Source organism: Mytilus galloprovincialis, chromosome 2, assembly GCF_965363235.1.
Source record: "Mytilus galloprovincialis chromosome 2, xbMytGall1.hap1.1, whole genome shotgun sequence".
In the NCBI taxonomy this organism is placed as follows: domain Eukaryota; kingdom Metazoa; phylum Mollusca; class Bivalvia; order Mytilida; family Mytilidae; genus Mytilus; species Mytilus galloprovincialis.
The window spans coordinates 70,108,341-70,173,168 of record NC_134839.1 but is presented as its reverse complement, the minus strand read 5'-3'; the positions used below and the strand labels follow the sequence as shown (position 1 = coordinate 70,173,168).

Sequence of the window (64,828 nt, the reverse complement as noted above, 5' to 3'; positions counted from 1 at the left end):
TGAAAACACTTTAGTTTACAAGTAGTTTGGCTGAGTTTTGATTTGGTAATATAATCCATTTCGTTTTTTGTTTGTTTTGGTGTATGTGTTTACAGTCTTGGTTTAGCGCCGTCATAGACGGTAATGGTTTAGCGCTGTCATAGACGGTAATGGTTTAGCGCTGTCATAGACGGTAATGGTTTGGCGCTGTCATAGACGGTGATGGTTTAGCGCCGTCATAGACGGTGATGGTTTAGCGCCGTCATAGACGGTAATGGTTTAGCGCCGTCATAGACGGTAATGGTTTAGCGCCGTCATAGACGGTAATGGTTTAGCGCCGTCATAGACGGTAATGGTTTAGCGCCGTCATAGACGGTGATGGTTTAGCGCCGTCATAGACGGTAATGGTTTAGCGCCGTCATAGACGGTAATGGTTTAGCGCTGTCATAGACGGTGATGGTTTAGCATCGTCATAGACGGTAATGGTTTAGCGCTGTCATAGACGGTAATGGTTTAGCGCTGTCATAGACGGTAATGGTTTAGCGCCGTCATAGACGGTGATGGTTTAGCGCCGTCATAGACGGTAATGGTTTAGCGCCGTCATAGACGGTAATGGTTTAGTGGTTTAGTGCCGTCATAGACGGTAATGGTTTAGTGGTTTAGCGCCGTCATAGACGGTGATGGTTTAGCGCCGTCATTGACGGTAATGGTTTAGCGCCGTCATAGACAGTAATGGTTTAGCGCTGTCATAGACGGTAATGGTTTAGCGCTGTCATAGACGGTAATGGTTTAGCTCTGTCATAGACGGTAATGGTTTAGCGGCGTCATAGACGGTAATGGTTTAGCGCCGTCATAGACGGTAATGGTTTAGCGCTGTCATAGACGGTAATGGTTTAGCGCCGTCATAGACGTTATGGTTTAGCGCTGTCATAGACAGTAAATGGACTGCAAATGCATGACATCGTGATTTATAAATTGTGATTTTTTTCAGAGAACTGCGATTTTTACCTTCAGTCGTATACAATTGCATAAATATAAATATAGTCGTATTTGGAACTTTTTTGAATTTTGGTTTTTGTTGCTCTTCAAAATTCCTATATGATTAAAATGCCTTCAACTGTTTTTATTCCAGCGCAATTACTAATACGGCTAATGTAGATATAACGCGGGTCTAGTGTACTAAATTACAAGTCTATATGCACTTCGGATCCATATAAATTAAGAGTTAAAACTAACATTTTTCTTTTGTCAAGTTTTTTTTAAATAGAAATTCAAGGTTGGATTAGTTAACAATGTACTCTCCTTTTCTAGATTGGTTTTACTAATAAGATTCTAGTTTTTTTGTTGCATTTGTAGATTAAAAGACAAAAGTAAAGTGTGCACCTCAAATTTTAGTTGGAGAACCCGCCCAACACGAACTCGATAAACAATCATATATTGTTCAGTAAAAGTGAATGGTTTTCATTGTTTATCATCAAATTCAGATTGCGTATATTCTGTATTTAAAAATTGAATTTTCAAGTTCAATGCAAATTGAATACAACTAGATCTTTCTGATGTTGTTTTTTTTACATTTGAAATTTAGAAAACACCGAAAAGCCCTTTAAAACCAAATTATGAACATGCTATAGGTATTCACACAAGCACCAAGTGTGCTATTAACCAGACTTGCTCCTGTACGATGACCTATATAGTTGCTTACATCCACGTCATTTGAACTCTGGTGGATTATTGTTTATATTGCCCGGACACATTGTTCTGACTCCGAGCCGACCAGCCTTTTTTTAACCCTTAAGTTATTGTCGAGTGCTTATAGCGATGACGCAGCAAATACTTATTTCAATCTTTAGTTTGACTTGCCCGTGATAGAACCCACGGCATATCACTTTAATTCGTTTCGAAAACTCGCTAGTCCCACGAGACCTTTATGCGACCCATATGGTACAAGTGTAAAGTTCCCATATACATTTATGTTAGACCAGGCCACAACTTACTACAATATGATGCACACCTACAATGCAAATAAAACGAGACGAGGGCTATAAAATGTGGGTTATTTGACAAATAGTCAGCAACCTAACATTCAAAAGACAGTGCAACCCTGCATATAGCTAATAAGTACATAATTGTTATACTATCAAAAAGATCCATCATTGGGGTAAAATACAAGTTTTAATAACAGTTTCGTAAAACCATACTTCCATTTTTTGCGTGATTACGATATTTGGTACTCATTAAAACTTTAATGAAAATGACAGGTTTCTTGTTTTTTTTTTTAATTATTGTGGATATCATCAGAAAAGATACAATATTTCTTCGCAAAAACCGATTCTTAAACTTTTCGAATTATCTTTCTTTGTCCAGAAAATAATAATTAAAAAAATAAGCTATATATAGTTAATAGTTAAAAATCCACTGAATTTCACGGTATACACTAATGCGAAACAAAACCTTACAGGCCTGATACATGCATGATATAACAGTTACAATTGACAATTAAATTCAAGCAGACATTATAGTCTTAGACATTTGGTAAAGTAAGTTAACGTCTGCTACAAGATACTATAACGGGGCTTTCTTGTGTGTGCTTTAGGAACTATGTCATTATTTCGGATCTACGTGTCCGGGATCGTAATCCATGTTGCCCGTTAACATAGGGAACTAGCTATTGTAAAGTTTCTCCGTAAGCTCACTTAGTACTGTCTATTTAACGAAGTCCATTTAATGTTCACATGTTTAATCATATATATATATATAATCTTTATATAACAGTACATGTATAATAAATATTCTTAATCATAATTTCCAATTAACGTTCGTACATACAACTTGGTACTTCAAGCTACTACTCTCAAATCTGACCAATACATAAAGTTTCTCACAAGATCGAGCTATAAACATGTTCTTAATTTGTGTAAGGCATTGATTAATGGTCTTAGATTATTTGGATAAACTATTGCAGTTCAACTGTGCAACTAATGTATCGTATAAAGTGTCACATTAAACAAGATGAAAGATCATTAAACTGATTAAGAACTGACCATCAAATCTTAGATGTAAATGACCACGCCACATCACTCCCCGCTAAACAAAATTCGTTTTCACTCGAATTAAAAAAAAATCATACCAAAAATATTATATAAGTAAAAAGTAAGGGGAGGCAATGTGAACATTAAAAAATAAACTTTTTCTTTAACTAAAACTACTTAAAAAAATCTAAACTAATAATAATGCAAAAAAATAATGATAATTGCTATACCATGTAATTTATCAATTTACGTCGTGAATAGTTGTGGAAAACTTGCAAAAAGATTAATCTTAAAATCTAAATTAACAATTATCCTTTCAACTTCAAACTCTTGATATTTATAACTACAAAAGAGGCACTAAACAAAAATCATAAAAATATATAACACAAGTTTGACAATTATTAATCTATTCAAATACATTATGGTAAGGTCTTTCCGGAATTTTGACCGTTAATCCAAGCGTAAACAAAATGATAAAATAATTAAAAGCATCAATTAAAATCAACTAATCATTATCTCTGGGCCATCAAATAAATCAATTTACAAAGAAAATCAGCATCTCATTAGCTGCAATTTCACTTCTATGTGACCGTATCACCATAGAACTCTGAATGACCAACCTGTCAATCTATTTCATGGGCACTCCCATATACATTAAAATAGTATAAGCAACCCTTGTTACTTAACTATACACACAACACGCCCACTCTCGTAATGTAAAGAGATTAAATCTAGCTTAATCAAACATGTGTAATACACAAAATCAAACAAAAGTTAATGCAAACTAAGCATAGGATAGTAATATATATATATAAAAAAAACTAACTAAATGAATAAAAATGAAAATTGAAAAGTTATTTACAAAAATGAAAATATTGAATTCAAAGCACTTTCAAAAATTTATTTAGATGAAGGGATTTTGTTATGCATTTCTTTAACATATTCCTGGCATTCTGGTGTCAAGTCCTCAAATTCCACCCACGAATTTTCAGCGGAACCATACCCTAACCATTTAACTCTGTAAGTCCATTTCTTTCCAACTTTCTTCTTTTTTATGATTTTTTCTATTGAGAAGACGTTATTGTCTTTATTGTTATTAATATTGTCTTGAACATTATCATTTATTGGAACTTGACTTGGTTGAACTTCCGGTTCCACTTGTTCGAAATTGTCACCAGGAATGTCATGTTCATGTATTTCCAACGGTTCTAGTTCATTGGGTGGTGGTTTTGGATCACGAGGTTCGCCGGTCCAAACGAAACCAGGTTTTATCCTGTCGACGTGTACTCTAGTCTTAAGTAGTTTACCGTCACACTTTCTTCTCAGTCGGACGTGTATTTTGGACAATCTTTCCACAATATAAAAAGGCCCCGTCCAAGGGCGTCGTAGCTTTCTACTCAAATTTGGAGTTGTGGCTGGCGTATACAAATAAACAATGTCACCGACACTAAAGTTCGAATTTTCACGGTTTCTATTCGCTTTGTTTAACATCTCAGTTTTGTGCTCTTGAAGATTTTCACGTGCTACAGCTCTGGCCTTTTCAATGTTTTCTAAAGTTTGCACTATGTATTCTCTCGCAGTAACGTTTACCTCCATGTTTGGTAAATGTGTATCTAAAAACGATTTCGGGTGACGACCATTTACTAAGAAAAACGGAGAATAGTCTGTTGAATCTATTGACGGCGAAGTATTATATGCAAATTGTATGAAAGGTATATATCTGTCCCAGTCGGAATTGTCTTCAATATACTTTGACAACATATCTTTTATTATAGACATCATTCGTTCACTTTGTCCATTACACTGCGGTCTATAACTTGTGGTTTGAGTCTTTTTAATGTCCAGTAATTTACATGTCTCTTTAACAATATTAGACAAATAGTTCACACCTCTATCTGAGTGTAAAAATAATGGTGTTCCATGTCTACACACTACGTTGTGTAAAAACGCTGTAGCAATAGTTGCTGCTTTGGTGTCACTTAACGGTATTAGTTCTACATATTTTGTAAGATAACAAATGAACACCAATACATACTGGTTCTTTGATTTTCCAGAGTTTGATACCGGTCCTAATATATCTGTACTGACACGTTCAAACGGCTGTGAAGCTATTGGCATAGATGAAATTGGCGATTTTGTTGGTTTTTGAGGTCTCTTGCGCTGACTACACAATTCACAAGATTTAACCCATTCCGCAACATCAGATCCAATTGAAGGCCAGAAAAACGATCGTTGAGTTCTTTGTATTGTTCTGTTAATTCCTAAATGGCCTGATAAAAGTCCATCATGTGTCTCTTTCAATACAACAGGTACTAATTTACGCGGTATCGCGATTTGAATTGTTACTTCAGTGTCTTTACAATGTCTCTTATATTTCTTGTTGATATGGTAAAGTATTCCGTCATTGATGAAGTAGAATGGTTGCAGAGTTAATATATTTCTTCGCCACTTAGCATTTTCGGGAAGTTCACCGGATTCAAGAAATGTAATTATGTTCTTGACCACGCCACAATACTATGGGTTATCACACATGGAGCTTAGCCTTTGTAGACAACAAAACACAGACAGTTGCGTAAGACAATAAGTATTCAGATACAGAAGGCGTTACATGTAGAGTACCGTAAGGTAGTATACTTGCCCCTATCCCTTTCTAATTTATATTAACGATATCAGAGATAACATTACAATAAAAGATCTGCCTGTTTGTTGATGATTTTACCATCTACCGACCTATCGAGACAAAATACGATCAATGGCGTACACTATATCTTCAGCCAGAGACATGACTATTCAAAAATTCTCATTCTTCTCAAGAACAGTAATAGCCTGGTCCTGGTCAACATTAACGGACTTGACAGCGAAATCTCAAAGTATATAATCATTCTAGCCACTGACTGCGTAGAGTGATAGAACGTTTTTATCCTGCACCAACTGTACAGCAAGAACTGTATTTTTATTTTCTCATCTTTTCTTGTAAATAAACATTACTAGCAGTTATACGATACGCACAAAGCGTTGAGTGCACATGAAACGAGATTAACTTCTATGTTGAAGAATAGTGGTTAATATTCCTTTCGCATACCAATAATCCTCTTCAGTTTAAGGTGAAAGAATGGTTCAACTTTTTCATCACAACAAAGACTTTCAAAATATTAAAAAGCACACACGAACCTTTTAATTAAACAAAATTGCAATAGCACATTTTTCTTACCAAAAAGTTTATTGACAAGGCGACAGACCTAATTGATAAATCTACACACCCATTCAACACCAGTCATGGCATTCTTTCTAGAATTAATTATTTTCATGAATCTTAAATTAACATCTTATTATTCAAATGATTTATACATTAACTGTCAAGACAGTAGATTATTAGACATGGAACATTCTCCATTTCAAACTAAATCATACTAATTTAATTGATTCACGTCCTCAATAGAATTAGAGACATATATTACATATAAATGTCTCTGATAGAACCAACTGAGTAGATCATGTCTATCGTTATAGCTAGTTGGCCTTGTACGCGACCTTGTAGTCTGAGCGTTCGCCCTTATATTGGCACACTTTCGTTCTAAGACCTGCGACCAGGGGCGGATCCAGGATTTCTGGTTAGGGGGGGGGCGCAATTTTTTTTTATCTTCGCCGATGGAGCGAGGCGAAAAATTTTTTGAAGTAGAATTATTGAAAAAATTGTTCTAAATTGGTGAAATTGAGATTTCTCGAAGTAAAGTGTGGTAAAATTAACAAGAAATTAAAGTTTCAAGCTGAAACCGCCTAAATCCATACCTGACAACAATCTACAATCACCGTAATTAACAAGAAATATGTGAGCTTATATTCATTGAGACTACCCCATATAGTTCCCAGAAAACGGGACTGAAGATAATAAGCCTATAGAGACAGGTCTCGATCCGGAGTACACAAGCTGACCCTCCATATAGAAAAATCTAGCGAATGTTATGTCGATGGTTGCCTTGAAAACTGGTGTTGCATTCATATATATTAGTCAATCGAATATCTTCAGGGGGGAAATGCAATAATGACGTACCGTTGTAAGAGATTTGTATGCTTCCTAGTGGATCATCTGGACCAAATAACAAGCGACTGACTAACGGATGGACGGACAGAGATAAAACAATATGTCCCTGTTCCGCGGAGAACCACCAAGTTATGATGGCAAGGTCTCCTACAAATCTACAACAATCTCCTAACTTACGCACTAAGGGATTCATATTGCATATATGAGTGAGATTATAAACCTACAGTTATAAAGCTGCAGCCCCACAAACAGAAGCTGAAGATCATGCGAACATTTTATTTTGATTCTGTGTTCCTGTGCAAACCAATCTACAATCAAGACACCAGCACCTGTTATAAAATTATTTATATAGAAATATCAGATAATATCTTAACTAAAAACATTGAAAGACATGGTGCTGGTAGTTGTGACATAAAGAAATACAGGAACACCACAAATAAATAATTGTTTTGCACATCGTCTTGATGTGTCTATAGCTAAGCCATTTGTACATGGTTTCAATAATGTGAAATTTAACTGCCTTAATTAAAAATTACTTTAACACTCCATAACACAAGTCCTGCCAAACTTGGTTAAGACGATGGACATGTGAAGAGTTGACAGATACAGACGGGCGGACCGATGGACGCAAAGTGAGACGAGACAGATCACAATTGCTCACCTGACCAATATTTACTAGTATTATATTTTGCAAATGAAAATTTCTACTATTACCAGCGATTTTGAATTGTCCTTTAATAATATCTGTTTTTTTTTACTTTTCATTTTCGGAGGTCGTGCCAGACTTTACTGTATTCGCCACAAACAACTAAAATCAGAATGAGATGCATTTACGAAGTTATGTTTATTTTCTTGTGATCCCAAGCATGTAATACGGTAATAATTCGGCTAAATTTTAGGTTGCAAGTGAGAAATAAATATAGACACAGAGATACAAATTAATTAACTAACCTTTCGCTTGAGACAGTATTTCTATCTTTCATTACGAATATTATGAAAGAATCTCACCTGCCGACTGTTTTCTTGACCGTGCCATAATGGAATTGTGAAAGTGAGTAAGTGATGTATTGGAACTTCAGTTAACCAAGAAATTGATTATAAAAATCGCAAATACAAGGTAACATTTGTTTTTACTTTAACTGCTAAAAAACTTATTCAAGTTGTCCTCAAACGTAGCTCGATCCGCGTTTGACACCTTCCTTTGAAATAATTTATAGAACTTTAATTAATCGTAGGTCAGTTGATAAGTAATCACGTTGATTCTGTTAAACTGACTGTTTTCTATACTTTGAACTTAAAAAAAGATGGAATGGTCTCTTCTGATACTTAAATAAACTGAAGACAACCCATGCTTAACAAATTTTAGGGGGGGGCGCCCGCCCGCCACGCCCCGCCTAAATCCGCCCCTGGCGACCTATGTCATACTTTGTGGTGATTCAGTCGGTGATCCCTTAACCTTCGGAAAAGAAATGTTACAAGGGCGAATTAAGGGATGACATCAAAAGATCGATGTAGGATAAAAAAAAACTTAAATCAAATAGTTTGGGGGTGGGGGGGGGTTAAAATTCTACAAGTTTTGTATATCTAAAATCAATTTTTACATATATCCCTATTGGTAAATCATTTTTTTTCCAAATTAAGTTAAGAGGGGGGTGGGGTGTCAGAGAAAAAACTATGTGAATTAAGTTTTTTATCCTACATTGAACTTTTGATGTTGTCCCTAACTTTGATCGGTTATCGCTGGTTTGGCATGATAGCAAGTTTATATGTACCAATCATGGGATTAAAATTGTCTATATTTACTTCTTAATCGTGTGTCTTTGTTATTGCTCATACTACCAGAATTGTCGTTTTAATTGTTCATAACATATAGGCTTGTTTTCTTTTACTGCTTCCTACAATGGATGGCCTATTTTTATATTGCCTATTGACGTAGATTGGACTCTTCATATTGCCTTACCATGGGATCTTCTTTTCTTGATGTTTATACCGTGGGCTTTGTCTATTCTTTTTACTCATACAATGGGCTTTATCTATTCCTATTGCTAATACCATGGGCTTTGTCTATAATTTCTATTGCTAATACCTTGGGCTTTGTCTGTCTATTTCTATTGCTAATACCTTGGGCTTTGTCTGTCTATTCCTATTGCTAATACTATGGGCTTTGTCCGTCTATTTCTATTGCTAATACCATGGGCTCTTAAAATGGATTATGTGTTTATTGCTCATAGCATAGATTATCTTTTCTGTTTGCCTTTCTTTCATCTTTGTTCATAACACGGGCTTTATCTATTCTGATTGCCAATACCATTACCATGAACTGTGTCTTCTTCTACTCTTCATACAATGAATTATGTCTTTCTTATTGGTCATACCATAATCTGTCTTTCATTTTACTCTCACCATTGACTTGGTCTTTTTTTATTGTTTTTATCATGAACTTTGTCTTATTTTATTGCCCATAATATGCAATATTGCTCATATTGTTTTCTTTGACATATAGCTACAAGAGTATTGTTATAAATTGGACTGTCCATTTTATTGCTCATACCGTGAGCCTTGACTTTCTTATGGATTATACCAAGAGCCTTGTATTTCTTTTGCTCATACAATGAGCTTTGTCTTTCTTATTGTTTATAACATGGGTCTTCTATTATTACTCCTTCATACCATGGCTTATGTCTTTTATATTGTTTATAACAGGAACTATGACTTTCTTACTGCTCATATCATAGGCATTTCTTTCCTAAATGCTCAATTCATGAGGTTTGTCTTTGCTTATTGCTTATACCATTGGTTTTATCTTAACTCTTTGCTCATACAATGAAAACTGTAATTATATTGCCCCAACCATGAGTCTTTCTAGTTGCTCATACCACAGATTTTGTCTTTTCCTCCTTCTCATAACATGGGTTTTCTTCTTTTCTTATTGCTTACACTGTGAGCTTTTGTCTTTCTAATTGGCCTTACCATGAGTTTTGCATTAATATTGCTCAATATATGAGCTTTATTTTTCTAAGAGCTCATATCATATCTTTAATTTATGTTGATCTTTGGCCTTTTGCTTAGTTTCTTCTGTTACCTATTCTAACATCGGTCTCCTATGACTTCTTTGAAACTAAGTTTTACTGTGCTTATTGCTGTGTGTTTGTTTATTCCACGTTAGCTAGAGGTAAACGGTGAGGTTTGAGATCTCATAAAACATGTTTAACCCTGCTGAATCGGAGACCCATTGGTGGCCTTGGGCTGTTATCTGCTCTTTGGTTGTATTATTGTCTCTTTGACACATTCCTTGTTTAAATCTCAATTCTATTTTCATTTTTATTGTTCAATTTGTGAGCTTATGTCTGTTTTTGCTCATACAATGGGGTTCGTCTCCCTTATTCCCATTCCATGTGATATGCATTTATTATTGCTAAAACTATGAGCTTTGTCTTTCTTATCAGGCATACCTTGTTCTAAGTATTTCTAATTGCTCATACAATGAGCTTTGTCTCTCTTATTTGGAAAGAATTGACTCTGCCTTTGCTTACTGCTCATACCACAGGTTTTCTTTTACCTTATTGCTCATAACATTGAATTGGACTTTTCTTGCTTCTTACCAGAAAAATTAGTTTTAAAAATAACATTCAATGCCAAGCAAACACACTAATATTTCCAATAGGTGATCACCTTAATAATTCTGATGAAGTCTAAGAAAAGAAAATTCAATTTAAAGTAAAGTTTGTTTCCAAAATCAATTTGAAGAATAGTAAGGTGCACAATTCTCATATTTACACATCCATTGAGATAAGCTGAAATCGTGTAGATAACAATTAACTATGTTATTCACAAAAGGGGACTATTGTAAGCTTGGTTACATCAATCATTCATAAGTAACTGCAATTTACCACAGAAAAGAAGCCTGAAAATCAACTTATCATAATCCAAAAGTGCAGTAGCCCATTTTTTTTTTTATAATCGATCTTTAATATTTGGAATTCTTATAATAAACTTTTACCCCATACAAAGCCATGTAACTTCAAAGTGTAAACAAGGAGATACAGATGAGAAATAAAGGTGACAGTAATGAGTCAACCCTATTGACTATTTGGTGTTTGAATCAAAAAGGCAAAACTAGATACAAATGTACAATAAAATTTATTCCAGTTATCTCCCTTAGGACAATAATATGAAAGACTTGGATAGAAAAGTGGAAATCATATCAGTATAAAAGGAAATAGCTCAGAATGTGACATAAACTGCATAAATAGTTTGCATATTCACTTCAATGTTGGCAAGAGGAAGAAAAGCTACAATGTAAAAAAGGAATTTCAACAGAAACATGAAAGCTAGGATATGCAAGTTTTCCTTAACCATTATGGCAGGCTTTTTCGTTAGCCTTAACTTTTAGTATTTATTCATATAATTTATATACATACATGCCTTGTCAAGTGGGTTCTACAAAGATAAGTTGTCCTATTTGAACAAATGCTTGTAAATCAAGTGTTTCTTGCCTGCTCATTGTTTCTGTGGATATCATTATTTGTAAACTTTTTTTGGTCATCTACGAACATGAACCTTCTGTAAAACTGATTTTTAGCCATCCAATAACATAATGTCTTTACTTCAAGTATAACCCTAATGTTTGGCCATGTGAATACTGTAAATTTGGAAATTAAAAAATATGACAGTGTTGTAATCGTAATAATTTAAATAGTTGTCTTAGTTTAAACTCGCATTTTGTGTAATTTTTATATGAATGCAGCCGGAATTTTCTCAATATCACAAACATTAAAATCGCATTTTGGTCTAAAATTACAAAGTCACAATATTAAATGAACGCAATAATTTCTGAATTTAAAGTTATGATTTCTCTTTGAGACAATCTTTGACAGTTACAAGAGATTCAGAAAGACTTCAGTAACTGCAGGGAGAAGCTATTTAATTGGTTGTTTTTTTAACTATCAAGGAAATGTTCTGTAATGACCTAATGTATTCTCATGTTTTAATGACAATTTATAAATGAGAAGAACATAAAAATTATCCTTCACATGCTAACTGTTACTCATAAAAAAGTTCAGTAATTTATGATAGTCCTAATTAATCTGTTTAATCATTGAAGTACTATATTGTATAATTAACTTGGACATGTTCAGTATCTTGCCAATGGTGAAATGAACAATAATATTAAACATATGTTAGACATGTACATGTTTATTATCACAAAAATAAATTGTATCCCCAAATAATTCACAGTAATACTGTATTGTTGGATATTTACATTAGCCCTTAATATACAAACTTGCAAGGTTGAAATTGTATAGAGTCATTAGAAACATTAATTTTCTTTAGAATTTTCCAAAACTACCTCAAATGTGCAATCTTTAGACTAAAAAAAAAACCACAGCATAACTTTGGTCAATGTTATGAAATTTCATAAAATGAATCTAATTTGTCCTGCGAAAGAAAAACTCACATGTGTAACTTGTAAACTGAAGGACATACTTTTAGGTGTAAATGGAATAAATTTTAAAGTATGAGCCAGGACAAGACAAAAAGTGAAACACTGCCTTTCCAAAGAGATATGAAAAGATTTTATCATATACATGGTATTTTATTTCTAAAAGCTGTACTATATTACTTTATCAAATGTATTTATATTGTAAATTGTATAAAAATAAAACCAGCAACGTCACTTCCATGCTGGATATCTCATCTTATTACAATTCAATATGAATAACAATTTGTTGGGTACATGTCTTTAAGACAGTAACCCATTCACCCCCTATAGGTATACAAATTATCTCAAAGCAGAAAAAGCAGTATTACAGACAAGGCATACAGTAACTGGAGTGCATCACTTTAAGGGCTGACTGGACAAGCTGAAAGCAAAGTGTTTTCAATTCTAAACAAACTTGAGTTCCAAAAAAAAAGAAAAGATCTTCATACTAATAGATAGGTGAAAAAATGCATCTTTGAAAAACTTAATATTAAGCCATATGATGAAACCCACATAATCCAGATTTCAAGTTTTACAGATTTGATTATTTTTAACATCATTATTATTTAATGTAATTTACATTCATGAATTAAGTATTTTGACCAATTTGCTTTCTCAGATTCTAAATAACTATTCTTTTATACTTGGTGAACTGTTGATGTCATGATATTTATATGTAGGTTTAAGAAAATTTTTGGTTTTAAGCAGGACATATTTAAGTATTAGATGTAAGTAATCTGTAGACATGAACAATGTACTATACCAAACAAGAAGGGATTTTTGAAATAAAACAAAAAAATCTGACCATTGTGAACCAACTTTCACTGTCGTACTATCAAAGTACTTTAAAGAAAAACAATATTTTAAAGAAAGGGATTTTATACTTGCAAAAATCATAATCAAACATCATGCTCGTTTTATAGATATACATGTATCATCTACACTTCTATTGCCTTCTAATTCATATTACAGAAACTCTAACAAGAAATAAAACATAAAAAGCACCATTTCTGTTGCAATTGAAAATTTATACAAGCTTTATTAGATTCTCTAAAGAGACTGTGTCTCTCACCTAGGTATATATGCATCTTCAAAAAATGACACTCTCCAACTTTGTAGACTAGAATAGAATTCATGACACTGTAAATCGATAACATTGTCATTAAAGAGAAATGACTCTTTAAAGAAGTAGTGTGAAGATTTTGGTTTTGTTGCCTTATTTGTAGATCTTGTCAATTGCTATTTAAAGTTTCTATTATAGTTTTCAAAATAATAGACAAAAGTGAAAAAATGGTAAAACTTGACAGGGCAATATTTCCCTTTAAGAAGAAAATTAGTGACAGAAATGAACAATTGCTAGAGTTTCTGAACATATCTGCCCTGGCAGATTTTCTCCATTAAAGATTCAAAATAATGGATAAAACTTGCATTTTAGCAGGTCATCAGACACATTTTGAAACTAGATACCCCAATAATAATTGTGGCAAAGTTTGGTTAAATTTGACCAAATATTTTCAGAGGAGAAGATTATGTAAAAGATAATGGATGACAACATATGCAAAGTGATGAGAAAAGCTCATTTGGGCCTTTTTGGCCAGGTGAGCCAAAAATTGACAAAATTATCACAGAGACAGAGATTTCTTTAGCTGACAATTTTATATATGTATTTTGAATATTCATAATGACAGTACAATTAAATATCTATCGACTATAAGGACACGTTTTACATCCTATATTTATATATCAGGACATGTCGTATCTTTCAAAGTGTTTCTTAACACTCACTTCTTGTGCAGGTGACTGGGATATTGACACATTTCGTTTTTTATTTTTCGATTTACTTCCTTTTCTTTTCAATATAGTTTTCAAGTTTTTAAATGGATTTGACTCTGGTGTCTGAGGTGACTTCTGTGGTGGCGGAGACAAAGAATCACTTTTTTCAGGCGATATGTATTCCATAGCAGACATAGAATGAGGTCTTTCTTTTGTAAAGGAATGATCTTTATTTGTATCCCTTTGAGAAAGAATCGGCATGGAGCCAACTGAAGTCATGTGATGTCCACTACTGTCAGTATAACTTTGGAATGGTACATCATTATATTTCGGACTATCTTCACCACTTCCACTTAAATCATTTTCATATAATGATTGATTATCCAGTTCAGAAATAGAATTATCTCCCTTTGATTCAATTCCTTCTGGGATTTCTGGGAAAAAGTCAGAACATTCTGGATAACCAGCAATACTTCGACATTTCTTATCACGATTCTGATTAAATTCCTTTTTGTGTAATGCAGATAAATTTTCATGACTACTGAACATACGATTTCTAAGTTTTTTCATATTAGATTCTGGTTCTGTTAAATCCAATGCACTTTTATGATGCCATAATCTGTCTTTCATACTTTCAAACCTGCCCTTTTGTGGAGTCTTAGAACTTTTGTCTTTTCCCTTATTTTCCTTCAAACTCTCAGTACTGCAACTATCAAATGAACCCATGACTGTGCCATTTTTTCCCTTGCGTGCATAGGCTTCTCGGACAGCTTGCACTAAACGTTCATTTGTTTGAGTCAACAAGCTAATCTTTTCATGTTGAGATTTTATAATATCATCTTTCTGTTTCATAACTGTTTTCACATTTTTTTGTTCCTTTTTCAACTGTCCTTCGAGGAAAAGTAAATGTGCAAGCACTTCCCCTAACCGACGATCGGCAAAGATTCTTTCATTTTTTAATGTTTCCTGATTTCGTTTCAGCTGCAACTGTAATGACGAATTTAAAGAATTGCTCTTGGCCTGCTGTAATACCAGACTAGACTGCAACTTTTGGACCATCATCTTTGCATCTGTCAATTGCTGACGTAGCGAATCAGCTTCTTCCTGCAGCTGCAAGTAAAACAAAACACTGTTAAAAGTTTGTAATGTAAATTTCAATAAATTGTAAACAGTTTGAAATATAAATTTCACTAAATTTAAGAAACTTGTATAGAAAACTTTTTTCAAATCCATGTTATACGAAAAGAGTAACAGGATTTTCTGTATTGAACAGGATATGTTTTTCTAATGTTCAAGATTTAAAAAAAATAATAGTTTCATAATAAATGTTGTATATAAATAAATACATTTTATATATTAAACCTTTGTCTACAACTCAGATGCTTCGAATTGTACCGGTAAGCTTGAACAGTTAAAAAACTAGCAAAATAATGAACAAGAATTCCTGCTCTATTTAGACCTTGATACTTGATAAGAATAAAAAATAAACACTTTTTGCTACAAAGAAAAATTTATCTAATTGCATCAGTCCTATTCAACTGATGAAAATTGAACAGTTCTATGTGTAGGTTACATATCGCTTCCTTTTTTTTTTTAAGGACAATACACGTAACAAATACCCATGACACCAATACACATACCCTTCCAATAACTTCATAACTTTCCATTACCAAAGTACTTTTATATGTTTCAGCATGATGTCTATACATTTTCTTCTTTTTCAAATGTATAAAAACATCAAAAAATCCAAACAGACACATTTATATTATATATCTCCAGTGTAAGCTGTTTTTGTATCACATTAAAAGACTCAGGTTTTATAATCAGTTTTGCTTTGTTGTATAAGAACCATTTTCCACTACAAATATTCTTTTCACTCTTTTCAATTTGAAATCAACAATCAACTTTGTAAATACGCCACACATATAATTAAAGGCTAAAAACCCAAACTTGAAATATACTTTCACAACAAACTTATCAAAATATCCTATGTTAAATTTAAATTAAGTTTTAATCCAAATTTGAAATAAACAAGTAACTTTCTTATAAGTAATATCAGAACATCCATGTTCTATTTTTTCTATACTGAATATCTATCATCCGATTGAACATGAAGAAGAGAGTTCTTTCAACCATGTATATAAAAGTATCACAAATATACGTTTGACATTAATTTACAATAGCCGATCAGTTACATTTTCCATCGATTTTTGAACATATGTACAAATTGTTTGATTTGGGTGGCAAAAAATGTTATCTTAAGAAACAGCTGTTTGAAGTTCAATTAACAATCAATAATTATACACTATCCATTCGATTTTCTGCCAGACGAAATGTTTAAAACATAATATTTATGGTCTTGACAAATTTATTCTAACTGAAGGCAACTAGTTTAATAATAAAGGTATTTATATGAATGACACATATATGTCATTAACTGTCTTTTAAACAGGGTTTTATAACTCCACAATACACAATTAAGATTATTGTTCAGGATGCAGGAAATCTTTTCTTTAAAAACGTTATCTAAGTTGTCTAATCCTATCATTTTTACAGAACGGTCATTCTTCATTGTATTATGATCAGTAAAACAGTCAATGTCCTGCCATGCTAACATACTGCCTGTTTGGCTTCATCTTTAAGTTTGCTCCCTATTGTGTTCGGTGGTTTGACAAATGAGATTTTAAGTTTACAAAGAATGATGGATGCCAAGTGATGACAAAATGTTTATCTAGCCTCTTTTAAAAAAGGAAAGCTGCTATAGCTAAGTATAACATTTGAAGAGGGTTCTTGTACCTAGGTTATTCATATGAGAAGCTTTTCAACCCCACAAAGCAAATTTTGCCCTTTTGGATATTTGTATTATTCACTTTCTCTAGAAATTGTATCCTCAGTAACCTTTTTGTAGGATTCAACCTCTTTTTAGAATATTGTTTTTTAAATTTCACATATTTTTCGTTCAATACTTTATTTTAATGTCTGATTTTGTGATCAACAAGCATGATAAATCTCTGAGGGAGGACATTATGCTACAAAAATAACCTGCCCTTATAATCTTATAACTAGTTCTAAAACTCATGAATATCACATTTACAAAATATTGTTCTGCACAGGAACTTGACTGTCTGTCCTGGTACCACTTTAGACTTTAAATTATTTAGCTAATTAAGTTTCACATACACTACATTTGCTTTACGTAACAAATAATTAATTTAAATATTAGTTAAAAAGAATTTAAATTTAGTTCCATTTCATTTAAATCAAAGTATTTTGCATGACATATAGTACAATAACTTCCAAACATTCACTATTAACCAAAACATCAAAACATATATCAATCTTGATAACATATACATTCCCTTTTTAAATCCAAAAGACAGGATAAACTATTAAACAAGACCTTACCAAAAATATTGCAAAATTTAAGTCTCACCATTATTTCCGTATGAAATCAATTTAATACATTTCCTTTTAAAAACGTGAACTACTAGACCGTACAATTACAAAGCAAATAATAAAATTGTCTTTCCAATGTCATTATTAATTACTATTCAAGCAAATAAAAACATTACAAAAATGGTTGTTTTATGAATTTTTTCATGTATAAGAGAAGAAGTCTACTTGCCATATCCATGTTGCACCATGTCATTTTGGTTTAAAATGGAGTCATGCACTCTACTGTTTGTCCTTTCAGGTGTAAAAAGTAACGTAACCTTATCTAATTAGCATAAATTTGCATTACAGGTAAAAAAATAACTGTTCATCATGTCTTTTAGAGTTGACTCATAGCCCAGAAAAAGCTACTGTTCAAGACTAAATAATCGGAGACACATCTACTTTAAACAATTGATATTTTATTTTGCATATAGTAATTAAAGTTCATGACGAAAGTTTAAACTATTCAAAAATATCGTGAGGAATAGAATATGCCATACAGAAAGTTTTTGAATGCAAAAACTCCAATCCTTTGTTGTCCCCAATGAATATTAATCAAGTGTACTTTGTTTTATCATAATCTTATTTTAAAGGTCTAAAAGGCTTAAGTGAGCATTTTCAGGGCCAATGCTTTGGAAGTCATTTTAAAAGAAAGATAAAAATAAGATAAAGCATGATTGCTTATAAGCCAACTATCCATACAAACCAAAGGACTAAGATGTTAACAATCACAGGTCACCATGCAATGACAAATTCTTACACATGCTATAGACTAAGATTCTTTAACAACATTAATAACATGTCACTATATGTTGTCTTAAACTCTTACATAGGGGCAGTCATGAATACCATATTTAAACTATTAGGTTTGCATCTTTAATTTGACAATTATCAATTACTGTTTACAACTTTCCATATATGGTGCTGTCTGCTGCTAATTTTGTTTACATAACAAATGACTAAACATTTGCCTCCTACATAAATAAACAATTTAATAAATACTTACCTTTACTATTGAAAGTTTTTTAATGAGTCACACACAAAATGTAAGAATAATTGCTGAATCTTTAATATTCAAATTATCTATCAATTAATGCTTCTTGCTGAATTTGACAAGAGGCTGCCAACATTTAGAAAATGTTACTTCTATGAATGTCTAAATCCCCATAGTGATTCAAAACATTGGTTCACAATAAGGACAATGATAATTTTTTCACCAATCCTAACCACAAATACAGATATTATATTATAAAAGTGATAATAAATTCAGGTAAAAACCTTGGTTTCTAGTTGATTAAAAAATGTTGACCAGTGGTCAAAATTATCACATCAGATAAAGAACAGCATTTACATGATGTAGATGTACTAAATAGTACCCACTTACTTCTAAAATTACCTACTGGTACTTATCACAAATCTTACAAACTAAGTAAAGCACAAGTTACTCCCATTTTTAATGAAATAAATCCCTTTCATTCTTTTAATGTAGTTTATAATTGCTAGAACTAAAAATATACCTCAAGAGTTTAAGGTCTTGAGGAGAATGACACCCAGCTGCATGCGTTTCATTGGATAACTTTTGTGAACTTTATACCAAAGGACGCTACAAAGATAACCTTCAACGTAAACAAAAGAGAGTTTCAACTTCCAATAATATTAGGTATATGTTACATCATAGATAGCATCTAAGAGTACATTTTATTCAAAGACAAGGACTATACAAAAACAACTATACAATGTCAAAGTAGAGGTCGAAATTTGGTATGCCGCTATTTGAAAACCCATCTAATTATACTAAAGAATTATAATAAACTTGTAATACAAATAAAAAGCTGAACTTAAAATTTGTTCAGGTGCATGGTTAATCATCTTTGATTATTCTTTAGCAGGTAAATGAAAGGTAAATAGTCTGAATGACGTGATTATATCGCTGAAAACCACTTATTTCCTCTGTTATTGTCTACTGTCCTGGAGTTTTATTAAAGCTGAGTACATATATTTATTGTTATGATACTGCATTCAAAAGATAAGTTCCATAAAATAAATTGAAATAATCAAAGAATTGTATAGATGTTATTGTGTTAATAACTGTGTCTCAACTCGATCAACTTACAGTTTATTCTAACAATCAACACCACATTTCAAGTCTATATATAATTAAATATCTTAAGCATAAAGTACATATAGATCTGTATTTATTTAATTCCCCCAAAAATTTAACGGGTTCAATTGTTCTTACACAGTTTATAAACATAAGAAAGTTTACTAAGCATGAGAATTAAGCATGAGAATTAAGCATGAGAATTTTCAATTATTTACTGTTCATTCATTTAATTTTGTGGATATCAACTTTGCATGGATTCAGGAAAATATTCCATAATTATTGCTTAGGACATTTCAATACTTCCAACACAATATGGGAAAAGCATAGTAAATGCTTAATTGCTATTATATCTTAAAATCAATTGTAATAACTTATTTTGGTGTTCCGTTTTAAATAGCTGTGTTACCATTAATATTCTTGTCAGAATTCATTATTTTGTGTTTTGACATGTAAATTGCAAGTTTTATAGATTTTGCATGTTGCCCTGGATCTGTTTTAGTTTCTGATTCTAGACATTAAACATTGCAATGAAAGCCTTTCAGCTACAATAAAGGTTGATATAAAACTTATTCAATACTCAATACATTGAAATGCTTACAACAACAAAAATATTTGCTAACAAACTGAAATAATAATTGGCTTATTTCCCTTGTTTTGCTTAAATTATCAGGAACATTTTTGAGTTGTTTCAATATTCCTAACATTATTTGACATGCATACATAGAAATATAATTGTATGATGGAACAAGTGAATAGTTTTTCTATCGACTATATTGATAGTTTAATTCCTGCTGGCGACAAGAAGTCCTCGGTCTAAATGTGGTCATCCTATCACTACTACACTGTTTACTGTTGGAAATAAAACCATGCTGAAGGGCGAACCAAAAACCAACCAGAAGTTGAGAACAAAAACTTAAAAAACATAACCAAAATGAAGAAAGGCTAAAAATGAAGAAAGGCTAAGAAAAGAAACAAAATATTTTGTTTAATTGTTTCTGTACAATTACACTGTGGGGCAATTTATAATAGTAAAATTCAAAATGGAAACAGGGAATATGTCAAAGAGACAACAACCTGACAAAAGATCGATAGCACAGCTGGAAAATCCAGCACCCATAGGCTGGCTTCAGCTGGCCCCTTAACAATAATGTATGCTAGTTCAGTTAATGGACATCATACTAAACTCTGATACATAAAAACACAAAACACTTTAAAATATTCCTTAAGATATCTTTGTGCTTGAACATAGTTTTTCAAAGGTGTGCTTGTCTAACAACAAGCATTAATAAACAAAATTTCATTTGAGAACATCCAAGATATGAAAATGTGGTGTGATTGCCATTGAATGAGACAACTCTCCAACAGAGACCAAATGAAGTAGAAGGTTAGAAACTATAGGTCAATGTAAGGTCTTTAACAATGAGCAAACCCATACCTCATAGCAAAGTTATAAAAGCCAGAGAAATGACAATTGTAACAAAATTCAAATGAGACAACTAACAAACTATAAGGTTCATGTTTGAAAAGCCAACAACATAGACTAAAACTTAACATTAACATACGGCACATAAAAAAGCATAACATGTTTGTCAGTTTTATATTTTGTGATCGAGGCATTAATAATAAAACCAATACAATATTTCATAAAAAGCACATCTGGTCCTATTTTTATTTCAATCAAATAACTTAGATAATATGTGACGGATGATTTATAATATGAATCAATAAAGTTTATAGGATTGTTAGTTGTTATGGGTCTTGTTATGTCCAACAAATATAATATATGACATTTTTACAATAATCTTAATATAAACTAGGGAACAGTTTGAGTGGACTTAAACATATGTTTCCCCTTCATCTATTGCATGCATTTCCCCTCCATAAAAAATCAATTACCAGTATGCAGTAAGGAGGTTCCGTCACAGCAAGTTATAATAGATATGGTTTAGGGGTCAGTCAGAGATAAAAAAAAATGTATGCTATCAATGAACTGAGGAACAAAATCTTGGGTTAAATGGTAAGGTCTTATCAATACAATTCAAAATATATGTGCTGAAAGGGTTGGGTCTGATCATTTTTTGATTTATTTGACAATTTACAATATTTTATAATCCACAGAGACAAAAGAATTGTGAACTTACTGTACTGAAAGAATATATAAAGTAAAGGATTGAGGATATGAATCGTTTTTAAGTTTATTTAAATCTAAGATGGAGGGGACATCACAGAGGGGGAAACCTATGGGCTCTGCTGTCCTGTCATGGCATTAACCTTGAAGGTCAAATATCAAGGTCAGATGTCATTGTCATTGGTATATGGCATTGTATTTAGAAGTTACACACATGTGCCACATATCAGAAGCCTATGTGAAAGGATAATTAGGTCCTCTACATAAAAATTATTTTGACCTTGAGATGAAAATTCAAGGTCACATGATCATCATCTGACATCATGCTTTGCAACACACACATATCAGAAATAAATGTTAAGAAATCTAACAAAGATTTGCCTGGTATCAGGTTGTATGAGAATGAATACCAGCACAAAAAAGAAACACTGGTACTACATGAATTAAATAAATGTCTTACTTCACCAAAGGGGAGAAATAAATAAATCATTTGTACTAATCTGTAATCTGAGAGACGCTTTATTTTTTATTTCCATTTTTGTAATCATCTTTGTTTATATTAATGCAATTTTCTCACTATTTGTAAAAATATTCTGTTGTATTAAAACAAGAAGGAAGGCTTATTCTGCATAGATATAATTGCATAATTACTTTAACTTTACTTGCGTCACCTACAATGTAATTACAGGTAATTTGACAATTTTAACACCTATTTTTCTCCACCTTATGTTGATAAAATCAACATTTCAATCTATTAAAACATCAAAGATAACGAAATTGTGCAATAACAAAATTTGAGATTTTAAAGAAAATGAGCTTAAAGTTGCTGGTATTCCATTTCATTTTAACCAATCAAAACAGAAAAGGATGTGTGGATTTTTTTTTAATGAAACCTGACACAATAAAGACAGGGAACATCTGACTGAAAATATTTTGTTCATACAAGACAGGTTTTATATGAAAATTAGAAAATGGAATCTAAAAACAAGAATTTCTACTGTTATCATTCCCCATATCATTACCCAATTATAAGTACACAATATCTTTGTAGGTTCTATTATACAGCGGCAGATCCAGAAAGGAGTGGTGGATGGGTGGGTTCTTGGGGTTGGGACTCAACTTTTCTTTGGACATTCAATTTTTTTGAATAGGGACAGATAGTTGGAACCCCCCTTTATCCTAGGTTGGGACACCACCCCTTTTTAAAAAGGCTGGATCTGCCCCGGTATTACATATCTTCAGAGCAAATGAATTGATAGTTCAAGATGCCTATTGGATATATTGTTGAACATTTTAATTTGCTTTCTGATGCTTGTAGTATTCTTCTTTACTAAGTTCCTTAACTTTTAATTTGTCACAAGAGTTAAGTCCCTTTTGTAGTACCAACTTTGAATTGAAAAAATAATTTTGTTAATTTTCACTTGAAATAAATTTCCATGATGCAACACTCATTTCCCATGATAAAGACTTTATAATAATAAATCAAGGAATACTACCAGCTGTTTTCTAGGTTTATATATATAGATATGAATTAATCTGACACGACCACCAGAGGGATACCTACATATTTATAGGCATCCTTAGGAAATGAAAAAAATAATATAAACAAAGTCAAGTGAATAGAGCAGAAAACATGTTTTAACCATCACAGTTACTTAAAAGAAAAATCTGCAATAGCTTATCAGACATTATTGAAGTACCACTTCCCAAATTTGAAGCAACATTTGTATTCTTATGACCAGATACAATACATTAGGTAGAAATGCAAAACAACAATGATAAAAAAAGCATTTTTATTCTTCCTAAAATTATTTTTTCTAAAGTTGAGATACAATGGAAAGCATAGATCAAAAGAAACTAGTAATGATTCAGCTTTATTGTACATACCTATTGTTCAAAACTTATGAGTCCTTGCAGAACTACAATGGTTAGTGTAAGGAAAATAAGTCCTTGATTTGTGTACGCCAAAATATCAACAAGATAAAATGTAGCCATGGGTCAGCCAGGCTTTACAAATGATGTCAGGACCACCAAAGCATTTATTATCACCAATTATGATGTTGGTCAGTTAGTTTATTGACAAACCAAGCGTGAAATTACAAGTGAAGGACCACAATAGCTATTGGGAGAAACTTGAGATCATTATAGCCAAAAGTTTAAATATCATGTAGATAATACCATTAACTTTACATTGCCATGTCCAAAAATGGTCAAACATCCGTGTTAAAGATATCTTAAACATCTAAAGAATGTTAAATTGGATGTAACTAACTTGACAATGATCAGTATAAACATCAGAATATCTTATAACGGTTTAAATTCAAACTTTTATGTATGAGAATGTATCTGAAATATGCAAAGCTTGCTATTCATTATCCTTCAAACTAAATGTAAATTTGTATTTTAATATAATATATAGTTGTTTTAAATAAGGGAAAAAATCAGCCATTTAATACTGCTATTTTTTATTTAAATATAGAAAAATTAAGATGTCTTCTTATCTTGCCTATTTCAACTAACAAACTTGAATGTTCTTATGTGCTACAAAAATTCTATGCACACATCAGTCTGTATCAAATTCAAAAGTCATAAAATCTTGCTTTGAAAGCATTAAAGTCAACTCATAAAGTAGTTATGGTAAATTATGCTTCTCTTTTGGATAAATCAATAATTTTGCAATTCAAGTTGCATTTAAATCATTTCCTTTGAATATAATTGGTAGATTTAATACATTACATAAATGCTTCAAAAGATTTTATATCTAAAATTTCTAAAAGGACCAAAATTGTACACAAGCAGTAAATAGAGTTGTTTGAATGATTTATGTATTATCTAACATCAAAATATTTGAATACATTAGTTTATCTGAGTGAGGATCTAAACTGCGTTAAGTTTTCAAATTATTACATAATATTAAAGGTACAAAATAATATAGGACATGCATGTGATGCTACCATATAAAGTGTCATAAGATAAACCCTGAGGTAATTTAAAAATATATTTTTACACAAAACTCCCCAGGAGTGTTTTATATGTTCTTATAATACATGTAGAAAATCAACTTTTTAAAAATATGTAGATAACACTGAAACATAGAAATGTTAAGCTGATTACAACTGCCAGAGGCTTTTCAAACTGCTCCTACCCTAAGTAGCAGATTTCTTTCACTTTTGACACTTCCAAACTTGCTTTTTCTACAGTCCAAAACTCAATTCAAGTAATTTTATGCCAAAGGAGTCAGCAATTTTAGCAGAGAACAAAGATCTTCCAACAGGTCTTGCAAAAACAAAGATATCAGCATTTCAGCCATGATTGCAGCTGCTTATACGACTTTTTGACACAAAGCATAAATTTTTCATCTTGTACTACACAAGCCTAAAATATGAATGACTACCAGTAGCTTATCATCTTGAGGGGACAGGGTCACATTACATTGACTATCACTCATTTTAAAAATAACTCAAATACTACTAATTTAATCTAAATGTATTATCACTGTTTTATTTTGGTATAACATGGATTATATTTGGTGGTGTTACAATTGAAAATACTGCATACTTTTCATTATGAATTGATCAATTGACAGTAATATAAAATGGTTTTATGTGTTATTACATGAAAGTGAAAGATTAAAAATAAGCATGTAGTGAATCAAGTCCTATACTCTATATAGAAAAATATTAGGCACCAAGATCAAAGGGAATAATGTGTAATTTGTCAATAAAGCCATTTATGCTGCACTTGAAAGCTTTCATTATTTGAAAATATGCAATTATTGTCATATTTTACAGAAAAATTACATTTCCGCTGTTTTAAGACTATAAATCTCAAAGAACATTTATAAAATTTTAAGATCTTTTTGCAAATACTTATAACTCTTTAAGCATAAATCAGCTGATTTTGCAATACCCATAATTAGAAATTTTTCACTTCATCCATTATTCGTAAAAATGTAAATAAAATTTTACCTTAATACTTTTGCGAGTCCTGTTGAAAATTTTTGACCAGTGAAAGAAATCTGTAGAAGGCATATTTTGTTAAAGTATGTCCACATTTACTGATCGTTGTCCACTACATAATGTTAAATAATGTTTTTAACACATTATTACATGTTATGATCAGTTACATATATAATTACTTACATTACAAATCAGGGGGCAAAATTAAGGGCAAATCCAATCATGTTCAAATTTGCTATTTTTTGCCTTATTTTCTACCCTTTTACATATAACATAAATCTAAATGGATTTAAAAGAAACTACGTAAAAAAATTAAACTTTGTAAAGTTTGATTTGCTTTCAACCTTCGTCAAGCATATATTCCCCCCTTTCAAAGGCCCCTAGCTGAATAATGCATATAAATGTTTTACAAATGGCATTGACAGGTCACACGGTCAATGATGATATAGATAATTACCAAACTTATGTTTTTCACTATGAAGTAGGTCAATACTAATAACTTTGGTATAGCCTGAAGCATTTACTTGTATCTAATACACATAAAAACTGATGGTTGGCAGACAAATATTCTACATCATTTGTTAATTACTTTTTAAGTCTTTTCAAAAAGATGAATTTGTAATATAAATTCAGCACCACAACTTGTGATTGTTTACATATGATAGCAGTCCAGCCAAGTTGTCAGCATAATTGATTGATTGATTGATTGATGTTTAAAGCCACTTTCAACACTTTTGTGTGCTATTTCATGGTGGACCATTTTTATTGGTGGAAGAAGCCTGAGTGTCTGGAGAAAACCACAGACATGCATAGTAATCAGTATAGTTAATGGAAGATATGTTCAGTCATAGATGTATAAATGGTTATTTTGACAACTAAATTATATACTATCTGCATTCCTAAGGAGGCTAAATCAGGACCCTTTTTTATGAAGACTAGGAAGTAAGAATATTCCTCATTGATACAGCAACAAGTGCTTAGAATATCCCCCTCACCCCCACACAATTGAAAGAATTGGAAAACAGGAAGTAGAGGTCTGGCAATTACAAAGTCCTCACATATACAGTTCATCACAGTCAAGCTGCTGCATGACTGAAAAAGAGGTTTCTGACCAAAATATTTGTTGGACAATTGGATGGACAAAGTGATTGAAATTTAGTCCCTTTTTCTAGAGTAAGGTTATAAAATGCAAGTAACAATTAGTCTTGTGTTTAGAGCAGCAAAAAAATTCATGAAAATTAACTGAGGAGCAAATCCAGGATTTTTGAAAAAGGTAGGGAGGGGCGTTATTAAATATATCCGAAAACATATACTACATGTATGTACTTTTTTTTAAAAACAATTTCAGCACATGTACCAGATTCCATTTTAATGAAATGTTTTTACAGCAGAATGTTTAGTTAACGTTTTCAGATATATAGCAGGTGTATACTTTCGAAATCACATGACTATTTCTACCTTGGGGACATATATGCTGGTGCATATAAGTCTGTGGATATAAATTGCCAAGGACACCTCAGTTCAGGAAGATGTAACCAAGAGAAATTTACCCAACCAGAAAATATATTGTGGGAAAATGATATCCCTGTTTACATATAACATTTTATATTTCTTATAACATGGAAATAATTTTCCCTATTTGAAATACTGAGGTCATTTGTTTTGTTTCCATTTTAAAATGACATGCATGAACTTAGAAGACAGTTTTACAAGTACCTTATTATTATACTTCCAAGGTATTTTAAATCTCTAAAAGATGTTCTCTGCATGTTTTAAATCATCCTATAATACTATTTTTATTTAGATAAAAGTCATTACCCCTTAAGTCAAATATTGTTAATGTATTACCTTTATTTAATAAAAATGTTACATTCAAATCATGAATTTAATCCTAAGGGAGATTTAAAAGTCTGACAATACTTTGATGTCCAGGACAAAAACCTATTGCTTGTAAATTTCAAGTCAACATGATTACTATTTTTTAATCATTATATAAGTTATAGCCCTGGAGTAACAGTAAATTGTTTGCCTTTTATGTTGAGAGCTTGAAGTATTTAATTTTTCCTATAATATACTTCAACATTTAAGAAATCAAAATAAAGTGATTAAAAGTTTTCAAAGATTTATATGTGACATTAAAATCAACTACATCAAGGACACCTGGAATAACCTGGAGTAGTTGTAAAGTGAGTCAGCATATTCAATCAAGTATTTATTTCTTCTAAATCTTTGTTGTTTAGAAGTTTATTGAGGGCAAACATACCAAAAAACACCTCCTACATTAATGTAAAATTTATCATTTCAAATTCTAAAAAGATATTTCACCTTTTAATCCTGCATGATGTAATACCTTTTATTCCTAGTCAATGTATAAAACTGTTGATCAGTATCCTATTTTTTCAGATTAAATGTAATCAGATACTTGTATTCTAAAGCAGTCAAGTGGTAAAGCATAATGATGTCATAAAAGTCCACAAAATTTCATTCTTTTTTTTCCGAATTAAACGTTTACTCCTCACGAAAATTAACATTTTCCCCCCAAGATGCATAAATACATTGCGTGGAGTACAAAATTCAAATTGGGTTGCCATCTATGATACCTAGCTTGAAATAATTTATAATTACTCTATAAAACAAAGACTTCCTATCCCACAAAATTTCCTATAAATGATAAAACACTTGTAAGTATTTTATAAAAGATAATAAAGCACCTCAGACAACAAAGGTTACAGTTCACAGTCAGGTAAGGAAATTGTGCAAAGAAAACAAACAAACTAAATACAGCGTCATCAAACACCTGATAAACACATTATATCATCTATAGACATGCATTAGTTCAAGGTCAGAAATATTATATAAGGACAGAAAGATGAAAAAATCTACAACATCCAAGAAGCCAACCCTCTGGACAATTTTTATACCTATAAGTATATCTGACACAACGGCAATATTCCAAACCCTGCCATGATTCCTTTTTGGTGTCAAGTGTTATATGTCAGCTTGGTATGGCCAAGATGTTTGGTTAAGTAAGCATACTTTTATAAAAGTTATCTCTCCTTAACCAGTCATTGGGTTATATGTATTGTGGATTGCAGTCCTTATTTGAATTATATATATTAGTTAGACTGTTTGTTCTCTAGATTTATTGTGACCATTACATGTACATGCAAAAAAATAGATCTTTATTAATTCCAACTGAAGTTCATAATTTATGCCGCAGTAAAGCATAAAACATGGAACTACCACTATTGTATCATACCAAGATAAAATTTTAACATTGTCAAGATCTTTCAATAAAGTTTATGCTTTGGTTTTTAATCATTACACACTCTGACTAATCACCATATGTTATAAATGTAAGTTTACATCAAATTCATTTTAACCAAGTAACAGAAAATCATTTTCTCACACTACGATTTTAATTTAACTTCTCAATTTGTACCCAGTAACAGTTTGTATTTCAAAATCTATATAACAATTTTACAACACAACATTACTCCTTAATCGTCTCCTAGTTTAAACAATTTAATCAGTTTGATTGGAAAGTTTTTTTGATAAACACTAAGCACTGTTACCAAGTTTAAAAGTTTTGTAAACAAATAAAGTCCAAGTATATTCCCACAATATTGTATTTCTAACAATTTATCTCACAACGAATCACAAAACAACTATTCATTTCTAAACAGTTATCTGACATACATGTACAAATTGTTAACAATAGCTCATTTTTCTAAACTAATAAATAGCAATAAGGCTGTTGATCAAATATTTACCCTTTAATAAGTAAACCAGAATCTTGTAAGTGAATAATATCTGGACAAAAATCGAGAGTTCATTGCTAATAAATATCAGTCAAGATCAAAATTGGAAAATGGACTAACTAACAATGCTATTGGAATGTTGCCTAGGTATTGTATTTCTACAGGCCAGGTAATTGGAGGTATTTCCTTATGGGTTCTTAACCACCTTAGTAACCTCAAGCTCACCTCAAGAGTAGGCTGTCAGAGGTTTGATCCCTAATTGAACCAACACAGTAATTACTGCTTCTCAGCCAACTCCATGGCAATTAGAAGTAAGAACAAAGACTGTTTGGCTCATAACCAGAATAATGTGCATAGATAGGGTGTCATGTCTTGTCATTTAATGAACACCTACAAGTCTCTGTGTTGGTCTAGTAAGCAGTTATTATTCATATAACATTAATTATTATTGTCTTGAATATGCATGTAATTAAAATTTTACCACTGGACATTAAGAAACCATTTATAAATCAGTCAATTATAAAATTTTGATATTGATGAGTTATCCCCCTTAAATTAACAGTAAAAGGAGCAGCAAGCTTCAAAATTTATTTCCAAATTGGACAAAAAACAAAATCAAAGATGTAACTGTCACATTGGATACTTATTTTAAACTAGATATGGTAGATTTACACACCTAGAACTCATTTCACCAACAAAAAAAATTGACACAAATTTTGACATACATTTGTGTACTGTAAAATCATAAATTATTGTGTGAATTTATTGTTGTGATTTTGTCATTTTAGACTTAAATGTGATCTAAATTTTTAAGATTTTTTAAAAAATCCTGTTTTATTCATAAATAATATTCAAAATGCGAGTTTAAAATAATGTGTTTACAACTCTCGCATTTTTCGCAATAATAAAAAACCTCGCAATAATTTCTGAATTTACAGTAAATGCGTACAATGAGTTAAATACATACATTCATATAGAACAAAGTTCGGGATAACAGGAAAACTTTGACTCATCCAAAATTTTGAGTCAACAGAGCTTCAGACCAGAGTTAACTGTAATTTATACTTGTTAGACTTTTTGTGAAATGAGTCGCTGATATTTACCATAAAAAGAGGGACAACTATCACTTTTTTCTCAGATACCTACACATTTGTGTTTAAGTTTTTCCTTTATAATATTCACATATAATGGGTAAATTACTTTTAGTTCTTTATAGTTTATTCAAACATCTACAAAATCATGTTCCAAAAGCCTCTTTGTTCGAGATATTCATAACCCAATAACTGACCTAAAGCAAACACCAATCAATCCTAACCCAATAATTTACTTATAATGCCATGACACAAAGTTCTAAAACAGGCTGTCAGGTCAAGAAAACATTTTCCTTTATCAAATTGGTCTCAATCACATGATATATGGGTAGTTGTTAACTTGTCTAGTTTCGAAGGTTATAGTTTCGCCCTGTTTGTTTACATTGGGTTGATAAAAGGATTTAAAATCTACAATTTTAAAGCCCGTTATCCATTGGGTACAAACTCGAAGATTTTAATTTGGGCAGGTGGTGGTTCACTGTTGGGTATTTAACATTTGTGTTTATTAGTTTGATCGCAACCTCGCTTTGGTCTTTTCGAAATACGTCGGCAAGATTGCAGCAGACGAAAATTGGACGAGAAAATAATCTTCTTAAAAAAGTTGAAATAACACCTGAAATAGGTTTGATAAAGGGCTATAAGTTTATTTTGATATACGATAAAGACGGATTGATATCGATTTAATCCCGATGTCTTGAAATTTTAGTTAAAAACGACATTTAAAAACATACAAAAATTTAATGTGCAAATGAATGTCGAATTTAAGTAAACGGTCACAGCCAAAAATAAATCAAACAAGATTGTGTTAGACATTATATTTTTATGCAATTTGAAATTGTGAAGGAATTTATAACTGTTATTGCCGTACTTTAGTGATATAAGGGGTTTTCAAATCAACCAAATATTTTCACAATGAAATTTTGAAATAGCTTATTGTCAGCATATAAATTGATGCAGTCGATAACTTAGTTCATCTAAATACAGGACAAAAATGAGCAAAAAGTTGAGTGTTTCGACTCTATTTATTGACAAACTTGTAATGACAAACTTCCGGTTAACGGTGGGCATAAAAACCGGAACCGGCTTTGATAAACTCGTATGTTTCGGATTTGCACAAATGGCAAAACAATCATTTTAGTAAGTAGTAATTGATTCTTAGTTTATATATCCTGAGAATAACACGAAAGAGCAAACTATAGGCATATAATCGGAGAGAGATTTGTGAAATACGTATGTTTTTGGATATTCACTTTTAATATTTTATATATATATATAAGGTAAAGCACATGTATTTGAATGAAGATAACACATACACTTTAAGTTTCAGATCATGTATAGGAGGTCCGGCAGAAAAAGGGTGCCGACAAGCAGGGCAAATAATGGAGGCGCAGCGGCTGCTGCAAAGAAGTCGAAACAGCAACAGGAAGAGGCGACTGCTAATATTGCAGATAGATTACCTAGAACAAGTAGAACACCACCAGTACAGCTCGGCTCAAACACAGTGACAACTAATGTACTACCACACAGTCCAATAATGATCCCAGCAACACTGCCAGCAGAAACAATTTACCCTGCTCCAGGTAATACAACATTACACCAACCCCTAATTAACACAGGTTATGCCTTACCCATTGAAACGGTTAAGGCGTCAGATGACATAGCGCGAAACGTATCGCAAAATGTCAAACAAAAAGTAATAAATGGGGAATATGTAGATATGGGCAGTTTGTTAAATAATTCACAAAACATAACAGGAGTGAATCAAACACTTACATTTAATCAGGGACAGATTATATTACAACCTAAGCAACAGGATACAAGAATTAACACAATAGGTATATGGACGGATGCCTTTTTAATATATATCAGTATTTATTGTACTATACATACATCTCAGTTCCAAGAACTGTTGAAGTATATGCAAACTGTCAGGTTAGGGCTAAACGCTATGCAGGTTTAGGATGGAAATTGTATGATGAACAGTTTAGACTACGTAGATCACAGGAGCCTGCTGGATCCTGGTCTGTCATAGACACTGAGCTATGGTTATTGTATATGCAACCAGCAGGTCCAATTAATGGGCCAGAGTTCAATATTGCACAAAAACCAACAAACAATTTTCTTAAATGCTATGCATATAATTATAATGGGACGTGCACCCAACAATATTGCACATACAAACATGCTTGTTTAAAATGCAGTGGGGTACATCCGGTTATATATTGCACTAATAGCAAAGTGACTAACTCTAATAATCCTCAGTCACCTGGGATTGTTCAGAGATTCAGATCAGCCCGGCCTCAAGCACCACAAAAAACAGCATCTAATTTTCAACCCTTTGCACCTAGGCAAATGCAAAATAACACAAGATTCCGTTCTCCTGGAGCATTTATGGGACAAAGGCAAAACCCCAGTCAAAATTAAATCTTTAAGAGAATTACTGTCAAATTATGAAAACAAAACTGATGCAGCAATGTTATTATTGGGATTTATAGAGGGGTTTAGATTAAACTATACTGGTCCAAGGATCTCGAGTTTTGCAAGCAATCTCATTTCGGCAGAAGTTCACAAAACTGAAACGAATTTAAAATTACAAAAAGAAGTGCATCTTGGTAGAATGTTGGGCCCCTTTTCAAAAATACCAATTTCAACTTTAAGAATATCTCCTATTGGGGTAGTTTCAAAAAATGACGGTGGATGGCGTCTTATAACTCACTTGTCATATCCTCTAAACTGGAGTGTGAATGATTTCATTGATCCAGAAATTTGTAAAGTAAAGTATTCTTCTTTTGATAAAGTGGTTGGGATGATCTCTGAATTAGGAAATAACGTGCTTTGCGCAAAAATGGACATTAGTCAGGCCTTTAGAATTTTATTGGTTCACCCAGCTGATTTTGACCTTCTGGGAATTTTCTTTGATGGGAAATATTATATTAATAAATGTCTGCCTGAAGGCTGTTCTATATCATGTGCCCTCTTTGAAAAATTTGCCACTTTTTTGCATAAAACAGTTGCATTGAAAGCTGGCATTGAGACTTTAGACCACTATTTGGATGACTTTTTCTTTGCTGGTGAAAGTTCAACGGATAATTGTACCATTTTGATGGACACTTTTAATGAAGTATGTAGGCAGCTAGGTGTTCCACTAGCAGAGAATAAAACAGTAGGTCCTACCACATGTATCACATTTTTAGGCCTTGAAATTGACACAGTACTTATGTTGGTTAGAATCCCCCCTGAAAAACTGGATAAACTTAAATTTATGCTTGATCAGGTCTTGTCGAAAAAGAAAATGGCACTGAAGGAACTTGAATCAATTACTGGTTTAATGGCATTTTGTTCAAGGGCTATTATATCAGCCCGTGCTTTTATTCGTCGTTTTTACGATTTGATAGCTTCAGTTAAGAATGGAAAGCCTTATTATACTGTCAGATTGAATTCAGAGGTCAAAGCAGATGCTAGAGTTTGGCTAAATTTTCTAGATCAATTCAATGGTCAGTGTTATTTTCCTGATAGATTTTGGTCGACTAATGAAAGTCTGGAATTATTCACTGATAGTGCAGGTAATGTTTTATTAGGTTGTGGAGCTTATTTTCAAGGTCACTGGGTACAATACCAGTGGCCAAGTAGTTGGGCTGATACTAGCATTTTATTGGATATAACATGTTTGGAGCTTATTCCCATCGTGCTGTCGTTCATGATATGGGGTCGTTCATTTAGAAATAAAAAGATTCTGTTGAGAATAGATAATCAGGCATTAGTAAGCATTGTGAACAAAAGAACATCAAAATCAAAGAGAGTTATGATATTGATAAGACAACTAGTTTTTCTCACTATGAACAATAACATACAATTTAGGGCACAACATATTGAGGGTGAGCATAATGCAATCGCAGATGCTCTTTCTCGATTTCAGGAACAACGTTTTATGGACTTGGTCCCGAATGCAGACAGTTCTCCAGCAGCAATCCCACAAGAATTCCTGTCGATGATTTCAGAACTGAAATGAATCATTTACTTATAAATTCATTAGCACCCAGTACACAGAAAGCATATTTGCATAGCATGGACATATTTGTTAAATTCAGAGAAAATCATGGTTTTTCTGATGTCTGGCCTATTCCGCTTGATGACTTGACATCATTCATTGTTTATATGTTTAGAAAGAAATTGTCCCACTCAACAGTATCTGGCTATATTTCAGGCTTAAGTTACTTTAATAAAATCAACAATTTAGAAGACAATACACAGAAATTTGTTGTCAGAAAATTGATTGAAGGAATAAAAAGGTTGGGGGGCCCAAATCAAAAGGCACTAGATTACCCATAACGAGAGATAAATTGGAAAAATTATTGAGGTCATTGGCGGTGATTTGCAAAAACGGGTATGAGACAAAACTGTTTATGGCTTCATTTTCGCTAGCCTTTCATGGTTTTATGAGAGTAGGTGAAATAACAGTTGATTGTAAAAATAAGCAGATGCATACTGTAAAATTTGAAAATATAAAGCTTTGTGATGCAAGATTAGAGGTTTTATTGACGTCATCTAAAACTGATCAGTTTGGTTCTGGAACAACAATCGTTATTTCTAAGCAGAAAAACAAAAATGTATGTCCAGTACAAATAATGGCTAATTTTATTAAAGTTCGCCCACCTTATCTGGGACCTTTATTTTGTCATTTTGATGGATCCCCCCTTACAAGATACCAGTTTTCAGCATTATTAAAAAGGTCTCTGTCAGTAATTGGTATAGAAAACAATGGATTTAAGTCCCATTCCTTTAGAATTGGCATGGCAACTACATGTGCATTAGAAGGTATTTCTGATGAACAAATTAAAGAAATGGGACGTTGGAAGTCACAGGCCTTTTTGCGTTACATTAGGATTTAAATGCCTGAACATCATATATGTACATTTATTTGTGTAAATATGTTTCTATATTTGCTTATTTTGTAATGCAGTCTTGAGCTGGCATTTAAATAATATTGTATTGTGTAAATAAATGGTATGTCCTGCATCAATATAAGCAAGTAATAATTGCTTTCTAAGAATTGCAGGACATGCTACAGTTTGGATCGTTGGATCCTCGATTATTAAGCATGCCTTTGGGGAAGCCAGAGGAAGACCGGGAGGGGTAAACTTGGGGCTGCAGAGGATGGGAGTAAATATTTGGTGGCAGGGAAAATGTGGAGGTAAAGTGCTGGACATGAAACAACAAATAAGAACCATGTTAAAATATGAAGATCCGCCAACTATATTAGTTTTACATATTGGAGGCAATGATATAGGGGAAAAAAGTTCAAAAACTCTTTGTGAACTAATAAGGAAACAGTTCAGTTGGATGCGTCAACTGATGTTGGACACAGTTTTTGTCTGGTCTCAAATTATTCCGAGATCAAGTTGGCGTTACTCTGACAATATTAATGCCATGGAAAAATGTAGAATGAGGGTTAATACCTCTATAGCATCATTTTTAACCAAAACAGATGGTTGTTACCTCCGTTACCCTGATATAAAGGCTAATGAATTATTCTTAATGAAAGATGGAGTGCATTTGACGTCTTTGGGAAATAACATTTTTTTGAATACCCTCCAGGGAGGATTAGAAATGATCATCAGGAATCTTGGCATTAATTTAACCTTCCCCGACTGTAAATAGATACAACTGTTATGTTAACATTTTATATCTGACGTTTCAAGTAAGTTACTAGGAAGTAACTTGAAAGTTAATATATTAAATTGTATTTGGCACAGCTTCGCGCAGCTACACCCCCTCTTTTCAGTGGCGGTTGTCCAATCAGATCAAGTTGATACCCTGATCTTATCGGACAATTTGGCACATTTCGCTGCGCTGGATTTAACATTCATATATTCAGTGAACAGTAATGATAGCCTCTGATTACCAGGGCTCATCAGTCAACTTCTCGTACCAGACATATTACTTAAATATATTTATATTAGTGGTTTGCCATAATTTGCGGTAGCCACATTATAATTTACATATATATTAAATACAGACATTGATAAATATATTTCAGAGCAAGATTGCCAATTTAAATACATATTATATATCATATATGTTATATTTTATTCAAGATAAAGCTGTGGCCAAATACTGCCAAAACCTTATTATCTATTTGTTATGTTTTGGGCCTCGAGGATAAAAGGATTTAAAATCTACAATTTTAAAGCCCGTTATCCATTGGGTACAAACTCGAAGATTTTAATTTGGGCAGGTGGTGGTTCACTGTTGGGTATTTAACATTTGTGTTTATTAGTTTGATCGCAACCTCGCTTTGGTCTTTTCGAAATACGTCGGCAAGATTGCAGCAGACGAAAATTGGACGAGAAAATAATCTTCTTAAAAAACCCACCACCCTCCCAATGTAAATTAATTTTGTGTTACATGTGTATTTGTTCTGAATGGAAGTAAGAAACCAGATACTGCTTTTAAGTTTATATTTCAGCTTAATTCTGCTAATGGTACTGAGATGGGAGAGTAGGAGACAACTAGTGAACACAATGTAGATGTAAAAGTGGACATTGGCAGAGCACATTTGGCACATTTCGCTGCGCTGGATTTAACATTCATATATTCAGTGAACAGTAATGATAGCCTCTGATTACCAGGGCTCATCAGTCAACTTCTCGTACCAGACATATTACTTAAATATATTTATATTAGTGGTTTGCCATAATTTGCGGTAGCCACATTATAATTTACATATATATTAAATACAGACATTGATAAATATATTTCAGAGCAAGATTGCCAATTTAAATACATATTATATATCATATATGTTATATTTTATTCAAGATAAAGCTGTGGCCAAATACTGCCAAAACCTTATTATCTATTTGTTATGTTTTGGGCCTCGAGGATAACATCATGATTTTTACAAATTTGGTGAAATAATTTGAAGTGACCTATTTCTTTTTATCAAAATCTATAAGGAATAATTTTGTCTGACATTAAATGGCGGTCTTCAAAAGAGCTCTTGATTAATTTCACTGTTCTTTTTACAAAAGAAACAAATTGAAAAAGTCCAAGATTCATTTAATTTTTGTATTAAATATTTGCAATTCAAATAAAGTACAATCAAATACTTATTTCTTGTAGTTTGCATACTTTAAATGAAAGACAATTATAATACCTCTCAACAGTTTGTGTGAACTAAAAATTAATACCGCCACCTGCAGTGATAGAGGGGAATACGTGATCGGAATACTTAACCATCAGTTTTTCTACACAGCCACAAAAAATTCTATACTTATTTCGGAAAAGAATATTTTGACTCTTAGATGTCTTTTTTTTTTAAGTTGTATTCTTATTTGCTGCTGTCTCATTGAAGTTTTTTCTGTTTCTCCTTTCCTTTATATGTTCTTATTAATTCAGAATTCAGAATTCAGACTATGACTATTAGAAAAGTTAAACGAAAATACTGTAAGCATGTCTCTATCTTTTGACCTGCATTCTGCCAACAAATGTTTGATGATTCCTATACAATGTATCATCAAAATTGAATTATATATTCTGAAGAAGCATTTAGTATGAAATATCAAAAAATCATGATATATGTACCCCAGATATCTTTTCATAACCAACCATGCATTATTTTATAGTTTTTTCTATACGTACAGCATTGTCAGGTGGCACCTTGTCAGCAGAATCTGTGAATGGAGAGTTTTCTCCCTTTGAATTTTCTTGTATCATGGTTTCCTCTTCAAAATCTTCCATTGTTAAGATATCTTCATCTTTATCGTATATAAGCATTTCTCATAATCCAATAACAAACAAATGTGAATCGAAAATAATGCTGAAGAATGAGTTATCTTTCTTTGGTCAAATTATATCCAATCATAATCCTGCAATATAAATTAACATTTTTCAATTATTAAATTTTAAATTGATAAATTGTATACTAGTGTAATCTGAGCTAATATTTTGTTTAAAATCAAACTGAACAAATTTTAACAGAATAAAAAATCTGTCAAATTTCAGCATATTCATTTGATACACATGTAATATGTTACATTAAACTTGATGCAAGCATCTGTGGTTCAGACTCTTGAATTCAAAAAAACCTTGCAATGTGGTTTTTATTATTGCTAAAAACACATCAGTGTTAGTTTCATATTGATTAAACTTGCATTTTGAAATTGTGATTACCCTATTTCTATGCCGCTTTCCCTGCTGATATTGCCTTAATGAAGTTTGTACATGTATTTTCATTTGCTGATTGACAACTGTATCAATAAATGCACACATTAATTGTTTTGTTACAACTGTAGATCTGCACTTGCACATTTTCTATGTAATCCTTGCTGATTAAGAAGAAAACCATGCAGTTTATATACAATTCTATCTTTTAGGAAATCACTTTTTTGTTTGGGTTGCTGTATCATGTACATTTAGCTAGCTATAAAATCAGGTTCAATCCACCATTTTCTACACAAGAAAATGTCTGTACCAAGTCAGGAATATGACAGTTGTTATCCATTCATTTAATGTGTTTGAGCTTTTGATTTTGATTAGGGACTTTCCTTTTTGAATTTTCTTTGGAGTTCAGTATTGTTGTGATTTACTTTTTACCACATCTCCTTTCATTCAAGCTATCCTACACTTCTTTAGATACAATTTATTCAGTCATTTATCCATAGTAATGTCCATATTAGTCCTGAAATCGATACAGCATAAAACGAGTTCAACCAGCTTCCTACAAAGTATTACCTTTTCGGTACGCTATTCCTTAAATCTCTTACAAATATAAAGGAAATGAGTCATATATGTACACCAGACATAAATCTTACCAATTTCCTGGAGATAGCTAAAATATCAAAGGAGTGATATTTTTGTTGTTGATCTTCATCCTGACCTATCTAATAATGAGCTCCAGTACACCCAATCTGCTTTAGTGTTTTGACATATCTAACTTATGGTATTTCATTGGTGCTTTAAGTTTAAACTTAATACGTACTTGTTTATATAAACATAATTATAGTCTGAAACAACACATTCTTAGCATAACTGACTCTTATAGATCTTATGAAGAATTTAAATGATCAGAATTAAAATACTAAATATTGTAATTTAAAAATTACTAAACAAAGTTCAGAATTAAATTAAGTCTTTAATTGAAATTAGTTTAAATCATATATGGCTAAGTTCCAAAACCAAACTAACTAGATTTAACCAGAGACAACTATGCACAGATATATGAAACAGAAATACGATACCAAATATGGTGGGTTTTTCTTAATTATTTGGTGCTTGGTGCTTACCATAAACTTCAAATTAACTTAAAATTTATGTCTTTTCCATTGATTCCTGAAGATAACAGTTAATGGTGATGTAAATGGTTTTTCTCCCTAACTATTTTATATAATTAATCAATATTATGTACAGACTTAGGGTGATCAGATAAAAAGCTTTTTGCTCCAGATGTATTACAGTATGGGAATAATACATCATAGAATAGAATAGAAAAGATATGGTGTTTCAATCCATGACACAAAATCACTACAGGTTTATCAAAACACCAAAAAGCAAAGAAATAACAATTTCCTTGTTGTTCTTTATATTACATTGGTCATGCAGCTTCTTAGAACTTAAGTACTGATGACAAACTTAAACAATAGAAATTACTCTCCATGTGAGCTGCATGTTAAGCTCTAAAGTCAATTTGGCATTAATGTAACTGCAGAAGTATTTCCATATTTTAGTATTTAGCTCAATTTGCTCCAAATGATTCTAGATCCAACTCCAAATAACCTTTTGATGTCATGCAATAATCACTTAGAAAATTTGATGGAAATTGTTTTAATGGTAGTTTAATGCAGAATATTGCCTGAACTTGTGTGAGTAATGGCAGAAAATTTGAATACAAGTTTATATTACTACTAACTAACGACTACTAACTTTGTTATTCACAGTAGCTACCAATACTTACACCAAAGTCTTGCTTTTTAAAGTTTGTTATCTTTATAAATTTTCAGGAGTGTAAAAAAGTGTTTTTAAGTACCTAGTCTCAGCCAAGAGTCAGACTATTTGAACTAGCATCTGCAGATGTATTCTGCTGCAGCTAATTTTTAACTTTTTACAGGTTTTTTTTTTACATTGAGAATAAATATAATCCACAACAAAAGCTTTCAGAAATATAACATTTGTAGTAAAATATCCAAAATTGGAAAACAACAAAACAATTATAAAGGTGAAGAACCTTTACTTGACAGTTAATTGTCGAAATGTTACAGTTTATTGTTTTTTCAATACAATCAATCATGCTTGGTTAATTCTTGGTCAATAGAAGTTCAAAATCATTAATGGGATATCAAATATGAATTTCATATTCCCAAATGCTGTATATAAATATGTATTTAAATGTCAGCAATTCAAATTTCTGAGAAAATTGATTAGATACATATTACAAACTATCATAATGAAAGGACAATTACTTCCTAATTAGGGAGCTACTATTTGATTTCTACAGGTGGGGTTGGGGGTTGGGGGTTGGGGGGGGGTAGTGTCTTTATCTTCCTTATTTAGCAGGAGCTTTGCTTTCAACGATTAACAATTTGTGTCCTTAACCCTTAAAATTAATAGTTCACCACTTATGCAATAACTTATTTACAGCAGTCTGAATATTCAATCATCACATATATGAATATGCACGCTAATATAAAAAAAAAAGATGTGCTATGATTGCCAATGATACAACTCTTCAAAAGAGACCAAATGACACCGAAATTAACAACTAAAGGTCACCATATATGGCCTTCAACAATGAGTAAAACCCATACCACATATTCAGCTATAAAAGGCCCCAAATGACAAATTTAAAACAATTCAAAGGAGAAAACTAACGGTCTAATTTATGTACAAAACAATGAATGAAAAACAAATATGTAACATAGCAACAAAGACAACCACTGCTAAGAATGTTTATGTCCTAATCACTACATGTTTCAGCGATCCATTTAGCAATGATTATCTCTGAACAGGAAAATGAAAGAACACTTTTTTTAAATCCTTCTTACCTTCGAAGAAACTGTAGTTTAAATTTTTCCTTATTTCCCAGAAAACACAAAACTCATCGAAAAAGTTTGTTATCCTAAGTGAAAGAGGAAAGACAACAGGTCTAGTTAATGAGTAATTACTATTTTTACGAGACTAATTACTTACAATGATATGTTTATATTAATTAACTACCTGCATGTACCTGGCAGATAATGACGTAATTACTTCAGTCAAATCAAAGACTATCATGTACTTCTGTTATGTTCTCAAGCTATCTTGTTAGTTATTGTCAATTAGATCACGGTAAATTAATTACATGTTTCTCTTAGGTTAATAGAAAATACCTATAGAAGATTCCAAAGGGGGAAAGATAACTTGAATATAAAACATAAAATATTTGATGCATGGATGCAAGTTTAAAATTATGTGAGCGAACTTAAAATCATATTCACCTCAATAACGTGGTTACTTCTATGTCATTTGTTCTCTGGTGGAGAGTTGTCTAATTGGCAATCATACCACATCTACTTATCATTATGGTGATATGAATATGAAACAAGGTTTGTACTTAAATGACATAGTGAAACAAATCTTTAACATGTTAGCTCACAAAATCACATGCCGCAGGAAGACATGTCACTCCAAACCAAAGGGGAGTTTGGTTTGACCTGGTCTTACCTAACACCCCATCTAAATAACTGAAGGCACAAGCACAAGACTTTAAAATGAGTAAACGGAGTAAGGGCTAGTAGCCATTTCACAAGGAAAGAATGAATCATGCATCATTTGCATATTTACACAACTTCTTTTTTGGAAGGTGGTCAAGTCTATGTGTCGACTTTATCGTGATCGTTGATTCCTGACTTGTAACATGATTAAGATAATACATGTACATGCTCTGAATCATTCACAATATATGAGAATGGGCTAATCTAATTCTATTCTGGGCAAACATTCTTACATTTACTTAATAGTATATTAACGTTGAAAACCCAAACTATTGAAATTTGGTAAAAGTCTGTATGTATTCAATATTGATATCTTTAGTACAATCTGTAGTTTATACTTCTTTAAAAATATGTTGTATAAACAAGGTATTGTTTAAAATTGGAATACTTTCAATTAGGGGATTGTTTTTACCAAAATAAATGCTTGTGGTGCACAATAATTTAAATAAGCTTTGTTGTGAAGTGCACAAGATCATTTAAACTTCTGTACACTAATTAAGCTCAGATTTGTAGCGAATGTTTTATTACATTGAATATTTTTTAATTTCTTTTAAAGGTACAAAGTATCTACATTTAAAAAAAAAAAAGAAACCGAAAGCTGTAAATAAGGCTTGCAAAATATGTACTGTAAACAAAATTTTGATATGAGCTTGTATCTCTCAGAAATCAGTTGTTATGAGACGTCTACAATGTTTATTTGTATCATAATCTCTTATAAGGACTTTTATTCTAGATTATTTCTTTCCTTTTTTGGAGATTTCATATAGCATTTAAACTTCTGTTTTGTCTAGTCTTTTTTTTTTAAAGGTTCTTTTTAATATGTGTTCTTATCATTGACAGTGCAAGTCTTTCAAAGCTAAAAACTAATATTCTAATTTAAATACCTCTTCAGTAATTCTTCTTTAAATCCGAAATATCTGAAAATATCACAATATGTTAAGATTAAACTACATAAGTCATCCAAAAAAAGCTGTGAAAAACATAAAAATCCACAAAAAACTACATTTTAAATTCTACACACTTCCACAAAACTGTAGAAAACAAGTTGTCATGTTTATTTCACTTCCTCCTAATGACACAAGAAATGTACAATTCTAAATGTTAATTTCTTAAGGCAGTCTTTTTAAAAGTTACATTTTCTCTTTGTAGTTTTTGCACAGGTAATAATTCAGGTATATATATAATGTTTAAACATGCCATAGGTGTCAAGGTGTACGTAAGGCTACAAGAAAATATTTGTTTAAAAACATTGATTAAGATCTTTACAATTAGAAAGTAAATGTTTAAAATCAACTTTATAAAATAAAATGATAAAAACATGGAGTTAATAGACCAACTATGGTTCCTTAATATGCTCGATACAGTTGGTATGTCAATATGTATGACAAATCCTCCCAAGTTCATAAACTGCTATATTGCAGAAAAAAAACAGAATGATCTTATTATGGTAATAGAAGTATTCTGGAGGAATAAAGTTTATATTATAGGTTACATAATGTTTTCTGATGTAATCCATGTACAATGTTTTTTCAGCACCTGCAGATATTTGATATTGCTCAAACAGCTAAATAAATGTCTTTTCAGGCCATATCTATATACTGGACCAATAAACTCTTCTTTTCTGATATTTTTCAATAAATGTGACAATTTTTATTTATATATGATAATGAGGAATACAAAATTTAGTCAAATGAATGGAGAATGTGTCCATGCGACATAGATGATGCCCCTTCTTGCATATAACAATATAAAGGGGCATAACTCTAGAACAGTATAAATGATGCCTCTCAAATTCGATCTGTGTTTTGTGGTAATAGTCATTGTGTATAAGTTTCATAACATGTGGTTGAAACAAACTAAAGTTAGAGAACATAAACTAATATTGGGACACTTATGGTCATACAATCTTACGACAGACAAGGGTAATATTTCTATTCAATGGATTCAATAATTATGGATTTAAGTATAGAAAACAGATATTTAAAAAAAAGGTCTCAGGACCATTGAACTTCATTGCAATTGCTCAAATGGAACAAAACTTACATTTTAGCTGTAACATCTTATGATATGACAATACAAAATATGTCTTATCACCTGATCTATACATAACAGATAAAAGGAGGACTCACCAATGTTGTTATAATTTGTGTCAAATCATGTTTGCTAATTTTTTAAATAAACGTAAATTTATACTACAGATTTCTATAGCCACTAAGGTCAAAACTTCTAAAAAAAATTGTTGTAATGGTACAAAATTTACAGAATACATACTGCATGGTAAAACAACAATTATTAATTCAGACATTACAGAAAAAGTGTGGAAACAGATACTTTGGTACAATCTCCTATGTTCAAGGTCCACAATTTCCCCAAATAATTAGATGCTAATCAACTGATTGCAAAATGATGTGCCCCCTCGACAGGTACTTTAGATCACTTATGACTTAAAAACTTCAAATATGAAAATATATAACTATCTTATAATCAAAAGAATACAGAGGTGTATTTCAGAGAAAATTATGCACTTTTTATGTTAATTTAAATTTTTACAGAATTTTTGTCTTACTCAGCTTATAACTAACTTGTGTCTACTTAATCATAAGATGTTACAGCTAAAATTTGGAAGTTATTGAGGAGTGGTAAACACTCTGTGGTATTTCATTACTATACCTATCTAACATATACATGGATTAATTATCAGATTATTCAGAAGAAACAAAGCCAAGCTGACACATTGCTGGCACATGTATATAGGGATGTTCTTACCTGCTAGTTCTAGCTTGGCAAATTTTCTATCAATCCAAATAAAAATCTTAATCTTTATACTGACATTTTGAACTTTCTTGGTTTTGTTACACTTTAAAAAGAAATATCCATGCCAAGTCTACTGATAGTACACAATACATTTTGATAACACTACCCACAGTGCAAGGTTTCCCAAAACGCACCTGTGTTGAAGTAGGATTTACTGAGCAGAAGCTGTTATGATTTGCACATATGTTCCATTTCTGCACTACCTTTTTAATATTACAGATAGGGCAATAAAGTAATCTAATTTTTATCAGATAAATTCAAAGTGTAAATATTTCAACTTAACATTTTTTCACTTCGACAGAAGTCAGATAAAATCAGGTTAGATAATTGATATTTCAAGGTTGCAGCAAAGTAAGGATATATATACAGGGCATAGCACTGATAGAAACAGCGTCTTTTCAATGAATTTTTGTTCCAGGTCGCTAAAACACATCAATTCTCCTATGTATCTGCCCCTTTTAGACAAAACTCTGAAAGAAAGACTTAAAAGGACCGTGTTTTCACTGAAATCATATGTGCAGTTTTAAATTAAGCCATCTAAAACTATCTCAGGAAATTATTAGTCAGTTTGACTTTTGGTGGCTCCACAGTAGAATATACCTAGCTAGGTCATGAAATCACTTAAAAAATCCTCAGGACACCGGATTGCATTTTTGAATTCATTAATTGAATAAAGCTGTGAAAAAATCAGGGCAAATTTCTATAAATGGTAAAAATGAAAATTTCTCCAACTCTGCACAAAAAAAACAAGTGAAACTGCGAGCTACTGCTCACTGATGATACCCCCGCCGCAAGTGGATAATATTAATAGTGTAAAAATATGCAAGTGTTCGGTAAACAGGAAGTTGTCAAGTGATGAATCTGAAAACGCATCACACGGTATAGCTGACTTATATAAATCCTGAAACCAAATTTCAGAAATCCTTGTATTGTAGTTCCTGAGAAAAATGTGACGAAAATTTTCAACTTGGCTATCATGTGTAAAATCATACAAGTGTTCGGTAAACAGGAAGTTGTCGAGTGATGAATCTGAAAACGCATCACACGGTATAGCTGACTTATATAAATCCTGAAACCAAATTTCAGAAATCCTTGTATTGTAGTTGCTGAGAAAAATGTGACGAAAATTTTCAACTTGGCTATCATGTGTAAAATCATACAAGTGTTCGGTAAACAGGAAGTTGTCAAGTGATGAATCTGAAAACGCATCACACGGTATGGCTAACATATATAAATGTTGATACCAAATTACAGAAAGGGTGGATGTGTAGTTCCTGAGAAAAATGTGACGAAAGTTTCATGGGACGGACTGACTGACGGACAGACTGACGGACGGACTGACGGACTGACGGACGGACTGACGGACAGACAGAGGTAAAACAGTATACCCCCCCCTTTTTTAAAGCGGGGGTATAAAAAACTATACTCTTTTAATCCAATTTATTTCTAATCACAATTCATGAATTGAAAACACTTACTGAAGTGCACCATTTTTTAAGACCAGATGAAAATGGGGGTTCTAAAAAATTATGAATCAGATAATAACAGCAATATTCATAATAATTACAAACTGAAAATCAGATCAGTGTGGCCTTTGAAAGTTAAACAATATCTATTGACCCATTTTTCTATAAGTTTTTAATTACACTTATGTCAACAAGATTATTAAATACCACAAGCTATCAAAAGAAAATGAGATCTTAATATCTATTATACATTGAAATTTTATGCTAATTCATGCAATGTTCATTACAAAATGAAAAATAATACCCTTTTTTATTTGTGTTGCTGGGTTTGATGTTCCCCACATTCCTTTCATTCATATGGATAATCTTAGTAATTTTCTTTCCATCAACAATTTAAAAAACAAAAATCATAAATATCACAAAATATTTGTTTATGAAAGTGATTCCCCTTTGATTCCAGAATATGCTAAGGCACTGACCTTAATAACCATCATCAGGACACAATCTCCACTTAAATTTTTTCTCTCTTTTAAATAAAACATAATTCATTCCAATTCTTTCAGGTCATTTCTTTAAGCAAACATGCTATGATTGATAAGTAAACAGTATTACATGCCAAACATGATGTACTTACAACAAATTAATGGATTTCCAAATGATGCTTTCTCTTAACCACTGAAACTTTTAGACCTTTATTTACAGATAACTTAACACAATATAAAGACAAATATCTGAGATGGAAAAGTTTATTTCCTTTCGCCCATTTTAAACAAACCCTCTATTGATGTGAACGGACATGATTTCAGTTTCCTGTCCGTCAGATAAGTGGTAGCGGACCATTTATGGGAGAATTAAAATCCATTAAGTGGTAAAACATGACATTTTATTGTTAAGTCATTTAATTTATTAAACATGACATGATTACCTTTCCCGATGTTTTACTTTTGACTATGTTTTGGATATTTTGTTTTTATACAAATATCATGTCCACCTGATTGTTATAAATTTCTTAAAAATACAATAAACTAAAAAAAATATGGAAAAAGTGATATGATGTCTCAAATCATGATACAAAATCCATACATGCAGCAAAGAAAACCAAGAGAAAAGGAACAGATTTTTTATCCTAAAGTCACAGTAAGGCATTAAACATAAGAGTGAAAGCTCACACCTTACTGCATGCATAAGACAGTCACTAGCACAGGTTTGAGAGTAATTCTCTCTAGGTGTCTGCAATGCATTGCAGACTGACACAAATATAAGCTAATTTCAACAAAGTATAGACTTTCAAAATAAGTAATTGTGCTTAACATGCTTAAAGCCTTTGTAATATCAAGTTGTACTGCTTTGTTTATGTCTTTACCTCTGTATAACATTTAGGAGAGGATGTTTATGGCTTTACTTCTGTATAACATTAAGGAGAGGATGTTTCTGTCTTTACCTCTGTATAACATTAAGGAGAGGATGTTTATGTCTTTACCTCTGTATAACATTAAGGAGAGGATGTTTCTGTCTTTACCTCTGTATAACATTAAGGAGAGGATGTTTATGTCTTTACCTCTGTATAACATTAAGGAGAGGATGTTTCTGTCTTTACCTCTGTATAACATTAAGGAGAGGATGTTTATTTTACCTCTGTATAACATTAAGGAGAGGATGTTTATGTCTTTACCTCTGTATAACACTAAGGAGATGATGTTTATGTCTTTATCTCTGTATAACATTAAGGAGAGGATGTTTATGTCTTTACCTCTGTATAACATTAAGGAGAGGATGTTTATGTCTTTACCTCTGTATAACATTAAGGAGAGGATGTTTATGTCTTTACCTCTGTATAACATTAAGGAGAGGATGTTTATGTCTTTACCTCTGTATAACACTAAGGAGATGATGTTTATGTCTTTACCTCTGTATAACATTAAGGAGAGGATGTTTATGTCTTTACCTCTGTATAACATGAAGGAGAGGATGCTTATGTCTTTACCTCTGTATAACATGAAGGAGAGGATGTTTATGTCTTTACCTCTGTATAACATGAAGGAGAGGATGTTTATGTCTTTACCTCTGTATAACATGAAGGAGAAGATGTTTATGTCTTTACCTCTGTATAACATTAAGGAGAGGATGTTTATGTCTTTACCTCTGAATAACATTAAGGAGAGGATGTTTATGTCTTTACCTCTATATAACATTAAGGAGAGGATGTTTATGTCTTTACCTCTGTATAACATTAAGGAGATAATGTTTAATGTCTTTATCTCTGTATAACATTAAGGAGAGGATGTTTATGTCTTTACCTCTATATAACATTAAGGAGAGGATGTTTATGTCTTTACCTCTGTATAACATTAAGGAGATAATGTTTAATGTCTTTACCTCTATATAACATTAAGGAGAGGATGTTTATGTCTTTACCTCTATATAACATTAAGGAGAGGATGTTTATGTCTTTACCTCTGTATAACATTAAGGAGAGGATGTTTAATGTCTTTATCTCTGTATAACATTAAGGAGAGGATGTTTATGTCTTTACCTCAAATATAAGCTAATTTCAACAAAGTATAGACTTTCAAAATAAGTAATTGTGCTTAACATGCTTAAAGCCTTTGTAATATCAAGTTGTACTGCTTTGTTTATGTCTTTACCTCTGTATAACATTTAGGAGAGGATGTTTATGGCTTTACTTCTGTATAACATTAAGGAGAGGATGTTTCTGTCTTTACCTCTGTATAACATTAAGGAGAGGATGGTTATGTCTTTACCTCTGTATAACATTAAGGAGAGGATGTTTATGTCTTTACCTCTGTATAACATTAAGGAGAGGATGTTTAATGTCTTTATCTCTGTATAACATTAAGGAGAGGATGTTTATGTCTTTATCTCTGTATAACATTAAGGAGAGGATCAGAGATGCAACTAATCGTCGGACCCGTCGGACCTAAGGGGCAGAATTTATGCAGGTCCGGCAAAACTCGTAGCTGTGCAGGACCTGATGGCCGGCAATATTTAAGTCCGCTTGGGTCCGCCAAAACTGAAATCCCCGTCGGCCCCGGCAGAGTATTTTCTTTATAAAATTGCGATCATCTTTAATAAAAGTAAATGTCCTGTTCCCCCGCATTTTCTAACTCCGGGAACCAGTATTTCCGCCCAGTAATAGTCTTTCGTACCTTATCCATCTCGCCCCGAACAATTCTCCGTATTTCCGTCATGTTTTTTGTTTTAGAAATTCGCTCTCTAGGAAGGAGGTCTATTAAGCATAGTTGATAAGTTCAGGAAATATGTCATGGCCGATAAAATTTGTAAGTGGGTCGAAACCCGGTAAAAGACCAAACCAGTCACCTATTCAAGTTGATAAAGCTGTAAAGCGGTCTTTGTACGACTATGAGTCAGATTTTGAATTTGAACAGAATGAAACTACCAATGACTATCTTGTTTCCAAGTACTCTTGTGAAGAATAACTTTTAATCAGATCAATATTATGTAATGTATTATTCAATAAACTACAATTGTTATGAATCACAGGTTATTTTAAAATAATAATAATATCAACAAAATCAAAATTAACGTTTGTTCAATAGCATAATTTCATTTGATTTTTGAGTGAAAATATGGGTCTGGCAGAAATTTGATGGGTCTGGCAAAACTTGGTACCCTGTAGGCCCCATTGTCTGACAGGAAAAAAAAACTGTTTGCATCTCTGGAGGATGTTTATGTCTACCTCTGTATAACATTAAGGAGAGGATGTTTATGTCTATCTCTGTATAACATTAAGGAGAGGATGTATATGTCTTTACCTCTGTATAACAGTAAGGAGAGGATGTTTATGTCTTTACCTCTGTATAACATTAAGAAGAGGATGTTTATGTCTTTACCTCTGTATAACATTAAGGAGAGGATTTTTTATGTCTTTACCTCTGTATAACATTAAGAAGAGGATGTTTATGTCTTTACCTCTGTATAACATTAAGGAGAGGATGTTTACCTCTGTATAACATTAAGGAGAGGATGTTTATGTCTTTATCTCTGTATAACATTAAGGAGAGGATGTTTATGCCTTTACCTCTGTATAACATTAAGAAGAGGATGTTTATGTCTTTACCTCTGTATAACATTAAGGAGAGGATGTTTACCTCTGTATAACATTAAGGAGAGGATGTTTATGTCTTTATCTCTGTATAACATTAAGGAGAGGATCTTTATGCCTTTACCTCTGTATAACATTAAGAAGAGGATGTTTATGTCTTTACCTCTGTATAACATTAAGGAGAGGATGTTTATGTCTTTACCTCTGTATAACATTAAGGAGAGGATGTTTATGTCTTTACCTCTGTATAACATGAAGGAGAGGATGTTTATGTCTTTACCTCTGTATAACATGAAGGAGAAGATGTTTATGTCTTTACCTCTGTATAACATTAAGGAGAGGATGTTTATGTCTTTACCTCTATATAACATTAAGGAGAGGATGTTTATTCTTTACCTCTGAATAACATTAAGGAGAGGATGTTTATGTCTTTACCTCTATATAACATTAAGGAGAGGATGTTTATGTCTTTACCTCTGTATAACATTAAGGAGAGGATGTTTAATGTCTTTATCTCTGTATAACATTAAGAAGAGGATGTTTATGTCTTTATCTCTGTATAACATTAAGGAGAGGATGTTTATGTCTTTATATCTGTATAACATTAAGGAGAGGATGTTTATGTCTACCTCTGTATAACATTAAGGAGAGGATGTTTATGGCTATCTCTGTATAACATTAAGGAGAGGATGTATATGTCTTTACCTCTGTATAACATTAAGGAGAGGATGTTTATGTCTTTACCTCTGTATAACAGTAAGGAGAGGATGTTTATGTCTTTACCTCTGTATAACATTAAGGAGAGGATGTTTATGTCTTTACCTCTGTATAACATTAAGGAGAGGATGTTTATGTCTTTACCTCTGTATAACATTAAGGAGAGGATGTTTATGTCTTTACCTCTGTATAACATTAAGGAGAGGATGTTTATGTCTTTACCTCTGTATAACATTAAGAAGAGGATGTTTATGTCTTTACCTCTGTATAACATTAAGGAGAGGATGTTTATGTCTTTACCTCTGTATAACATTAAGGAGAGGATGTATATGTCTTTACCTCTGTATAACATTAAGGAGAGGATGTTTATGTCTTTACCTCTATATAACATTAAGGAGAGGATGTTTATGTCTTTATCTCTGTATAACATTAAGGAGAGGATGTTTACCTCTGTATAACATGAAGAAGAGGATGTATATGTCTTTACCTCTGTATAACATTAAGGAGAGGATGTTTACCTCTGTATAACATTAAGGAGAGGATGTTTATGTCTTTATCTCTGTATAACATTAAGGAGAGGATGTTTATGCCTTTACCTCTGTATAACATTAAGAAGAGGATGTTTATGTCTTTACCTCTGTATAACATTAAGGAGAGGATGTTTACCTCTGTATAACATTAAGGAGAGGATGTTTATGTCTTTATCTCTGTATAACATTAAGGAGAGGATCTTTATGCCTTTACCTCTGTATAACATTAAGAAGAGGATGTTTATGTCTTTACCTCTGTATAACATTAAGGAGAGGATGTTTATGTCTTTACCTCTGTATAACATTAAGGAGAGGATGTTTATGTCTTTACCTCTGTATAACATGAAGGAGAGGATGTTTATGTCTTTACCTCTGTATAACATGAAGGAGAAGATGTTTATGTCTTTACCTCTGTATAACATTAAGGAGAGGATGTTTATGTCTTTACCTCTATATAACATTAAGGAGAGGATGTTTATTCTTTACCTCTGAATAACATTAAGGAGAGGATGTTTATGTCTTTACCTCTATATAACATTAAGGAGAGGATGTTTATGTCTTTACCTCTGTATAACATTAAGGAGAGGATGTTTAATGTCTTTATCTCTGTATAACATTAAGAAGAGGATGTTTATGTCTTTATCTCTGTATAACATTAAGGAGAGGATGTTTATGTCTTTATATCTGTATAACATTAAGGAGAGGATGTTTATGTCTACCTCTGTATAACATTAAGGAGAGGATGTTTATGGCTATCTCTGTATAACATTAAGGAGAGGATGTATATGTCTTTACCTCTGTATAACATTAAGGAGAGGATGTTTATGTCTTTACCTCTGTATAACAGTAAGGAGAGGATGTTTATGTCTTTACCTCTGTATAACATTAAGGAGAGGATGTTTATGTCTTTACCTCTGTATAACATTAAGGAGAGGATGTTTATGTCTTTACCTCTGTATAACATTAAGGAGAGGATGTTTATGTCTTTACCTCTGTATAACATTAAGGAGAGGATGTTTATGTCTTTACCTCTGTATAACATTAAGAAGAGGATGTTTATGTCTTTACCTCTGTATAACATTAAGGAGAGGATGTTTATGTCTTTACCTCTGTATAACATTAAGGAGAGGATGTATATGTCTTTACCTCTGTATAACATTAAGGAGAGGATGTTTATGTCTTTACCTCTATATAACATTAAGGAGAGGATGTTTATGTCTTTATCTCTGTATAACATTAAGGAGAGGATGTTTACCTCTGTATAACATGAAGAAGAGGATGTATATGTCTTTACCTCTGTATAACATTAAGGAGAGGATGTATAATTGGAAATGAGATCAACTGTCCACAAAAAAAAACCCAAAGGACATGGATGTAAGCAACTATCATATTGTCAATGACTGGTCGTCAATAATGAGTAAAACTAATACCTTAAAAGGGCCTGGCATTAGAGAATTTAAACAGGTAAACCCACAGTTTGTAGTTTGAAAGGTTCCAATTTGGTAAAAAAATAATGTTCTATGAACTGGTGAAAACCTACGAGAACATTCTTGTAAGTAGCAACAGTTACTGCAAGATCCTATATTTTTCTCTACAATAACTTGGAAGAAAATGGATGATGATCTATATTCAATGCAGTAGTAATTACATTAACATTAAAAGAACAAAAATGTAGCTTAACTTGAGTACCACTAACATATGTTTTATTATGTGTATCCTGTTTCACAGACCTGTATTTTTTCTAAATCCTCTTTTGATTTCTGCTTACAAATAATCATGTGTGATCAAGGATATCATGTGCAATAAAATGCAATTTTCCGCCATAAAATAATTTCTCAATTATTGTTTTATATTTGTAAAACATAATCTATTTTAGTACATTCAATGTTTCCGTATTTGTGTAATGTGATTTCACATTTACATAATTTCCTCTAATGGCTAGCCACACAATTAAGTGCTTCTAAAATCAATGACAAACTATCAATGGATAATTTACAAGTGGGTAATCATGAAAGTATATCATACATTTACACTAAACATGAAATAGTCTAAAATTAGAAAGAGCATGACTGAGAAAATAATAGCTAAAATAATTCAAATATTTCCGTATTCATCACTGCAGATATCAAAATAGCTAAAAAGTCCAAAATAAATGTAGTCATACACTCAGATTCAGTCCTTTTAAAGAAGTTGAAGTATAATACCTGTAACCTGTTTGGATATTCAGTGAAAGCAGAGATCAACATGAAACTAGAGGCTTTAAAGAGCCTGTGTCGCTCACCTTGGTCTATGTGAATATTAAACAAAGGAAGCAGACGGATTCATGACAAAATTGTGTTTTGGTGATGGTGATGTGTTTGTACGTCTTACTTTACTGAACATTCTTGCTGCTTACAGTTATCTCTATCTATAATGAACTTGGCCCAGTAGTTTCAGTGGAAAATGTTAGTAAAAATTTACAAATTTTATAAAAATTGTTAAAAATTGACTATAAAGGACAATAACTCCTTAGGGGGTCAATTGACCATTTCAGTCATGTTGACTTATTTGTAAATCTTACTTTGCTGTACATTATTGCTGTTTAAAGTTTATCTTATCTATAATAATATTCAAGATAATAACCAAAAACAGTAAAATTTCCTTAAAATTACCATTTTAGGGGCAGCAACCCAACAATGGGTTGTCCTATTCATCTGAAAATTTCAGGGCAGATAGATCTTGACCTGATAAACAATTTTATCCCATGTCAGATTTGCTCTAAATGCTTTGGTTTTTGAGTTATAAGCCAAAAACTGCATTTTACCCCTATGTTCTATTTTTGCCATGGCGGCCATCTTGGTTGGATGGCCGGGTCACTGGACACATTACCCAAAGATGATTGTGGCCAAGTTTGGATTAATTTGGCCCAGTAGTTTCAGAGGAGAAGATTTTTGTAAAAGATTACTAAGATTTACGAAAAATGGTTAAAAATTGACTATAAAGGGCAATAACTCCTAAAGGGGTCAACTGACCATTTCGGTCATGTTGACTTATTTGTAGATCTAACTTTGCTGAACATTTTTGCTGTTAACAGTTTATCTATAATTATATTCAAGATAATAACCAAAAACAGCAAAATTTCCTTAAAATTACCAATTCAGGGGCAGCAACCCAACAACCAGTAGTCTGATTCATCTGAAAATTTCAGGGCAGATACATCTTGACCTGATAAACACTTTTACTCCATGTCAGATTTGCTCTAAATGCTTTGGTTTTAGGATTATAAGCCAAAATCTACATTTTACCTAAATGTTCTATTTATAGCCATGGCGGCCATCTTGGTTGGTTGGCAGAGTCACGCCACACATTTTTTAAAGTAGATACCCCAATGATGATTGTAGCCAAGTTTGGATTAATTTGGCCCAGAAGTTTCAGAGGAGAAGATTTTTGTAAAAGATTACTAAGATTTACGAAAAATGCTTAAAAATTGACTATAAAGGACAATAACTCCTATAGGGGTCAATTGACCATTTCGGTCATGTTGACTTATTTGTAAATCTTACTTTGCTGAACATTATTGCTGTTTACAGTTTATCTTATCTATAATAATATTCAAGATAATAACCAAAAACAGTAAAATTTCCTTAAAATTACCATTTTAGGGGCAGCAACCCAACAATGGGTTGTCCTATTCATCTGAAAATTTCAGGGCAGATAGATCTTGACCTGATAAACAATTTTATCCCATGTCAAATTTGCTCTAAATGCTTTGGTTTTTGAGTTTTTGAGTTTGAGCCAAAAACTGCATTTTACCCCTATGTTCTATTTTTAGCCATGGCGGCCATGTTTTTTGATGAAATGGGAATTAAAACACAAACTTTATTCTAGATACCCTAGGAATCAATCAGATGAAGTTTGGTTTGAATTGGTTCAGTAGTTTCAGAGGAGGAGATCTTTGAAATAGTTTACGACGACGACAACGACGGACAATGACGGATGCCAAGTGATGGCAAAAGGTAAGCTAAAAATGCTCAAGTGCTGCACTTATATTCTGGATATCTTGGTAATGTATTGTTGGGCTTCAGAGGAAGGTAAAATAAGGAACTGGTACACTTATATAATCCTTCAGACAAAGGCAAAGTGCTGTAAAGGTACACTGGTTTCATCCTTCAAAGTAATGTAAAGATGTCTAATAGACAAAGGAATATAGTGATAGACAGGTTTAGACCATCAGAGAAAGACAAAGAACTGTACTTTATCTTATAAGGGAATATGAGAATAACCAAAGGGAGTTAATAGTATTTTCGTTTTACAAAGTTCAAGGTGTCTTTTGTTATCTTATGGTTGCTGTCTCTGTCCTCTGTCCTTGATTTCTGTATCCTCTCCAGTGGCGGAACCAGAACTTTTCCTAAAGGGGGGGGCCTACTTCAGTCATGCATCAGTGATTCCCTATATAATCAACCAAATTTTTCCCATGAAAGGGGGGGCCTGCCCCCCCCCCCCTAGATCCGCCCATGCTCTCTACACAGATGATGCAGAAGTAACTACATGTACTGGTATATAGCTGTTCTAGAAAATTATACCATAATAGGCCATAAGATACTAGTAAAGTAAAGTATTATGGAACATTATGATGGCCTGGCATAAATTCCTAAAAAGATTAGATTTTAAAAAGATTCAAACATAATTCTTCAACTTAGTATAAGGTGATTTATGATATCCTACCTTTTATCTAACTTGTCTTCAAATAATGAGAAGAGGAATTAAGGCAATCCTCAAATTTAACAGTACATTCAACCACATTTAAGCAAATGTAAATAAACTTACATAATTTTAATACAAATGTAATATGTTTACCTTTTTAATGATGACAATAAACAACAGCTTGAAATAAGGCAACCAAACCCACTTAGTCATGCTGTATGTGAATTAGATTGCAAGTGCAACTCAGTGCATGTAGTAATACAGAGGCTCCCATGAGCCTCATTATGAGATAACCATCATGCTAAAGCACTCAAGAAGATATACTGCTGACACAGAAATATGTGTCGCCTCTGTATTTAATTTTGATGATTGAATAGAAATGTTGAATACTTTTAACCCTTTTCCTATGTAAACCATTTAAAGTCATAGATAAACTCTGTGGAAATGAGATATGTAAATACTAATACCTTAGACCAATACAACATTGACTTTTCATTATTCAAGACGTAAATCACAAACTTTAATATGTAATAAACAATCCAAAAGTTTCAAAGTTAATAGACCCTAAATAGACCATGACTGAGGGGATGGGACCCAGTGGCGGATCCAGAAATCTTCTTAAGGGGGCCCAATGACTGCCTAAGAAGGAACCCATTCCAGTCATGCTTCAGTGATTCCCTATTTAATCAACAAATTTTTCCCACAAAAGACAGGCCTGGGCTCCCTAAAAAAAACCCTCTAAATCCCCCTCTGAAACCAGATGATCTCTATGGGTCATCTCATTCTCCTCTAGGCTTGTCAATAAAATTAACAGTTGATACATAAAGACAGCTTGAATTGGGAGCAGTTTCTTGTCATGAGCAACAATTGTTCAAATTTCTTTAAAAAAAAATATAAACTACTGAAACAACTCTCAATTTCTCTTCCCTCAATTCATTCTAAGTGTAAGTTACAAAATTATCAATAAGTGTGACAGTGCTTTCATCAAATAGAGGAAAACACAGAAGCCATATTTTTATTACCCTGTTTACGAAATGACAATATCAAACAATTTCTTCATTGGAAAGCACTTTTTTTGTGAAGAAAAAGCAAAATTATACCCATCGTCATTGAATACACATTTGACAAATATCTCCTGGGAAGGTAATTTTATATTTAAATAATTCTTACCTTCACATCAGTCCTGAAACCTATTCTGACAAGATAATATCTATACACACACAAAGTCTCACAAAAATCAATTTCCTATAACCATATAATCAAATTCAGTACATCAAACAAAACAAGGAGAAATTATACACAAACTGGAAACAAACATCTATTTCATACATATATTTTAGCTTTTGACAATCATAAATGAGTTTCTGACACTGGATGACTTAACGATAATTTTTCATTTTTCATTGTGTTGATCACACCTTTGTGTCATCATTACCTGTTACAATTCAGACTTCCATTTGTACAGGTGATCAAATTGTTTATTCCATCGAATTATCATTAATTAACTATTAAAGGATGGAGCAACCACTGTGAGTCATAACTCATAAAAGGAATTATTAAAATTCACTTTTGTAACATATTTAAGAGAAATGCAGCTGCCAGGCATAAATTTAATTCTTTATAGATCAAGGTATTGCAAAATATTCATAATCTAATAAATATTGATTTCAGTTTAAATTTATGAAGAATTTGTCCATGGGACACAGATGCCCCTGCTTGTAAATATATGTCAAATGCTTCAATTTCTGCAAAATTTACAAAGGGACATAACTCAAGAATGGTGAAAATGACATTACCTCAATTTGAACTTAATCAGTGTTTGGTGGTAATACACATTGTGTTTAAGTCCCATAACAACTAGAGTCAGAGTGTGGAAATGGCAAATTTAGCAATTTTTTCATTTATAAAGGGACAAAAAGTGAAAAACAGCAAAAGTGACGACACCAAAATTCAACCTATAGATCTGTGCTAAATAGTAATGAAGCATTGTGTTTCATAATATTTGGTTGAGGCAAACTAAAGTAGGGGAACGAAACTTATTTATATGCCTCAATATTATTGTAGGCTGGCAGAAAAATAAAGTATCAAAGATAAACCAATCCAAAATCTACCACTGAACCAAATTTTAAAATATAACATATTAACAAGTGACATCTTAAATTACTGTAAAACAAATTACATTTCTCAGTAGCAGGCTTCCACCAATACACTATAACAATCCATCAATGTAACTGGTTACTCTTAATGGCTGTTTAAATGCATGTTTTAATGAACCAAACATAATGGATGATATTGATTACATGTTACAAAAATTAAAGCGTTCTATCAGAAAATACATTTTCAAATGTAAAATGTAAAACTTTTATAATGGTTTCTGTGTGAAGATAGATTTTGAAATGCAACTAGCAGTGGTTAAGGGAACAAAAACATGTCTCTCCTTCGAGTTTAATTTTAAGTAGACATGACTGTATTAAGACAGTACGAATACTTATCAGTTGTAATAAAACCTGGTCATATGTCAGTATCCAATAGGAAAAGTCTATGTCAAAAGAAAGAAAAAAACTCTGGACCAGACAAGGTTACTTGTAAAAACAACCTTGAGGCCTTAGCAGTCTGGGAATTCATGGCAAGCCATAACTCTACAATGTTATGGTAACCCATAACCTTTCAATGTTTTGAGATACCAATACCTAATCCTCTTTCATTTTATTACGGTGACGTCTTCATTGTCGCTTTCGATATATTCCGGATCTCAAACCGTTACCTCACCAAAGTCGGTATTTTGTTTACATTGACATCCGGGTCACTGTGTAAAAATGGACGAACAACAACCTTCGACATCGCATTCAAGGGGTACGTAAATACGCCGACTGCGGCAATATTATATGTTACACATGAATGAACTTGCATGTAGTGTTATACAAATGATTAATTTACATTTTGCAATACTCAAATACGCAATTACGCTTTTATTTAAAGAAATTACGCTTTTCCAAACTCGTTCAAAAAACAAAATATATACGAAAGTTATGGTTAACCCTAACTTTTTTCACCTGAATGGTTACGGTTTACCAAAACAAAAGAAAGGTTACGGATATCCGTAACTTTAATAGGGAGCAGTTGTTTATTTCATTGAACAAGCTGAACGAATAATTGACAAAATGATTGATACCAATAACAGATAAAGGCAGTTCTTGCAATGAAAAAAAGGGGGGTTGCCAACATGTAAATAAAAATGAAATACAGCTCATATTATATATCCATGGTATCTTGAAGAAGAGTAAAATTTCAAAGATATACTGGAGAACAGAAAAAGTTCAGACTAATAGTATTTTATTAGTTTTTAATTTTATTACTGTTAATTTTAGAATAAAATAGCCCTAGATAGACATCTTCATATATATAGCCTGGCATATTGCTCTCTTAACACGGTCAGCCATTTATCGTCCCCTTCTGACAGACTATCATCGTTATAATTTGTTTCAAAACTTTAAAGAGGAGGGGATGTACATGCTTTAGGCAACGTGAATTGTTCTCTATTAAAGGAATGTGCAAGAAGTTTATATATGAATATAAGATTATTTTTCTTTCTTTCAGAAGCATGGCACAGCAAGAAAAAGATATAAAGACACTACAAGACATTCCAAGTGATTTTGAATAAGACAATTGATTGACTTTTTCAATGTATTCTTAAATAAATCAAATAATTGATGTAAAATGGTGTTTTGTTCTCATTTAAGCCAATTATCAATGATTATTGACTTAAAATTTACCCCTTTTAGAAGTGTAACGTTTTAGTTTAGAAAGAGAAGTTGTATTGAAAAATCTGAATTTGGGACACAAGTTTTAGTCAATGTAATTTCAACTTATAATGTGTATAATGTTTGCATAATGTCCAATGGCAAATATGGCATGCATGTTCAGGTTGACATATGCATGTGTATAAGATAGGTTTCGACAATACATGTCTCTTCAGTGATGCTCGTAGCCAAAATATTTGAAATCCAAAGCTTATATAAAAGATGAAGAGCTATAATCAAAAAGGTCCAAAAAGTATAGCCAAATCCGTGAAAGGAACCAGAGCTTTGCATGAGGGAGATACATTCCTTAATTTATAATAATTTCTATCATTTTGTAACAGTAAATTTTAATAACACAAAAAATCCGTATATTCATGCCAGTACCGAAGTACTGGCTACTGGGGTGGTGATACCCTCAGGGACTAATAGTCCACCAGCAGAGGCATCGACCCATTTTTGCATTCTTTGCATCGGAACCATAACATATATGAGAAGAACATAACTCGTGTCATGCCAACAACTGTTTTTAGAATAAATGTGTTTAGTTCCGATGCAAAGACCTTATCAGTGACTCAATATTAACGCCAAAATATGCAATCTTTAATGACTTGACAACAGTATCGTAATTATATCCCTTCTTAATAAGTCTATTCAAAGGTTTTGTAAGTTTCTGAGGTGAATACTGACACCTTTGTGCTTTATAAAGAATATTTCCATAAAAAATTGGATGTGAAATACCTGAACGTATTAGAAGTCTGCATGTTGAGCTATATTTACGAATGATGCGCATAGGCGGATCCAGGGGGGGGGGCCTGGGGGGCCCGGCCCCCCCCCCTTCGTGGGAAAAATTTGGTTGATTATATAGGGAATCATTGAAGCATGACTGGAGCGGGCCCCCTCTTAGGTCAGTCAGCGGCCCCCCCCCCTTTAGGAAAAGTTCTGGATCCGCCACTGTCTGATGTCTTTATACCGAGGATAAAATTCTAACATTTATATTTTCTCTAATAATTGTATTGTATTCTGATATGGATGACATGATCAGCATGGATCAGGAAAACACGAAATACAGCCTTTTGTTTATGGTATGGACTACCAAAACCTTTTTATGACCGAAGGTTATGGTAAACCCTAACTAGAAAGGTAATGGATGCCCATAACCTTATCAAGATAAATGAAAAATAATTTCTCCCACCCTCAAAATGCACAGTTATGGATATCCATAACTATGAAGGTTATGGGTTACCATAACATTGTAGAGTTATGGCTTGCCATGAATTCCCAGACTGCTTAGTACAAGATCATTGTGATATGTAACAAACCCACATGTAAAATATCACACTTCTTCATCAAAAAGATAAAGTTTTGGACTGGACAGGCTTTTCCATCAGCAATATTTCAACCTTGAATTCAAAGTTCAAGGTTAATTAAATTACATCTTCAAGATCATTTCAACACATTCTAAGGGGCGTAACTTCTTAAATGAAAATAGTGTTCAGCACTGATTTTTTAGGAAGTTCAAAAAATTGCTGATATAAAGGTTTGACATAAATTTCACCATGAGTTGGAAAATTGTGTGTATTATAGAGCGCTTATAAGACTGGGCAGGTCTCCATACAGTGTTGCATGGGGGCTAAAAATAACATTCATTCAAATGGGAAATCTCACTACAAACATGTGTATATCAAATCAACAAAGAAATGTACACTCCCCAAGAAGGAGCCAACATGACATGAATTTCAAAGAAAGGAAAATTAAATCAAATTATGAAGAAAACAATTTATAAAATACAAGTTTCAAAGTATGTAAAGGCCATATCTCAATGTTGACTAAGGCCATATCTCAATGTTGACTAAGTTTCTTGTGGAGAATTGCCTCACTGGCAAGCATACTACATTTAAATTGCTTTTTGAGGGTTTTTTCTCATTGTTGGAATCTGAATCAGAATATTAAGCATAGGTACAGTGATGCAACTACAGTTAATAATAAAAAAAAAGGTGTTTCTTATGCAAAATTGTTTACTAAAATGTTTTCTGTATAAAATATAAAGTAAATATACATGTACTCACATAAATGGAAAAATTAAACTCTCTTCAAATCCTAGTAAACAGGTGAAAATGTACTCACAGCTACTCCTGAAAATTTAGATCAATTGAATACAAACGAAAATACAGACAAAGCTTTTCACCTGAACAATACACAAATTTTACTTGTGGTGTCAGAAGTTGTCTCCCCTTAACTATCCTTTATCAAAATATTAACAGTTATGGCATTAAATTTTCACCACAAAGGATCAATGAAAACATGATTTTATAATGTAACAGATCTTCAACAAAAATATATCAAATGTTTCTTTTCAGAATTAAAGCAAATGAAGTCGAGTGTATGGTTTCACATAATGTTTTACAATACCTCCAGGGTAAAACTGAAAACTTTGTGTTTAACTTTCAAACACAAATCAAATACAATGTTTTAGAAAACTACAGACACATGTTATAAGTTATATTTATTTGGGTTATGTAAATGATAAGATTAACTGATGGTAGACAATCATCTTGTTTATATTTAATCAACTAAAAATATTATCAAATAGATCTTTAATCTAAAACTAAATAACTGATGACTGAAGTTATGAAATAGCTGAGATCAGTTTGTTCCCTTGTTTTATTGTTGTTTACCCATTTACGTCTTGCATTTCTTTGCTCGATATGACTGTTATTAAGATTTTGATTTTTCCAATAAGGTTTCAAGTACGGTCGGAATGTTCCAACTGGAATACAATTATTTAAAGTATTTGACGCCATATCAAAAAATGTTTAAAAGGCCAAATAAATTATGAAGTTGAAGAGCATTGTGGACCAAAAATTCCATTTTTAATACTATTTCAATGTCAAGTGAAAGTGAAAGTTTGTAATACATAATTCAAAGTTGTATAAAAAACTACACCAAGACAAAGTATTAAGCTGTTTCACTAACAAAATGTCTACTTATTGTTGCTTTAAACAGTACCAGTATGAATAATGTGCAATTACGATCTATGGGATAGAAAAATTTTAAAAAATCTGAATTCTATCCTTTAGAGGTTTACTTTTACAAATTGGATGGAGAGTTGTCTCATTTGCACTCATACCACATCTTTTTATATCTACTTTTTCATAAAAGCAGTTCTTAATTAAATTTAAAAAAAAATATTACAGATTTTATGACTTTATTCACATAGTAAAACACTTTTATAGATCTTATAACTGCTGATTTCACTAGAGATAAGATTGCTGCATCAATGTCTAAGCCTTGCAACTATCCATGCAGGTTCGACAAACACTTTTTTCATAAATCAAAACTATGTTTTGGACCTGATAGCCATTCTTAATAAGTTATTAGTACAAGAACTTTAACATTTCTCTCATTCTCGACTCTATTCTTTTTAACTAGGTTGTAGCCATGATAAGCTGAAGTTGCTAAATGGCAACAGTTGAAGAGGTGACAAGCTGAAATGCCAACAGGTTGTGTTGGATGTGAAAACATAGATACCAATCAAAAGCACGTAGCATTTTTTCTCTTCAGAATAATCATGCATTTATTTTTTTAATCAGTTCTCAAAGAATCCAAGGTCATATGTTTCTGCTTAATTTTTCCAGCAAATTTACATGACTTTTTTTACCCAAACTGAAGAAGTCGTCTTTCTTATATATCTTAAATTGTTTCACATACTGCAACTTCCTCATCTTTCACCTAACTTGATCTAAATTTATTTTCAGGTTAAATCTCATCTTCAATATGACCCCTTTGATAATAATATGTCATGAATGCATTTCAAAATGATACAATCAAATTCTTTTCAATAGTCAATTTAACTTTTTTTAACAAAAAAATTGTATGCACTCTTTTTTAAAAGCTTGTAGTATCATGATAGCCATCAGGAATACATTCATCAAAGTAATATATTCTATCCGGAATCAGAAAGCCCCTACTATACTAAAGCCACCTGTTATTTTTATATGATTCATACATTTTATGCAATTAAAGCTAGTGCAATATATATTTCTATTAAATTCTTTTTCAAATTTAATTTTAAAAGGATTACGTTTTACCTATATTCAAGGTCAATCAAGGATGTTCATTGCCAAACACAATATATAAGGTATTTGTTATACCAAGTTGCATTTGGACCAATCAATTTCTTGGGAATACCAATTTTCCCCTCTAG

At 32.1% G+C, this 64,828-nt stretch overlaps 2 protein-coding genes and 1 long non-coding RNA gene across 11 annotated transcripts; 2 read left to right on the top strand and 1 right to left on the bottom strand.

Annotated features, from left to right (window-relative positions):
* Positions 1-11,171: 11,171 nt before the first annotated feature.
* Positions 11,172-62,756, bottom strand: LOC143064266 (uncharacterized). Of its 8 annotated transcripts, none has more exons than XM_076236986.1 (4): positions 62,691-62,756; positions 43,415-43,447; positions 38,425-38,651; positions 11,172-15,415 (listed from the first exon to the last, which is right to left on the bottom strand). In XM_076236986.1, exons 3-4 carry the CDS (start codon positions 38,557-38,559, stop codon positions 14,276-14,278), a joined length of 1,275 nt encoding a protein of 424 aa, XP_076093101.1. In that variant the 5' UTR covers positions 38,560-38,651; positions 43,415-43,447; positions 62,691-62,756; the 3' UTR covers positions 11,172-14,275. The 8 variants fall into 8 exon arrangements, with proteins under 8 accessions (XP_076093101.1, XP_076093103.1, XP_076093102.1 ...); XM_076236988.1 differs by lacking the exon at positions 62,691-62,756 and adding an exon at positions 57,995-58,010; XM_076236987.1 differs by lacking the exon at positions 62,691-62,756 and adding an exon at positions 45,297-45,405.
* On the top strand, positions 31,180-37,635 carry LOC143064265 (uncharacterized). Of its 2 annotated transcripts, XM_076236985.1 has the most exons (3): positions 31,180-31,405; positions 32,105-32,363; positions 35,840-37,635. In XM_076236985.1, the coding sequence occupies exons 2-3, from the start codon at positions 32,114-32,116 to the stop codon at positions 36,439-36,441; spliced, it is 852 nt and encodes a 283-aa protein (XP_076093100.1). In that variant the 5' UTR covers positions 31,180-31,405; positions 32,105-32,113; the 3' UTR covers positions 36,442-37,635. The 2 variants fall into 2 exon arrangements, with proteins under 2 accessions (XP_076093100.1, XP_076093099.1); XM_076236984.1 differs by having other exon boundaries at positions 32,105-37,635.
* LOC143064268 (uncharacterized) lies at positions 59,579-60,542 on the top strand. The gene is made up of 2 exons (XR_012975210.1): positions 59,579-59,677; positions 60,422-60,542. It is a non-coding gene; the product is annotated as an uncharacterized LOC143064268 (long non-coding RNA).
* Positions 62,757-64,828: the final 2,072 nt, after the last annotated feature.

Coding starts and splice junctions, on each gene's coding strand:
- LOC143064265 (XM_076236984.1), top strand. CDS start 33,257: ATGTTATTATTGGGATTTATAGAGGGGTTTAGATTAAACTATACTGGT.
- LOC143064266 (XM_076236986.1), bottom strand. CDS start 38,559: ATGCTTATATACGATAAAGATGAAGATATCTTAACAATGGAAGATTTT. Junction 15,416..38,424: donor AGGTGCCACCTGACAATGCT/GTACGTATAGAA, acceptor TTTTACTTGCAG/CTGCAGGAAGAAGCTGATTC.